Source organism: Prionailurus viverrinus, chromosome E1 (assembly GCF_022837055.1).
Source record: "Prionailurus viverrinus isolate Anna chromosome E1, UM_Priviv_1.0, whole genome shotgun sequence".
Taxonomy (NCBI): domain Eukaryota; kingdom Metazoa; phylum Chordata; class Mammalia; order Carnivora; family Felidae; genus Prionailurus; species Prionailurus viverrinus.
The window spans coordinates 46,619,528-46,691,358 of NC_062574.1; the positions used below are offsets into that span (position 1 = coordinate 46,619,528).

Below are 71,831 nucleotides of genomic sequence, written 5' to 3' on the forward strand. Positions count from 1 at the left end.
ACTGGCCATCTGGACTCCTCCTCTGTGTCCTGGGGCCCTGGCGCTCATGAAACAAGTTCTCCAGCTGCATTTTTTTTAAAATAATGTATTGTCAAGTTAGCTAACATACAGTGTATATAGTGTAGTCTTGGCTTCAGGAGTAGATTCCCATGATTCATCACTTACATACAACACTCAGTGTTCATCCCAAGTGCCCTCCTCAATGCCCATCTCCCATTTGCCCCAACCTCTAACCCTCACCCCCATCAATCCTCAGTTTGTTCTCTGTATTTAAGAGTCTCCTAGGATTTGCCTCCCTCTCTGTTTGTAATTGATTTTTCCTTCAATCCCCTATGGTCTTCTGTTAAGTTTCTCAAATTCCACATATGAGTGAAAACATGATATCTGTCTTTTTCTGACTGACTTATTTCACTCAGCATAATACCCTCCAGTTCCATCCACATTGTTGCAAATGGCAATATTTCATTCTTTTTCATTGCCGAGTCATATTCCATTGTATATACATACTACATCTTTATCTATCCATCAGTTAATGGATATTTTGGCTCTTTCCATGATTTGACTATTGTTGATAGTGCTGTTATAATAATTGTGGTACATATGCCCCTATGAATCAGTACTCCTGTATCCTTTGGATAAATTCCTAGTAGTGCTATTGCTGGGTCATAAAGTAATTCTATTTGTAATTTTTTGAGGAACGTCCACACTGCTTTCCAGAGTGGCTGCACCAGTTTGCATTCCCACCAACAGTGCAAAAAGTTTCCATTTCTCCACATTCTCGCCAACATCTGCTGTTTCCTGAATTGTTAATTTTAGCCACTCTGACCAGTGCGAGGTTGTATCTCATTGTGGTTTTGATTTGTATCAAAACATCATCACTGATGATGAGTGATGTTGAGCATCTTTTCATGTGTCTTTTGGCCAGCTGGATATCCTCTTTTTTTTTTTTTTTTGCAATATATGAAATTTATTGTCAAATTTGTTTCCATACAACACCCAGTGCTCATCCCAAAAGGTGCCCTCCTCAATACCCATCACCCACCCTCCCCTCCCTCCCACCCCCCATCAACCCTCAGTTTGTTCTCAGTTTTTAAGAGTCTCTTATGCTTTGGCTCTCTCCCACTCTAACCTCTTTTTTTTTTCCTTCCCCTCCCCCATGGGTTCCTGTTAAGTTTCTCAGGATCCACATAAGAGTGAAACCATATGGTATCTGTCTTTCTCTGTATAGCTTATTTCACTTAGCATAACACTCTCCAGTTCCATCCACATTGTGGATATCTTCTTTAGAAAAGTGTTTGTTCGTGTCTTCCGCCCATTTCCTCACTGGATTATTTGTTTTTCATGTGTTGAGTTTGATAAGTTCTTTATAGATTTTTGATACTAACACTTTATCTGATATGTTATTTGCAAATATCTTCTCCCATTCCACTGTTTGACTTTTAGTTTTGTTGATTGTTTCCTTTGCTGTGCAGAAGTTTTTATCTTGATGAGGTTCCAAAAGTTCATTTTTGCTTTTATTTCCCTTGCTGCTGGAGACATGTCTTGACATGTTTCCAGCTGCATTTTGCTGGTGCTGTGTCCCTCTCCTTGAGTCTGTCAGTGAGGAAAGGTGCTGGTCCATTTTCAACTAGAAGCTTCCTTTGAATGTGGTCAGGGCACTGCAGAGAGGGTTGGGTGGGCAGGGGGGTGTTCTACAGCAGCAGGTGACTTCTTGTGGGGAACACCTCCCACCAGTGCTGACAGCTCCAGCCCACATGATTCTGATTCACGCCTCTGAAAAGGGCAATACCTCCAGGCCCAGGAGCCCATGCATGTTACCACGTGGGGAGTCGGCCCCAGGTTCCCACCACAGGGCTGTGTCTCCTAAGGCTGTGTCTCCCAGAGGCCTCCCCCCAGCCCACTGTGCATCCAGCAGAGGCAGCATGTTCCTCTGAACTGTCCTGCCTGGGACTGGAACGTCCAGTTCTCTCTGCTTAGATCTTCTGTGGGGCACAAAACAGCAATCTGCCTGTCATGTCACAGATTCTGTGGTCAGGAATTCGGACAGAGTGCAGCAGGGATAGCCTGTCTCTGCTCCAAAAAGTCTGGGGCCTCAGCTGGGAAGACATAATGGCAGTGGAAGGGGGGGGGGGTGGGAACCTAAATGGCTGGGTGCTACTCTCATCTGGAAGCTTCTTTTCTGCGTGTCTAGAGCATGTGCCAGGTTGATCTCAATCTTGATAGTTGACCTGAGATCCTACAGGAGGCTTCTCCATGTGGACCTGGGTTCTGAGAAGGAGAGTGTCCAAAACAAACATTTCAAGAAATGGAGGATGGAGCTACAGGGTTCCTTTGGGGCTGGCCCCAGAAGTCACACAGGGTCACTGTCACCATACTCTATCCATGCATTCTGATGTCCGATGGCGATGAACGCTGTTTTTCGGGGGGTGAAAAAAATGCTGTTTTTATACCAAAAAATTATTTTTATATACAAAACATAGATGATCAGTTGATAGATGGATCGACTGATCAATATATAGAACATAGGCGTATAGTATATCTTTGGTATTAAAATTTCATACCCATGGCGGGGGGGGGGGGGCGGGTTCTAATAAAAGAAAATTACTAAACAACCTCTTTAGGAGGATATCCTTAGGAGGATAATTACGGGGAAAAGTTGGGAATCTGCTCTAAGCTACTGACCTCACAGCCCTGGCCCACCCAGACTCAAGGGGAGGGGACACACCCCCAACTCTCAATAACAGGAGTGTCAAGAAATTTACAGTCCCGGTTTAGAGCTGCCACCTGGAAGAATCTTAATATAGTGCCTTCACATCAGATTAAAGAACGAGGGGCCCAGAAGGGCTGAGGCCCCCGGCCCCCAGTCATAAGGCCAGGGAGCAGACTTGGACCTGCCCCAAGGAGGTCCACACCACAATACTGTGAGTCCATCTGTGCACTGGACAGATCAGGTCCCAAGTCTGCTGGGGGCACCATGTGGCCCCAGTGTAAGTACAAGGCAGACACAACGATGCTCTGAACTTTCTCTGCTTTACTCACTGGTCACAGGCCGCATCCGAGAATTGTATGAACTTATGAATAGGTTTTGCTTGGATCACAATATTTATTTAAGTGGAGGTTGTTGCCTATATGTACACATGAGCCATTTCACTCCTGGCTTCTCTTTTAAAAGCAGAAATGCCAGAAAACAGTGGGTCCATGATGCTACGTGCTCCACAGGGTCATCAGAGTGTTTGAGACCTTCCTAGGGGCTCCAAGGGTTCCAGGACACCACTAAAGCACACAGATTAGGAAGGAAAAAATAAAACTGTGCCTTTGTGCAGGCAACATAATTGTGTAGAAAATCCCTAGGAATCTATTAAAAAATTTTTACCAAACTGCTAGAACTGGTAAATGAATTTAACAAGTCACAGGAATAAAGATCAATACACACACACATACATACATACATATATACACATACACACATACACACACATACACACACATGCATGCACACACATAAACACACTCACACATATATAGCAACATATATACATACATACATAAACACATATGCATACACACACACATATACACACCTACACACACAATCTTACTTGTAAACTAGCAATGAGCATGTAGAAAATGAAAGGAAAAGTACAGTGTTGTTCACGAGTGCTCAAAAAGAAGACAAAATACCCAGGTATAAATCTAACAGAACACATGCAACATCCAGATACTTAAATTTACAAAACACTGGTGATAGAAGCCAAGGAATATTTAACTAAATTGCAAGAGATACCATGTTTATGGACTGGAAGACTCAACATAGTAAAGATGTCAATGTTCCCAGTATTGATCTATAAGTTTAATACGATTCCGATCATACACAAGTTTACTTGAAAATTTATCTGGAAAGTGAAGAAACGAGAATGCTTGAAATAATTTTGGAACAGAATAAAGTACATCATAAGCTTATTTCTTGCCCATCATTGTGCTTCCTACACCGCCCTGTGTTTTATTAATAAGGTCTGGATGTGCCTCCCTGGCTGAATTTCTCCTTCAGCGGAGTCCTGGGCCAGTCCCAGCTCTCCTCCAATGGCCCTGCCCTTGTGGGAGCCACGCCAGGGTTCAGGTTCTGAGTGTGGCGGCCCTGCCTGCAAACTTAGTGTTCCAGAGCTTGGAGTGTTTTCTGGAAACTGGCATCACTAGCCCAGGGAAGGCTTGGGCTTGGTGGAGACGAGAGGGCTGCTCCACACACAAAGAGTTGAGTGAAGATGGTGACACGTGCTTATAATAGACTGTGCGCCTCGCTGCAAACTTCAGGGAAGGAGCCGTTGACAAGCATTCAAACCCAACAGAGCCCTTTCCAGGGCTGGTGTGCCCCGTGGTGGCTGTGGCATCATGTCAACCTGATGTGGGGAGGTACTCCTCACCTCTGTGTCCTTGTCTTTAGAAAACTGCTTCTCCTATGGAAAGCACCAACTGTTGACAGGTGGCTTCAGCCACACTTCTGCTACAGTGGACTGTCCACCAGCCCTGTGTGCAGGAGGCCCACCAGGGTAGAGAATTCTGGGAGTGATATTGGGGGCACCCACTGCAGCTCCAACCAGCTCCAGGGCTTTAACCGAAAGCTCGTCAGTCATGGCCGGCCCAGGCAGAGATGTTTGAGCACAGCGTACATTCCCTGATCACAGGGACACAAGTGAGGTTGAAGCCCTGTTGAGCCCAAAGACTGAGACTATGAGGGGTAAGTCCTCAGGGAGCCTCCTGGCTACGGGGAGGAGATGGTTATTACCCTGGGAGACACTGAGCTGAGGAGCTTTTGTGGCAATGAAAAGAGTAAAGGGCTGGACTTTCCAGTAACCTCTAGAGAATTCTTGCCCTTGAGAGGTAAGCATAAGAGCAAGGGGCCAAGGGATCTGGGATAGACAGAGGAGGACCCCAAACACTGACTCAGGAGACTCATCCTTCCTGCACCTAAGCACTTGCAGCAAGTGTCATCCAATACCCAGGATTCTCCCTTGAGACACAGGAACAATATCTCCAGAAGACTTAGGTGCCTCCAGAATCCAGGCACTGCTGCCCCCCTGCCCTGGAGTCCAGAGTCTGAAGGTCTCTTCTATCTGGTCTGAAGGGCTGTATTCCTGGACAGGGCTTTCCTGGGGACGGTGCACTACGTGATGGCTTCTCTTTGTCAGGCTGACTTCCTCCAGGGCCCTTCAGAGGCCTGTTCACCCAGAGGACAGCACCCACCAATGTCAAGAACAGGGGCAGCTTCAGGAAGACCAGGAGCAGCAAGTGGACACTGCTGGTTGAGGACCTGTCCGGGGAAATAGGGACAGAAAGTGAGCTGCCTCCTCAAGGGAGTGGGGCCAGGACCCTTCTCTCCCCACCTGTCCCTGCAACCTGAGCCCAAATCACTTAGGATCAAACCTGGAAAGGACACGTATCAGGGCAGCACTTCTCTGGGCCCTCTCCCCTCCCTTGATCATGAAAGCCACCCCCACCCTCACTTTAAAGTCCTGACCCTTGTCCTCCGTCCTGCAGGACCTGACAGAAACATCATGGCCTTTTCTGGGTATCTTTGGGAGGAGAAAAACAGCCTGGAGCCAGTCCATCTCCCTGCCCTGGACCCCACAGGTGGCTCCTGGTATAGGATCTATGATACAGCCAAGACCTCCGGAGGCAAGCCCGGGTTGGGAGGACAGAACCAGAACCTGGAGTCCAGAACCAGGTGGAGAAGTAGAGGGGGTGGGGTGGGGTGGGAGAGGCTGCACATCCACCTGAACCAGCCTCCTGGTTCCCTGTAGCTGCCCCATGTGGGAGAGGGTTCACAGAACAAGTGGTATTTTCCGTGAGGAATCCCCATGCAGCCATGGAGAATGTAAAAATCAGGACCAGAACTGGAAGAAAACCCAGCAGACAGTGAGGTAAAAAAAGCATGGTGTGTTGTCAGCCCCCACCCAAAGGTCCCATAAGGCTTCTGAACCCCTTCTTCTGTGATCTGTAGGTTGTGATCCCTTACCCCGAGCAGTGGGTCAACACTTCCTCAGCACTGAAGTTCTGCTTGGTACTCAGCCCCGGAAAGATGTCAGATGCAGCTTGACATGTGGTCTCCTCTGCGGTTTTACTTGGTGCTAGAGACAAGTCACACATCAGGTGCTGCCCTCTCCCTAGCCATGCATGAAGTGCCCATTTGGACCCAATGTTGCACACCATCACCCACTCACAAAAGGGACTCTGAAGCTAGACCCAGGCCACCTCCTGGATGGAGTGAGCCCCTCAGGGACCAAGTGAGAGTTTTTCAGAACTGGTCGTAAAAGCCACCTCTAGTAAGTGCCAGGTCTTTCTTTCCATCCCAAGTCTGACTCTGCCTGGGGTGACAGCAGCGGTCTCTCAGGGGCTTCCCCAGCTGACGAGGAGCCCAGAGGGAGGAGGGACAGGGATGAGTCTAAACAGATGGAGTCAGGTCAATAGAAAGTGAGTACAGGGGCAGACTCCATCAGGTGCAGCAGGAGCACAAAGGAGGACATGGACCTCAGCTACTTTCCAGGCAGACAAAGGAAAGACATGAGGGATGGTGACACCTAGCGGAGGCCGCAGGGATTGCAAGATAGTTGTAGGACTCCAGCCTGTTTCCAGGTTGAGGTAAAGAGTGTGGATAATCGATGGAAGAAGGATACAGATGCGCAAAGAGAGAATTTGGCTCAAGGGAATGGAGAGGCAAGGAGCTACAGGGTGAGAAGCCAGCTTCAGGATGACTGTTATTGAACAGAAGGAAACTTCCTTCCACCTAGAAGGGAAAGAGGGAAGAATGAGTTAAGCAGCACAGAAGTGTGTAAGCGCAGAAGAAAAGAAATTGAGAGAGTTCACGTCTGGTATCCTGTACTCCCTTAGGTAGAAGAACAGGAGGGTCATATTAGAAACCATGAATTTGTATTGACACCCATAGGTGCCTTCTGTGACTATTCTTCAGCAGTACTGGAGCAAATAGATTTTAGGTAGGGGATCAATTTGCCCTAGCTTCCCTGGGACTTTTCCAGTTGTAGCACTGAAAGTCCTGCCTCCCAAGGAACTTGCCAGTCCTGGGCAACCCCCAATGGTTGCTCACCCTAATTTTAAGATGGATCCAGGGATGAAGTTTTTGAGAAGTAGGTAGGGAAATGGTGCACAAGAGTGGAGGGTACTGGTGAGAGAAGAAAATGTAGTCTTTCATGAGGGTTGAGGAAAGAAGTGAGATCAGGGCAGGAGCAGGATGGGTAATAAATGGGGAGAGAATGGAGAGAGGCATCAAAGGATTGGAGGCATATGTGAGGTTGAGAATAGATAGGGCCAGTGGGGGTGAGGGTGTGGGAAAGCTGATGCACAGAAAGCTGTCCAAAAGTACAATGTCTGAGTGTAGGGTTCTGAACATGGACCAGTGTGGGGTGACAGCAAGCTGTGCAACGTTGCCATGGAGTGGAATTCTGGAAAGTGGAAATGTGGGCCACTGCAGTCAAGAAGGCCATGGAACCCAAGAAAAGGATGTTGGACTAGTTATTCATTAAAAACTCCCAAGACAATGGCAGGGATTAGAGAGTAAACTAGAAGCTAATGGAAGGCCATGCAAAGGAGAGGTAGAGGGGTGTGGCCATGTGACAAAAGTGTTAAAGGAGGCAGATAGGACAGTAATAGGTTGGAAGCTGTAATGAAGGGGTGGGAGAATTTGGACACAGCTTCACAGCCCTATAGCACATCGAGGTAGGAGAAAGAGCAGCTTCCACTCAAGAAGCTTATTTTTTGAAATAAGAGGAGTGAGGTTAATTTCAGGACAGTATAGTAGAGAGAATGTTCTGTGAGCAAGCTGAAGATGTATATACAAAGAGTTTATTTCCTTTAGTGCAGGTTTCCAAAGGGCATGGTGGAAATAGCCTTGGTCCAGCAGAGAGGGGCCTCCCAGGCAATGGAGTGAGAGAGTAAGGGCACCTTGGGCTACGCACCCCCACCCATGCCAAGGCTAAAGGGTCAGTCACCTCTCTCTCTGCCCTCATCATAGGCTCTTCCCAACACCACTGGGACTAAGGACTAGACAAGGCCTAAAGACATTCTTCAGTATGACACCCATCCTCATCCCCATGTTCAGTCATGTCCCATAAGCTCCGCTGATGGAGTGAGAAGATCTCTTACCTGGGGAAACAGACACCTTAACCTGGACTGAAGTGCCAGATGACCAGAAGCCCAGGTACCATGTTTTCCGAACTCTACACCAGTAGGATCCAGCATCGTCTGCAGTGAGGTTCTCCATGGTCACGATGAAGGTGAGGCGATCAGCATGGTCTCTGATGGACACGCGACCATTCTTTTCTTTCACTTCTCCCTGGGTCTCCACAATATTGTCACATGTGCCCTCATTCTGCCCTCGGCACCAGTATTTTTTATAACTCTGGTACTCTTCCTCATACTGACACTGCACACTCAGAGAGCCACCCAAGGTGCCTGTCACAGAGCTGGGGCCCGTCAGGGACAAAGAGCCTGGAAAACACAAGCCATGTCCCAGGACTCTATCTCAATGGGTCCCCTCAGTAGCTGTATGCCTGAAGCCCAAGGGGAAACTTGCCAAGGAAGTATAGGTGGTTCCAGGCTCAGGTATGGGGACCTGAAGGGACATCTGAACTTAGGACCTAAGCCAGAAGGTTTGGAGACTACAGCCAGAAAGATGAGTAGAGACCTGTGCTCTCTAAGCCCAGAAACACTGAGTAACCACATAGGGATGCCAGCCCTTGGGGACAGGGAGAATTGGAACAAAGCTAGTTCTCAGCAGAGTGAGCTGACTGTCTTGCCCTGTCCTTAGACTGGCAGCCTTTGCCAGACGTGAAATTCAGTCACACACAAAAATATTTCCCTTTGGAGAGAGGCTCTGCATTCTAGGTTTTCTGCAATTCAAACTTGTTCTGCAAGAGTACAACTTCTTGTTTACTCTGCTCTCCACATGTTCTCAAGAGAGGAAAAGTAAACCCCTGGCTCTCATCCAGACTACACTTGAGGGAGGAGTGACGCATTGCTGAGAAGGGCTCCAGTCCCAAGGAGACCCTATTAGGCTTCTCGACAAAGGTTTGGGGCATGAGCTGACTCCCTCCCATTGACCCCCCATCACATTACCCGGAGCCTCACCATCTTTCTTTACAACTTTCTCCCCTTCCTCTCTCAGGCTAGCCATACAACTCTTTGGGGTGCCCTCTATAAAAATGTAAAGTGGTCACACATTTCCAAATGGTGTTTATAACCCCAGTGTGTGGTGGGTGGGAGAAAGTAGGGACAAGCAGGAAGGAGCTGAGCCAGGAGCTGGGATGGAAAAAAAAGAACCAAAATTCATAAGTGACTCCAAAGTTTCAACCTGGACCCAGGAGGAATCCTAGGGTCAGCCCACATGCGTCTGGAGAGGTCAGCCAGTCCACATGAAGGAGTGGGAAGAGGTTTCCAGTCCAGTTTAATTGCACCCAGGCTAGGGCACTTAGACAGTTATATCAGATTTAAGCAAGCAGATGTGAGCAAGCCGTGATAGGCCGGTAAACTGACTCTGGGTAAGGAACAAGGCGGGGTGAGGGGAGTCGAGGAGTAGCCATGGTTTATACCGTTCGCCAATTTCTGTGGTGTAAATGCTCTCACCATGACTGATTTCAGGCCAACAACATGCTGTCACTGGACACGGGGTTGGGAAGATAAGCCCATAATCAGTTCTTATGAGCCGATGCAAGCTGGCTTCAGCCACTACTGCTTTGGATGCCCATTTCATTAATTACGGTAACTCAAAACATCTGTTATCATTGTCACCCTCATTCAAGACATTTTGAGCACCTCCCACGTGTAATGAGATGCATCTCTTTTAAACGTCTTTCTGGGGCGCCTGGGTGGCGCAGTCGGTTAAGCGTCCGACTTCAGCCAGGTCATGATCTCACGGTCCGTGAGTTCGAGCCCCGCGTCGGGCTCTGGGCTGATGGCTCAGAGCCTGGAGCCTGTTTCCGATTCTGTGTCTCCCTCTCTCTCTGCCCCTCCCCCATTCATGCTCTCTCTCTGTCCAAAAAATAAAAAAATAAAAAAACGTTGAAAAAAAAAATTAAAAAAAAAAAAAGTCTTTCTGAGTCTAAGATCTCAGGGCTATGAGGGCTCTGGGGGGCCTTGAAGATCATCCTGTCTACTCTACCGTGTTACTGAAAAGAAAATTATGTTTTGGCCAGTTGCACCCAGCTGGTATTCTTCCTTTAAACCTTTGCCTTTTCCACTCACTATTCTGGAACAGTCCATGATTATGTTGGGCAGGTTCCATGTCGTAAAAATTATTCTACAAACATGAAGAATACCGTCTGATTTTTACCCTAAACTTACTTCCTGTAGAGAATGGGCTCTCGTCCATGTTGAATGCCTATTTTTAACAGTTTCTATTCTGAAACTCCAACCTTCAATGGACAATTTTATTTACCTGCCTGAACTACATCTTGTTCCAGAAAGGGTCTGAGGTGGGTGCGGAGGATGCCATTTTAGATCCTTCATTAATTCCTACTAACAAACCTTTCCAACCCCTTTAAACTAAGCTCTGACAAAATAGAACTATTGCTAATTTTTGAAATCTCCATGATCTTTAATATCTCTACACTTTTTCATAAGCTATTCCCACTTTCCACTGAGCCAATTTATTCATCTTTCAAGACCAATGTCCAGTGGAGCATCGGTGAAGAATTGCACCTGGTCAAGAGCAGTGTTTGGGGCCCTTGTTGTGCACCCCCACACCATATAAATAAATCTCTTTCTACAACAAGTTCAACACTGTATCATACTGGCTTGACTCCCTCATTCAACTATGAGTTTCTGACTGCAGAAGTTGCTCTTAAATACAGCACCCAGAATGCTCCTGGCACACATCTGGTGCTCAATAAGTGTATGTAGGATCTGTAGGTGAATGTCTGAGTAGATAGAAGGATCCACAGATGGATGAATGGATGTGTCCTTCTTGTGTCTGCTGAGACTTCACCTCTGGCTTGAACCCAGGATAGACCTTCTGCCCACTGTACCACCCCCTGAAATGCCAGGTACCCAAGGCCCCAGCCTCACTCACCTGAGAGGCAGAGAAGGAGCAGAGCTGGGGACAGCCACATGGTCCCGTCTCTCTGGCTAGTGTCCCCAGCAAATCCAAGTCCCAGCTGGAATCCAGGTGTTTATGACAGAGCCTAGGGCATCCACCTTCTACTTGTTCAAGTTTCCTTTGTGTTTCTCTCTCATTTACTTCCTTTTTCTTCTCCTAGACACTTCCTAATTTGAAGCCCTACTTAGAAACAGGAGAAGAATGACAAGAGATACTTCAGAGAATGGACTAAGAACAACATGGGAAATCTGCTGATTTGTGCTTCATCTAATGGCAATACAATGTTTGGATCATACCCCAAGCCTCCATGAAAGCCAATCCCAATATATGAAACCTCCAACAGAGGTGAGCCTTTGAACCTGCCTCCCATTCTTCTTCCCGTCTGGGTTTGCTTGCTTGACATAACCAGCTGCTCCTGCTCTCTGGCTGCCTACTTTGGGGTCATAAAACATGCCCACTTAAAGATCAGGGGTGAGGACTCCCCATAACTCTCTCAACCATAACCTCCAGGCAGTTGACCTCATACTCTTTCTTCTAACCTAGTCTCTCTCTTGGCTCCAGACCCAACTTTCTGATTTCCTGTGGGGATGCTCAACCTGCTTGTACATTATCAACCCAATTTAGTATAAGGGTTTTGCTTAAGGGTCTAGATTCTGGAGTTATGCAGATTCAAATCCCACCTCCATTATGTACTACCTATGTGCCCTTGGGCATGTTGCTAAATCACTCTCTTCCCTAGTTTCTTCATGTATAAGGTAGAGTAGTTGGTAACCATTCTTGCATCATAGGAAATAAATGAGTGAACAAACACAAAGCATTTGGCACAGTGCCTGGAACATAGTAGTAACTACTCAGTAAAAATGTTAAATATCTTTAGAATAGTCCTGGAACAGGACTAGCTTCTCATCTGGTCTATCAACCAGCTGTACATTCCCTCCAATTCAACTTACACACCAGAGGCATATTCTTCTCTAAGACACAGGTATCTAAACATGTAATTCCAGTGATAAATAACCCCCATCATTTTCTTCTCTTTCCCAGTGGTTGATACTCATAGCCTATAACCTTCACTATCTCTTGAAACTCTCTACCAGATTATCTGTCACTTCAAACTTGCTGTAAGGGCACAATTTCTTATTTTCCTTCTTTCACCATATCTAGTGAAATATGGTATACATGTTGAGCCCCAGAGGGAAAAAGCCACATGTCTCCTGCTTGCATGTATGTGACTAGTCACTCAACTGGGGGACCCAGAATGAGTGGAACTGATGGTAGGCACAACTCTGTGTACCCTGTTCTTCAGCACAGACAACAGTTGGAGGTTTCCATTCTCCCATCAAGAGCATCAAACAGATCTTCAGTCACCTAGGTCCTGCTTTTACATTGTTTTCTTCTGCTTTCTTTTTTGGCCCCAATCTGATCCTTGAAAATTTTTTTTATAAAATAAAGGAAATTGGAATGAGCAAAGGCAAGCAATAATGGTTTAAAATTTATAAAATATGTCTAATGTGGTCACATTTCATTATCCAATAAGAAAGGACAAATTCTGGGGCGCCTGGGTGGCTCAGTCGGTTGAGCATCCGACTTTGGCTCAGGTCACGATCTCGCGGTCCACGAGTTTGAGCCCCGCGTCGGGCTCTGGGCTGATGGCTCAGAGCCTGGAGCCTACTTCCGATTCTGCGTCTCCCTCTCTCTCTGCCCCTCCCCCGTTCATGCTCTGTCTCTCTCTCTCTCTCAAAAATAAATAAATGTTAAAAAAAAATTTTTTTTAAAAAAGAAAGGACAAATTCCAGGCAATATGGTAGACTGAGCCAATACACAGACTGTCTTCTAGCTCCAAACATGGAAATCCTATCTAAAACGCAACCCAAGGGGCATCTGGATAGCTCAGTCAGTTGAGCATCCAACTCTTCATTTTGGCTCAGGTCATGATCCCAGGGTAGTAGGATGGAGCTCTACATCAGGCTTTGTGCTAGGCATGGAGCCTACTTTAGATTTTCTTCTCTCTCTCTCTCTCTCCCTCTCTTTCTCTTTCCCTCCCTCCGTCTCCCCTCTCTAAAATTTTTTAAAAAGAAAAATTAATAAAAGTAAAATAAATAAAATGCAACTCCAAAGGTTCTGATACTTAAGTGAATTCAAAATCAAGCAAAGGAGGAGATCCTGGGTGGTTCAGTCAGTTAAGCGTCAAACTTCAGCTTAGGTCATGATCTCATGGTTCGTGAGTTCGTGAGTCAGCATCAGGCTCTGTGCTGACAGCTCTGAGCCCGGAGCCTGCTTGGGATTCTGTGTCTCCCTCTCCCTCTGCCCCTCCCCTACTCGTGCGCTCTCTCTCTCTCTCTCTCTCAAATAAATAAATAAATAAACAAATAAACCAAAGCAAAGCAAAGGAAATCCCCAAGTGCCAGAAATGTAAAGGGAACTGAAAGCCAAGACCATGAACAGGATCTGATACCAGATGGCTGATGGGAACTATCAGAATGGATACGGGCTTTAGGAGGAAAGGGGCTGGCATTTCAACAACCACAAGGGGACAGGAGCTTATGCCTTAGGTCCATACCAGATGGGTAACTGGAGCAGAGCTCCCTGCCCAAAACTGGGATCCATGAAGGGTCACCACAGCCCCAGAATGGAGCAAGGGCATACTTCACTGATAGCCTCAGGGGAGCACCAAGGTATCTTGGCCCCCTGGAGCCACAGGAGTTACAGAGTCTTCCATAAGAATTGGCACCCAAACAGTACTACACTGAGGTGTGACAGCCAAAGTCACTGTTTCCCATAGCATGGGAGGCTTGGGTAAAGTAATTAATATAAAATCAGGTTGACAAATGACGAGGCTTGCAGGGGTTTGGGAGACATGGATGCAAAACCACAACCATGCCTCCTGGCCACCCTCTGGTTTTCTATAGTCCATGAGCTAAGGACACTTTTACATATAAAAACATTTTATTTAGTGTTTATTATTGGGAGAGAGAGAGAGAGAGCATGAGCATGGGAAGGGCAGAGAGAGGAGAAGACACAGAATCTGAAGCAGGTTCCAGGCTCCGAGCTGTCAGCACAGAGCCTGACGCGGGCTCAAACCCACGAACTGCTAGAGCATGACCTGAGCAGAAGTCAGATGCTTCACCAACTGAGCCACCCAGGCACTCCTCAAACACTTTTACATTTTTAAACAGTTGGAAAAATCAGAAGAAAAATATTTCATGACACATGAAAATTGCACAACACTACCATTTCAGAGTGTATAAACAAGTCTTACGGGAACACAACCACACTTGCTCCTTTCTATATTGTCTGAGGCAGCTTTTCTGCTACAAGGGCAGAATTGAGTAGCTGGCCCACAAAACCCATGATGTCCCCTATCTGGCCCTGATGAGAAGAGTTTGCCACCCTCTTGTCTGGAGGACAGGCCCCTCACCAGAGATCATTCCTGCTAGTAATTGGAAGCAGAATCCTGAGGCAATGGCAGCTACTTTAGATGTATGATCATTTTTTTCAGGGTCCAAACAACCTACAGAGTGACTTTAGGCCAGTCTTGGTTCAGGCTGAGTCCAACCTGGCCCAGTCAGAGACCCGGATGCTTATGCTTGGTCCTCATCAGCCTCATTTGGTGTGGCCTGAGAAGCTGGCTCTCTCTTCTAGGCCCTCCCTGCTTCTCTGCTTGGTACAGCCCCATGTCACCTCAAGGGGAAGCAGCAGCTCCCACTTTCTCCTCCACCAGCACCTCAGATTCCTTGCCCAGTGTCTCCAGCCCCAATTCCCCATGGCCCTGCTGTGCCCTTGGGACTGGCTGCTCTGGCACCTCACACTCAACATGACCAAAGTCTACCCCTCCTCTCTCGCTGGTCCATTATCCCACCACTGCTTTATACAGCCCCCTCCCACCCACCTATCAGCCTACAGACTCACTGGTTCCCTTCCTTTTCTTTGAATACATCAAATGCTTTCTCATTTCAGGGCCTTTGCATGTGCTGTTCCCTCTACCTGAAATGCTTTTCCTTTCACTAAGGGTTTCTCAATGCCTGTTAGACGTCCAAGTGGAGATGCTTAGTGAGGAGCTGAGTGTACAACCTGTGGTCCAGGTGAGAGACACACATTTAGAAGTTCACAGGGTTACCTGAGAGCACCAGGACCCAGGTTCCCAAGTTCAGCAACATGTGTGGACTGAGGAAGAAAGGTGGCAAAAAAAGTAAGGAGGAAGAAAGTGAAGCAAGAGGAAAACCAGGAGAGTCTGAAAGCAGGGAAAGGAACACATTTCCAGAAGGAAGAGCCATTGGCTGAACCAAACACTACAGAGAAGTAAAGTAAGATGCAGAAAGACAAGATGCCGTGGACAGGATTAGAAGGAGGGATGTGGTCCTTGTCAAGACAGATTGGGAGAGACTGGGGGGAAAGGGAGGGAAGAGGAAATGGAGCCAGCCAGTGTAGACAGTGTTTCACAAGAAGCTCTGGGAAGAAAAGCAGAGAGAAAAGAGGCAATGGCTGGAAAGGGCTAGAAGCAAAGGGGAGGAGCTGGCCAGTGTGGTGTCCAGGAGTGTGAATGGGCAGACTGCAGGGTCATGTCCTGTGATAGGCAATCTCCAGGGTGTCATCATGCTGCTCACAGAACTTGAAATACAAGCACAAAGCTAGATTTAATTACATAAAATTTAAATCATTTCTGTGGTTAAAAAAAAAAGACAAATAATAAAATAGGGGAAAAAATGCCAAAAACATTAAGAGCTTGTACAAATCAAAATGAGAAATACTAAAGCCTTAAAAGAAAAATTGGCAAAGACCATGGACCCGCAAGTCTCAAAAGAAGAAAGAAAGGCAAAGGACTAATATTCAGAAAAAATAAGTGTTTATCCTCACTGGCAAGCAAATTCATGGATATATGAAAACAACTAAATTATAAATTTTCCAAATTAGTCAAGATGGCTTTTTTTCATGTTTATTTATTTATTTTTGTGAGAGGGAGCGAGCACATGCACAGAAGCGGCAGAGAGAAAGGGAGGGAGAGAGAGAATTCCCAAGCATGCTCTGCACTGTCAGTGCAGAGCCCAACTTGGGGCTTGATCCCACAAACTGTGAGATCATGACCTGAGCCAAAATCAAGAGTTAAATGCTTACCTGCCTGAGCCACCCAGGGACCTGTTAGTCAAGATGTTTTTAAGGTAGTAGTAAAGGCAGACAAAGGTGTGGTGCTATAGGAACTCATATATTCCTTGTGGGTGACACACTGCTCTGGTTCTACAATGTAATTTAGCAATAGGTGTAAAGAATTATAAAAGTGGCCTTTTTCTGTGCCCCATGTTTCTGCTTTGCATTATATAGGCTAAGAAAAAAATTGGAAATGAGAACACATATTAGTGAAAAATTGAAAAGACCCTAATTACCTAACAATAAGAGACTATATACTATTGTGAATAGGTGTGTAGATACATAATAGCTAGATATATTGAGAGATAGATAAGATAGAGCTAGAGAGATAGATGATGGATGGATGGATAGAGATAGATAGATAGATAGATAGATGATAGATAGATGCCAATGAGTAGATCTAAGAGCGAACAGACAAGTGACTAATACACTGTCCTTATTTTCTTATGCATGAATTGAATGTAGAATGTAGTCCTGATCATAACTGCAAAATCTGACAACAACCAAATGTTCATCGACAATAGAATGGATAAATACATGTGGTGTAATCACACAGTGGAATCTTATTCAGCAGCGAAAATGGGCACACTACAGCTGCAACATGATGAATCTCAAGCATAATATTAAGTGAAAGAAGCAAGTCATGAACATATTTATAATATTGTCCCATCTATATGAAGTCCCAAAGTAGGTAAGACTAAACTATATGAAATTCATATAGAGGTGATAGAAATCAGATCAATAGTTGCCTGTAGCAGGGTTAGGGATGGTCTATAAAGGGGCACAAGGGAACTTTCTGCGGTAATTGATAATGTCCTATATCTTGATTGTGGTGTTGGTCACAGGGAAGGAGATGGTCAAAACTCATTGAACTGTACATATAAAATGGGTGCATTTTCTTATATGTGAAATGTACTACAATACGGTTGATGTTTAAAAATCAAGGAAATGAATGTCACAACTATCAGAGTAATGCATATATCTAGTGGAGAAGGGAGAGGGTATGAACAGAAAGCAGATATCTGGGGTACTGGCAATGTTCTATTTCTTGACCTCATTGGTAGCTATATAAAAATTGCTTTATGATTATTATGTAAATGGTACATATGTTTTATGTAGTCTTTTCTATGTGTATCTTACAATTAAATGCATGTGTGTGTGTGTCTGTACAATTAAATATATATGCAGTGGAGTAATGTCTATGGAATTTCAAGACAGAAAATCAATGTCCAAGAATGCTCTACCTTGTAGACAAAAACAGAAAGATATTTCAAAAATGCAAGGACTCCAAATGTGCATTATCCATTTATACTATGTTAAAAAAAAAGTCTCAAAGTACTCCACCCAACTGAGAAGTCAATCCAAAGAATTGAAATTTGAAAAAGATGTGGGTGTAAAGGAAATAACAGTAGAAAACCTGTTAAACTTTAGAATCTATGTCTAAATCATCATTATTAATATGGTTATTACATGTATTGAAAATGCTAAAGTTTAATATTTGGAAGAAGACACACGTAATTTTTTTAAATTAATAAATGTAAGCTTCTGGGTCTCAAAGCCCAAAGCATCACAGATATTTCTCACTTCTTGTGGAGAAAGGGAAGGGAATGGTGGCCAGATCCGTGAGTTCTGTTCAACCATCAAAAGGTTTGGGCCTTTCTTCCCGGCAGGATTCTGCCTGTAAGTGGAAAATCAAATATTCCAGTCGGAAGCTGAGTGAGAAATTGGCAGTGCAGGGATAAGATCTGAAGTTTCTGAGAAAAGTGTGGGCTGGGCAGACCTACAGCATCTCAGGGAGACAGGAAACTGTAGAACTGCCACACCCAGGAGGGGCTAGGCAGGGGTCCCGATTATAACAATAACTGCTTCTCTTCCCCGAGCATAGTGCTAACGGGTTCTCCAAAATTATTTCTGAAGTTCACAGCAAAGCTGTAAGGCAGGTACCATTATTCCTAGTTTATAGATAAGAAGACAGAGGCAGAAGGAGGTCCTGATACCAGACTTCATCAAATCAAGTTCACAAACTCCAATCTGGTTTGTTATCCTTTGGGATTTGAGGGGAAAACCAGTAGAGGAAGCAGCAAACTGACCAAGAGCTTAGTGACCAAGAAGTAGGGAGATCACTTTCCCAAAAGGAAGCACAGCCTCTTCCCCATCTCCATCACCCCAATGTCTTACCAATGCTTTGCAGTTGGGGGCCACAGGCTGCACAATCCACAGCATGGCTTCTATGACATGGGAACTACCATCCAGTGTCTACCCACTGCCCAGAGCCATTCTGCCAGGGGACAGCAGGAGGCCCTTAGGGCTGGGGCCTGCCCATCTCCACCAAAAACTGAAACACATGCATTTGGGGGAAGCTGCCATAGGGGAAGAGGCTTAGTTTCTAGAAGACAAGACTCCCCTTATTACTATCTGCTCCACCACACTAGGGAGGAGGTAGAAAGCTGGGGCAGTCCAAAGAGGAGGACAGACAACATCATTAGGGAAATGCTAGCCATCAAGGAATGCAAATCAAAACCGCGGTGAGACACTGCTTTATACCCACAAGAATGGCTAGCATCAAAAAGTCTGAGAGTGAGTCTTGACAAGGGATGTCAAGAAGTCAGAACACCCATATACCTGTTCATGGGAATGGAAAGTGGTGGAAAACAGTCTACAAATTCCTCAAAGGATTCGAAGGAAGTCAAAGGACCGGGGCAGGGAGTTGGAGCCACACAAGAGAGCTGCCTCCCAAAGACAGGTGTCTGGACCTCTCCTCCACTTTCAGCAATTGTACAGTAATAAGTTATTACCATAGAAATAGTGTCTCCAAAGTGGAGAGGCATGGTGTCCTCAAACCAGTCTCGAATCCAGACACCAGAGTATGGACAATGCAGACGTTGCTGGTGGTTTTGAAAGAAAATGAGGAAACTTTTGAAGTCTGATTCGTTGGCTTCCTTGCTGTCAAATTTTCACCAAAGCAGGATTTCCGGGTTCCAGGTTCTGGGGTAAACATACACTTAACCTGACAGGTTGCTGTGCAAAATGACTGCACTGGGCTATTGAGTCTCATCCTTGCAGCCAGGGTCTACCACCAGAAACTGTTTCACTAAGCAGAGCAAAGTTTTCACAAACTGGGTGATGGGACTTCCCCCTTTGATTCTGGCCAGCAAATCCCAGACTTTAGCCTCTACTACAAAGCTGTAATCATCAAGACAGCATGGTATTGGCACAAAGACAGACACATAGACCAATGGAATAGAATAGAGACTCCAGAATTGGCCCCACAGATGTATGGCCAACTAATCTTTGACCAAGCAGGAAAGAATATCCCATGGAAAAAAGACAGTCTTTTTAACAAATGGTTCTGGGAGAACTAGACAGCAACATGCAGAAGATTCTGGCCAGCAGTTTGGCATGGATTTGTTCAGTCCGGTAAAAAAAAAAAAAAAAATAGTAATTCCTCAAATCTTACTGAAATCCCTCTGTCTAGACTCTCCAGTGCAGCTCAAGACCAATTCAGGATCCTTTGTTTGGATCCTCAAGGGCAACAACTGGGGCTGCCTACGGGACCTTCTGGTGCGTGATCAACAGTCACTTGCTGCCTGCACACGTCCCAATGGATCCTGGATGCCTGGTGGCTGCACATCCAAGTCGTTGCTAATTCTGCCTTACAGTGGCTCATTCACCTGACCACTCACATTACTGCTGCCCCAGTCACCCTCCCCGGCCCCAAGACAGGTTGTGCCACTCCACTGGGCCTCTTGAGAATTGGGGTCTACTCCTGTGAGGTCCTGCACACCCAAACACCAGGCCTCTGGCTTGTCCTTACTTTGTTTCTCATGGGAAGCTTGGCTGTTGTCCCCCTTAACCACTGGCCTCCCACTGCTGAGGAGAGTACACCTCTCCCTCCCTGGCACCTCTGTAGCCCCCAGTTTCTTCATAACGATGGTGGTAGCCACCTCCTAAGGACTGTTGTTAGGAATAAATGAGATCAATGATGTCAAGTGCTAGGCACAGACCCTGGTGTCATGTTAGCAACTGCTATCACAAGTGCACACACACACACCTGTGGGCTGACAAAATGCCCCACCCCAGCCTGTGCCGTGCACTGATAGCCATGGTCTCCATATCCTCCTGCCCATCTGCTTAGGTGGTGGTGATCTCATGGGACCTGTGTGTGCCTGAACTTCCTTCATCGTTTTCTCCACCTCCTCCTCCCAGGAAAGATTCAGTAAGTGACAAGTCCCAGCCCCAGTCACCTGAAGGCAGAGAGGGGGCCAAGCTACAAATAGACCGGTGGTTCTATCTCCCTGGCCCCAGAACATCCAGATCCTTCTCGTCTGACATCTGGCCTAAGAGTTCCAGCCCTGGACACTGTCACTTCCTGTCCATATTTTGTTATCTGCTTCCTTCCTCTGCTACTTCTTCATTTTAAGCTGCAAAGTTATCAGGAAAGGGGAAGGACCTGCTGAAATAGAGAGTGGCCCAAAACCACAGCCACAAGGGGAGTTTGATGGCACCATGTTCCCTCACCTGCTGAGGCCCCACCCAGACACGGCAGAGCGCACCCATCCCTGGGAGGCCAGTTACCCCTCCATCCCAGGCTGTCCTCTGCTTTCAATCCTATAGCTTTTCCACAACTCCAGCCCTGCCCTGTGGGAAATGCCTGTCCACTGTGGTCACACACAGGTCCTCTTGGGGAATGGTTTCTGGTCCAGCTATAACCAAGGTTTACATCCCTCCACAGTTCAAATCTTAACTTAGATGCCCTTTTTGGTGTCACAAAGAGGACGGGGGGATTGTAAACCAGTCTTAAAGTTCTAGAGGTTGGAAGTCTGAAATTAGTTTTGCAGGATCAAAGTCACAGTGTCAGCAGAGCTTCATTCCTTCTGGAAGGTCCAGGGCAGAATCCACTTCCTTGACTTCTTCCACCTGCATGTGGCTCATGGCCCCACATCACTCCACCCTTGGCTCCCATTATCATATCTCTTTCTGTGACTCTGACCCTCCAGCTTCTGTTTCATAGGAACCCTTACAATAATATTGGGCCCACTGGATAATCCAGGATAATCTCTCCATCTCAGGATCTTTAACTTAATCACATCTGTAAAGTATTTTTTTGCCATAAAAAGTAAAATATTCGCAAGTTCTTTTGGGGGTTACAATGGGGACATCTTTGCGGGTGCCACTGTTCTGCCAAATAATGGAATTAAGGGAGGGATGAAGAGAGGCTGTTCCCTTCCTTTCATAATAACAAGCTCCTCTTTTGCCCCCTAAACACCTTTTCATTCTGTACAAGGGGTCCCATGATCTCCCACTAGTTTGGTGATTCACTGGAAGGACTCAAATAACTTAACAAGTTATGGTCATGGCAAAGGCTTCTTAAAGCAAAAGATACAGTAAAGGAGTATCAGGAATCTTATCCATGAGCAAACACTAGAGGTGGGGTTGGAGGCTTCTCTGCAAGGGCCATGGGAATGGGCACTTCTCTCTGGCTGCCAACTAAAGGTATGTGGGAGATGTCTCCACCCAGGGAAGCCCACTTCAGTTTGGAGGCAACAGTTCTTAAAGAGAGTTGATAAAGTACCTACAATCCAGGTACCAGCATCTTCATGATGACATGGAACAATATTGACCACCCGCTCCATCCTGACCCACTGTCTCGGGTTTACAGAATAATTTCACTCATTGGTGACAATGTGAGCATTCCAGGAGTTAAGTCATTAAACCTAAACCTAACCCTAACCCTAACTCTAACCTGGCCAAGAGTCACTAACATGGACCTGGGCATTCCTGGAGATAAGTAAGAGCTGAATGAAAGAGACACACTGCATTAAACCTTTCTTTGCACACTCCTCAAATGGAGCATGTGCATTGACCTGTCTCTGCCTCCTGCCCTGATGGGGTAATCCTGGATTCACCAGTGACTTCCCATCACTGCAACCAATGTTTCTGTGCATGTTCTGTGTGTCAACACTGTGCTAGAGCCTGAGAAGGCAGAAAGATAAACCTTCATTCCTGGTCCTACTCTTAGGCAACTCATGGGATCAAAGTTACCTACTGCTGCATAACAAATTACCCCAAAACTTAGCTTAAAACAATAATATATACTATTCCACAGAAATTGTGCATGACTTTATTTACAGGGTTTGCAGAAGGCTGCAGTGTTGAATGGGACCACATTCTCATCTGAAGGCTCAACTGAGGATGGGTCAGTTGCTAAGTTCATTCATGTAGTTGCTGGCAGGATTCGGTTACTCACAGACCATGGAACTCAAGACTTTTATGGATATAGGTGAGAAGCCCCCTCGGTTCCTTGCCTTATGGTCCTCCCAACATGCTTGCAACGTGGCATCTGGCTTCCATCATAGCAAGTAAGTGAAAGCCAGTGAGACAAAAACCAGAGACTTTTTTTTGGAGAGAGAGTGTGTGCATGAGAGTGAGTAGGGGAGGTGCAGAGGGAGAGGGAGAGAGAGAATCACAAGCAGGCTCCACACCCAGCACAGAGCCTGATGCAAGGTTCAACCTCACAACAGCGAGATCATGACCTGAGCAGAAATCAAGAGTCAGATGCCTAGCTGACTGAGCCATCCAGGCACCCCCGAGTCTTTTTGTAACCAAATATCAGAGTGGCATCCTGTTAATTTGCCATATCCTATTCATTAGAAGCAAGTGGGTTCATCCCACACTCATTTCCCCTTAGCTCTGACTAGGCCTCTTTGTAAGACCTTCGGTACAGAGAAAGCCGCTTACTTAGGGTGCTAGGAGTTAAAGGGCCTATTGTCTTGCTAATTAACTCATGAAAAAGTGTGAGGATATATTTATTCAACTAGAAGTGAGGCAGTAACCAACTGATAGCCTGTTGTCACACCTGTCTAGAAGGACAGTGTCAGGGTGCCTGCCACATTCCTCATCCTGCAGGAAAGAAGTCAAGACACCTGCAGTCAGATGACCAAAGGTTCCACCTGGGAGGTCCCCTGTTCAGTATTTTTTTTTAATTTTTTTTAACGTTTATTTTATTTTTGAGACAGAGAGAGACAGAGCATGAACGGGGGGAGGGTCAGAGAGAGGGAGACACAGAATCTGAAACAGGCTCCAGGCTCTGAGCTGTCAGCACAGAGCCCGACGCGGGGCTTGAACTCATGGACCGGGAGATCATGACCTGAGCCAAAGTCGGACGCTCAACCGACTGAGCCACCCAGGCGCCCCACCTGTTCAGTATTTTTAGCAACACCTTGGATGAAGGCATAGAAGGCATGTGGGATTCTTCTGTAGATCACACAAATCCAGGGGAAAGGAGTATCAAAAAGAATAGCAGATAAGATGTGATTTCTGTACCCTGGGCATAAGGGCTGAACCTTAAGGAAAGAGAAAGGAACTCCTCCTCAGGACAGAGGCCACTGAGGATGGAGGACAGAGGGACAAAGAGAGAGAAGGAGCGGGGAGGGGTTCAGGCTAGAGCCAGGTCAGGACCCCTCGTGCCTGGACACTCACTGCCCCAAAGCAGCTCTGTTTGCAGCTTGTAACAAGAAAATCCTCTTCCTAGAACCTGCTGCACATAGGGATGGTGCTTTCAGCTGCCATTTAAAGCAAGACCCACATTCTTCATCCCCTTCTCCCATTTGCTGAATGCATATTTGGCACAGACAGATGTGGGTGAGACCTCTGGGGGCTAACCACCTGCCCACATTGTGCCCAGAGTCAAGCAGAAGTCGCAGGAGGCCTGGCTTGCTCCTCCCAGGTCCCTTAACTGTTTACCCTCCTCCCTGTGCCCTGGACCCAAACCAGCAATTGCCATGGCAGCTCCATGTGGAAGTTCCTACACGGCCAATGTCCTCCATGTATTATCTCAATTAAATACAAATCCAAGAAACAGATGATGAGAGCCATCAAAAACCTCTACTGGGTCATGTTGTAAGCACTGAAGTTTGAACACATATCCATCTCAGTCCACAGCCCATGTCCTCACATGGAGTCCTGGTGTCTGCTGTCAGACCAGCCTGGGAAACGATCCGGCAAAGATGACTCAATGCCCAGGCACAAAAGTCTCTGCTGGGGCTGATTCATTTCTGGCTTCACATCCCAGGGAAGGGTCCAGGCTGAGTTTGGAGCAGAGAGGCCAGGAACTGTGTCACCAGACAGGGAGTCACTGGGGAGTGAGCTGCAGTTACACTGGGCTGGGCAGACCATCATCCTCAGAGGTGACGCTGAAGCCAGGCCAACCAAATGGCAGCATAACTGAAGCTCAGGAAGAGGCTGACTTTCAGCAAGACCAGGAATAGGAAGCTGGCAAAGAACAGGAAGGGCCTGGTGGAGGAAACAGGGTCAGAAGAAAGTGACTACAGTGCATTAGTGAGAGGCCACTCTGCACCCCACCTTTGGACTCTGAACCCAGCACACAAGTCATGGACCATCATCAGCGCCCCACCCCCTGCCATGCTGGTTCTGATAAGTTGTTCCCCAGGACAGAGAGACAGAAGAGAGAAAAGGGAGAATGGCTCACTATGTGGGGAGCCCTGGCTCCATGCTTCACCCTATTCCCTTAATGTATTCTTCACAGGGACTCTGTAAGGCTGTTCTGTTATCATGTCTGTGGCAGGTTGTATTTTCCAAAAATGGTCACAGCAATATTTCTAGTCCCACATGCTCTTCCAGAAGCCTGACTCTTCTCTATCAAGAGGTGGAATCTATTTCTCATCCCTTTGAAGCTGGATGGACTGGTGATTGCTTTGACTACAGAACATAGAAGCAATGCATGATTTCTGAGAATAGGTCAGGAGAAGGAGACAGGGCCCACCTGGCTGTCTTGGAACACTTGCTCATGGACCCCAGCCACCATATTGTAAGGAAGCCCAGACCACATGCAGAGGCCACATATGGGATTCCAGCTGAGGTTCCAGACATCCTGGGGCAGAGACAAATTTCCATGTTGTATCCTGTCCAAATGCTTGACTCACAGAATCCGTGAACATCATAAATGATTATATTTTTTTACTAGTTTTTGGCATAAAACAATCACAAATAACGAGAACAACCATAGTCACTAGAACCACCCTCATTTTATTTTTTTTCATGTTTATTTGGTTATTTTAAGAGAGAGAGAGAGAGAGAGAGAGCAGGGAAGGGGCGGAGAGAGAAGGAGAGAGAGAATCCCAAGCAAGTTCCACACTGTCAGCGCAGAGCCTGACAAGGGGCTCGATCTCATGAACTGTGAGATCATGACCTGAGCCGAAGTCAAAAGTCAGACACTTAACCGACTAAGCCACCCAGGTGCCCCAAGTCATCCTCATTTTACAGATGGGGCAACTGAGACATGCAGAGGTTAAGTGACTTGCCCAGTGTCATCACCCTGTTAATAAAAAGTAGAGCTGGAATGGGAACCCAAACACTGGCTACTAACACCCTCACACTTAGAGACGGGGAAGGAGACAGAGCAGAGAACCAAAGCAGAGGCCAGGTACAGGGACCCTGGCTCTCCTTGGGACCTGCAGCAGGTACTAAGGTGTCACACCAAAGCCAGGGGAACCCCAAGCTTGCATCCCCACCAGGAAACAATACAGCCAGGATAGGGGGACCCTCTTGCAGGGACATGGCTTTTCTTACCAGGCAGGAAGGCCAGGGCTGGCCATGTGACTGGTCAGAGCTGGGGCTCCCATGCTGGCCAATGTCTCAGTGGTCATCATTGATACTGTCGCTGAGCCTACAGAGCAGGTCACAAGTCACTCTCTGCCCCAACCTCCCAATGGCTCAAAGTCTTCAGTCATCATAACACTGCACATCTCCCCATCTTCAAGGGACGCTGTGGTTACACAGAGAGGAGAAGTGTCCTGGGGGAGGTGCCAAGACCAGGCAGGAGAATCCCATATTACTTTTCGGGGGGGGGGGTCCCCAGCCCCATCTCACACCAAGACATCCCAGGCACAGGCAGGGGATGCTGGAAGGAGGGGTCTTTCAGGGGCCTTAGCCAGCCCTCCAAGAAACCCCACAAGAGGCCTTCCGGTGAAGCTCCAGCACATTCTCATCACTGTGGGGACTCTGAAAACTCCAGAGGGCAGGACCCAGACCCTCCCTCTTTCCCTCACCCCTGCACACCGATTAGGTATATGGCATAAAATAAAAGCATGGAAAAAATGCTGGTGTAGATTTTCATGTGCCCCCTTCTGAGTGGGGACCCGAGTGAGGGAGCTGTAACTGCATAGTTGTGTTCATGCTGGGCTAAGAAGAAGCAGGACACCAGGGCTGGGGTCCCCAGCAGAGCCATAGGGCAGGGGGGCCATGACCCAGCTCACGTGCTACCTCCTTGGGAGGGAGCCCTCCTGGGGGCCTTGTACCCAAGGTAGCTCCTCCCCACTCAAACACCATTTAATCCCTATCTCACTAGCCCCCCCACACACTTACATTGCACCTGTCACCATCTGTATAGTGAGTGGCTGCATGTCCATAAAGGATGGGCTTCCCCTGCCCCACCACTGTTCCCAAGCTCCCCTGTTCTCTGTCCCTGTCCTTCCTCATCTCCACTCCAAGGTCAACATCTACAACTCCCTGCAAGCCCACCGGGCTGTGAAGACTGAATCTGTCTGCTTTCCCCGTCTCCCCCCGACATCGCCAGACTAGGTCCATAATAGGCAGATAATAATGTTTCAATAACTGAGGGAGAGAAACAAGGGGACCCCCTAAAGCCCATAAATAAAGCCACTTTTCCCTGCCAGAACCTGGAGATGTGAGTGTTGCAGCTTTGGTTTGGCCTAGATGATAGTACCAATGGCTACCATCTTGTAAGTCCTAACTAACTACCAGCCACTGTGATCAGCGCTTCACCCCTACCAACTCATTTAATGCTCTCAATCACTGTACAGCAACACTATTGTTCTCCAGTTTTACTAATGGGGAAACTGAGGCACAAACCAGTTAAGTAACTTGCCCAAGTCACACAGCCCACAAGTGGCACAGCTGAGACTTGAACACAGCTTTCTGACTCCAGGGCTCAAGATGCAACCCGACTTATTTCACCAGTCACACTTACATGTAGGCACGGACGCGTGTGCCTACACACAGGTGCATTCCTGTCCCCCTGGGTAGCCAGTCATGGGCCTTGGCTGGAGCCTCCTTTCACTCCTCAGCAAGAGAGACTGGGCACCCATGACCTCAACCTATGCAGGCAAAGGGTGTGGGAAGGGATTACCTGGAAAAATAGTCACGGCCACCGGGGCCTGGGGGACACTTGTGGCCCTGTCCACCCCGCACCAGTAAGTGTCTGCATCTCCTTCCTCCAGGTCCTCCGTGATCACATGGAAAAGGTGCTCTCTGGGGTTGTCTCGAAGGGTTACTCGGCCACGCCTCACCTCTTGCCCTGCCATCTGTTCCGTTTCAATGACTCGGACACAGTCTGTCCAGTTGGGCCCTCGGCACCAGAACTTCCTGTGACCCTCCTCTCCCACATTGTACCGGCACTCCATCACCAATGTTCCTCCCGTTGTGCCTTTTAAGATCCTGGGAATGCTCAGAGTGAAATAGCCTGAAAAACACAAACCCCCACACCTTATCCAGTGCATCCTGTAGCTCCTGGCCCCTGTTCACCAACTTGCAGTGACCTTCGATGAACAGAGACACCATTCCCCATCCCTGGGTGCCCCCCACATCCTCCCATGCTCACCCCTCTACAGGAAACATGCCTAGCTGCACAAACACGTGCCTACATGGGCAGCTGTGTTCCCCTCAGATCTGTGAGCAAGATGAATTTTCTCCTGCTTTTCTAGCAGACCAGAAAAAATCTTTCCTCTATGGCAAATCAACTTCCCTCCACGTAACACACATACTCATCTCTCAAATCCTCCTTCCATACTCACCTCTCCCCTCCCCCAGCCCCCACCAAGCCATTTTGACCTTCTTGAGTCTCTGGAGGTGATGTTAGTCTGAATCATTTCTCTTGGGTGATTTTTCACTCTGTTATAGGCCCAACCTGGCTCTCCTCCATTAAGAGGGGGAGTGAGAGAAAATTGAGCAAGGATCCAGCACTGTTCTCATTATAATAGAAAGTATTGATTCAGAGTTTAGGAAGGAGCGGGCACTGTTCCATGCTCTTTACATGTGTTAATGGGTTAATGGGTTTAATCCTCGAAGCCGCCTTTGGCAGGACTCATCTCTGACTATCCCATGTCATGTCCAGGCTTCAATAATCCTCATGTTAACACAGCATTACAAAGAGTGGGATTTGGAATCTGAACACAGAGGACAGAAGGGAGAGAGAGGGAGTTTCTCTCAAGTTACAGGACTAAAGCTGGAACACTCTGCTTCTGAGTGAGGACCCCACAGTGGGTAATCTGGTGTTCCCCAGGTTGTGGGGGGACGAGGGGTACAGGATGCTTCCCCTCCACCCCAGGAGTTAAGTGGGAGCAGAGACACAGAGGAAAGTCAATAAGAGCTGGGAGAGGCTGAAGCCATGTGCTGACTAGCCTTAAGTCAACCCCTTTCTCTCCCTGACAAGGGCAACACATGATTCTACACATAGAAGAATCACTGGCAAATAGGGGTCATGCCCCAAGTCAGGAAAAGTCAAGTGGGTGATTATCCAGAGGAAAATATTTCCCTTCTCCATTCTCAAGGGAGGATAGGTGGGAGAATCAAGTAAGTAGAACAAAACTTTGAATCTTCCAGGAGGATTTTCCCAGCCTTCCACACCTCCTATATGGATCTGTCTCTGTAGATTCTCTTCCTCCCCGTCATCTCCAGCTCCACGGAGTAGACATGCCCCTGCCCCAAGGCGCACTCACCCGGAAGGCAGAGGAGCAGGAAGGCACTGGAAAGACACATCTTCTGGCCTCAGTGGATCGCTCCTCCACCGTATCTACAGGAGGAAAGGTGCACTGGACCCCACAGTCCTCCAGAAACTCAGTGCCAAGTACTTGCTTCTCTTTGTTTGTTCCGCCTTCCACTCCTACCCTTGTGATCACATCTCTTTTTAATTTCTCAAAATGAAAAATAAGGAAGATCCCTGGAAAAATCTGTGTGTGTGTGTGTGTGTGTGCACAGATGAGGAGAAAAGTTGTTTAAAAATATTATGTACTTGGGGTATTTGATAACTAACCTAGAAATACAAAAATGTGGTTGCTGGAAAGGAACTTCATCTACCTCTCCGGTGCTCTTAAAAGTTTTCGCCTGAGGGCACCTGGGTGGCTCAGTCAGTTGAGCATCAGACTCAATACTGGCTCAGATTGTGATCTCATGATTCATGAGATTGAGTCTCGTCTGTACTGCAGTCCCCTCTGCACTGACAGTGTTGAGCCTGCTTTGGATTCTTTCTCTCCCTCTCTCTGGCCCTCCCCCATTTGCACGTGCACACTGTCTCTCTCAAAATAAATAAACATTTAAAAAAAAGTTTTCACCTAAAACCCACAATAAGTGTTACATTTCAGCCCAGAATTACCACCCATATTTATGTCTGAAACAAAAGTATCAAAAAATAATACTGTGCACTAATATGTTTTCTATTCTATTCCAATTTTTAAAGGTTTATTTATTTTGAGAAAGAGAGTATGGAGGAGGGGTTCAATTCTATGCACTGTGAAATCATGACCTGAGCCAAAATCAAGAGTTGGATGCTTAACCTGCTGGGCCATCCAGGCGCCCCTGATGTTTTAACCTAGTAATTCATCATAGCCTACTGACTGATGTAGGCCAATCCTTTCAAGTTAGGGTTGAAGAAACCAAAGCCCAAAAGTTAAGGGATTTGAACAAGGCCAGCCTGTGTGATCAGATGTAAAGTCAACCCAGAACCCAGAACCCTACAACTCTGATCAGGTGCTCTTTCTCTCACCTTGTGTTACCTCAGTGTTGCAAAGCACATACTGAGTTTGTTGAAGGAATGACCACTTCATTCAGCTGGACTCTTGACTTACCCCTTACCCCTGGCTGAACTGAATCATTCATTCCTACAAGCTCCTCACTCCCCTGCCAGTCAACTCAAGGTAGATCTTAGAGTTGTCCAAAGTAAGTGCTGCTACCTCACCCACTCCCTGGAGTTCAGGAAAACTCTCAGCTCAGAGCAATTGAGAGTGACAGGGAACCTCCCTTAGAATGCAAAATTATCATTACTCACAAAGACAGAAGAGCCAGCAAGCAGGCTGCCTTACCTCCTTTCTTCCTCTCTTCTTCTCCCTTCCCTCCCTCCACTCTGCTCTTCCTCTCTCTCAGGCTTCAGCAGGTGGTTCTGTCTTCATCCTTCTCAAGTCTACATTCTACCTTCTAAACAAGGCCCCAGGGCTGTTGGCCCCATTGCTGTACCTCACCCTTGAGTCACCAACTTTCACTGTCAGCTCTGTCCACTCCAGGGACACCCTGAGCATCAATGGAGGGTGGGGTGCTGTGGCAGTGGCATTTTCATCATAGCCCCCACCCACACCCACGCTCAGCTAGGATTACCCAACTAGCACACTTAGGAAGGGCCCCGTGTTCCAGCAAAGCTGCAGCAAAGAAAAGAGAGAGAGAGAGAGAGAGAGAGAGAGAGAGACAAAAAAACAAAATATTTGCAAATCATATGTCTCAAAGGGATTAATATCTAGAATATAGAGAAAACGCCTACAACTCAACAACAAAAAGCAAACAACCTAATTCAAAACAAAAACAAAAACAGAAAAACAGAGGACTTGAATAGACATTTCTCCAAAGATATTTAATTGACCAGTAGCACATGAAAAGGTGCTCAACATCACAATCATTAGGGAAATGCAAATCGAAGCCACAAGACACCACCTCACACCCATTAGGATGGCTACTATCTAAAAAACCAGAAAACAAGCATTGATGAGGATGTGGAAAAAGTGGAACCCTGGTGCACTGTTGGTGGAGATGTCAAATGATACAATCACTGTGGAAAACAGTTTGGTGATTCCTCAAAAAATCAAAAATTGAATTACCATATGATTCAGTGATTCCAGTTCTGGGCATATACCCAAAAGAACTGAAAGCAGAGTTTCAAAGAGTAGCATGTCCACAGTAGCATTAGTCACAACAGACAAAATGTGGAAGGAACCCAAGTGTCCATTGACAGATGAATGGATAAACAAAACGTGGCATATATATACAATGGAATTATCCAGCCTTGGAAAGGAAAGAAATGCTATACTATGTTACACATGGATGAACCCCAAAGACATTACACTGCATGAAATAAGCCAGTCACGAAAAGGCAAATACTGTATGATTCCACTTACATGTGGTACTTAGAATAGTCACAATCATAGAGACAGAAAGCAGAATGGTGGGTGCCAGGGGCTGGGACGGGGAGAGGAGAACAGGGAGATAAGTTTAATAGAGACAGAGTTCCAGTTTCACAAGATGAAAGAATTCTGGAGGTGGATGGTGGTGAGGGCTGCACAACCATGTGGATATTTTTTTTAATGTTTATTTTTGAGAGAGAGAGAGAGCAGGGGAGGGGCAGAGAGAGAGGGAGATACAGAATCTGAAGCAGGCTCCAGGCTCTGAGCTGTCAGCACAGCACCCGACGTGGGGCTCAAAGCCACGAACCATGAGATCATGACTTGAACTGAAGTCAGACACTCAACCGACTGAGCCGCCCAGGCGCCCCATGTGAATATATTTAATGCCACTGAACTGTACACTTAAAATGGTAAAGATGATAGATATTATGTGTATATTTTATCACAACAAACACACACACAAAAGAACTGTACATCAAAAAAAGCAAGAGCTGCGTCTAGAAAGGAGGGCATGGAGGAAGGAGTAGAAATCCATAAAAGTGGAAGCAGGGGGCGCCTGGGTGGCTCAGTCGGTTGAGCGTCCGACTTCGGCTCAGGTCATGATCTCGCGGTCTGTGAGTTCGAGCCCTGCGTCGGGCTCTGTGCTGACAGCTCAGAGCCTGGAGCCTGTTTCAGATTCTGTGTCTCCCTCTCTCTGACCCTCCCCCGTTCATGCTCTGTCTCTGTCTCAAAAATAAATAAACATTAAAAATAAAAAATAAAAAATAAAAAGTGGAAGCAGGAAAACTGTTGGGATTCCTTGCAACTTCCTAAGCAGATCATGACTATCCCTGGTGTGGCATAGAGAGCACAGCTGGCAGAGATGTGGCAGAATCCCCAGTATATGATGGCTGGGCACTTCACAAATGCAATTGATAATATTTTTCTGTCTTTGGCAGAGGCTGGTACAATTCATTAGGCTACAGACATAGATGGAGAAGCAAGTGTTGGAGAAAAGAGCTGAGGGCAAATCTGAACCCCAAGATGAATCCAGGGAGAACACCACATGAAGACAAAGCAGAGATCAGGAATGCCAAAGATTGCCAGCAAACCACCAGAAACCCTCAGAAAGAGCCAACTCTGATGACACCTGGATCTTGGACTTTTGTCCTCCAGTACTGTGAGCCAATAGATTTCTACTGTTTAAGCCATTCAGTTCAAGGTACTTCATTACAACAGCTCTAGGAAACTCACATACTTCGAGAGATAGAAGGTAATGTCTCTCCAGACTAGAGGAAAGAAGGGGAAATTGGGTTATAGAAAATAAAGGAAGCAATCCCTATCAAAATAATACCAGCATTCTTCACAGAACTAGAATAAACAATCCTAAAATTTATATGGAACCAGAAAAGACCCCAAATAGCCAAAGCAATCTTGAAAAAGAAAACCAAAGCAGGTGGCATCACAATCCTGGACTTTAAGATGTATTACAAATCTGTAATCATCAAGACAGTATGGTACTGGCACAAAAGCAGACACTCAGACCAATGGAACAGATAGAGAACCCAGAAATGGACCCACAAATGTATGGCCAACTGATCTTTGACAAAGTAGGAAAGAATATCCAATGGAATAAAGACAGTCTTTTCAGCAAATGGTGCTGGGAAAACTGGACGGCAACATGCAGAAAAGTGAACCTGGACCACTTTCTTACACCATCCACAAAAATAAACTCAAAATGGATGAAAGACACAACATAAGACAGGAAGCCATCAAAATCCTAGAGGGGAAAGCAGGAAAAAACATCTTTGACCCCAGCCACAGCAACTTTTTACTCAACATGTCTCCAGAGGCAAGGGAAACAAAAGCAAAAATGAACCATTGGGACCTCATCAAAATAAAAATCTGCACAGCGAAGGAAACAATCAGCAAAACTAAAAGGCAACCAACAGAATGGGAGAAAATATTTGCAAATGACATACTTGATAAATGGTTAGTTTCCAAAATCTATATAGAACTTATCAAACTCAACGCCAAAAAAAAAAATCAAATAAAAAACCCAAATAATCCAGTGAAGAAACAGGCAAAAGACCTGAATAGATATTTCTCCAAAGAAGACATCCAGATGGCGAACCGACACATGAAAAAATGCTCAATGTCATTCATCATCAGGGAAATACAAACCAAAACCACAATAAGATACCACCTTACACCTGCCAGAAAGGCTAACAATAACCACTCAGGCAATGATAACGTTGGCAAGGATGCAGGGAAAGAGGATCTCTTTTGCACTGCTGGTGGGAATGCAAACTGGGTGTAGCCACTCTGGGAAACAGTATGGAAGTTCCTCAAAAAATTAAAAATAGAACTATCCTATGACCCAGCAATTGCACTATTAGGTATTTATCCAAGGGATACAGGTGTGCTACTTCAAAGAGGCACATGCACCCCAATGTTTATAGCAGCACTATCAACAATAGCCAAAGTATGGAAAGAGCCCAAATGTCCATCGACAGATGAATGGATAAAGAAGATATGGTATATATACTATGGAGTATTACTAGGCAATCAAAAAGAATGAAATCTTACCATTTGCAATTATGTGGATTGAACCAGAGAGTATTATGCTAAGCGAAATAAGTCAGTCAGAGAAAGACAAATATCATATGACTTCACTCATATGAGGACTTTAAGATACAAAACAGATGAACATAAGGGAAGGGAAGCAAAAATAATATAAAAACAAGGAGGGGGACAAAACATAAGAGACTCTTAAATATAGAGAACAAACAGAGGGTTACTGGAAGGGTTATAGAAGGGGGGATGGGCTAAATGGAGAAGTGGCACTAAGGAATCTACTCCTAAAATCATTGTTGCACTATATGCTAACTAACTTGGATGTAAATTTATAAATAAATAAATAAATAAATAAATAAATAAATAAATTTTTAAAAAAGAAAGAAAAGAGAGGAAGCATTAGAGAAGCTTATTAAATGAGAGGACAGAAGGCTGAGGAAGCTTATACCTCTCTGAAGATTTTTTCCAGTCTAAGGAGAAGCAAGGAGTTGAAATGGGAAGTAGAGAATGAAAGGAAAGTGTTGGGATAGTGGCTAGAGAAAACGGAGAGGGAGCTGACCAGGAGCATGTCTAAGGATTGCTAAGGGCTGCTGAGAGCCCAGTTAATTGAGACTGAGGGGGTGGTGCTAACTGGCACCATCACTGAATTGCCCCCGGTAGCACTCAGTCACCCCAGAATAAGACAGGGAAATGTACAGGTGCAGTGATAGAGAGTGAACAGTTTGGGATTTGTGAGGCAGAAAGACAAGGTGGGGAAGTAACATGATAAACATTGCGTAGATGAACCTTGAGGTCCAGACTCATTAGGGGAGAAAGTGAAGAAAAGAGAAGGGACATGGTGCACTGGTCTACATAAATATTAGCTGCTGTAACAGTCCTAAGATCTCAGTAGCTCAATGCAATACAGGCTTGTTTCTTGCCTACTTTGCACAGTAAAGAAAGTCAGGGAACTCTCCAAGTGGAAGGATCTAGACTCTTTCCAGCATACAATGCCAACACCTTCAATACTGGTCCTGTTTTTATCATGCATTGTGGGGGTGGGTATTGTGTAAATGTCTTATGGGCAGGCCTGGAAGTGGTGAAACTCACTTTCACCCACATCCAGAGGGACCATGAGACAGAGGTTCTGCAGGGGAATGTCATCAGAAACAAAGTAAGCCATGTCTATGCCTAGTCCTTAGAAACATGCATTTCTGCTTCCAGGAAGATAGTCCATTTTTTCCCTATCCCTCCCCCAAAGGACATCTAACCCCTGGATCTGACACATAAAACAAAAATAGGAAGGTTCTGAAAGGTGAAGAGAAAGTAGACTGACAAGGGACCTTGAGAGTCAAGGAACAACAAATGAAATGAAATGGTAAGTTCTCTGGGTTTTCTTTTGGCTTCATATACCCCAAACTTGGAAATACCCCAGACTGGAGAAGATAGCAATCAGGATATATTAACAGGCACCGGGAGAAAAGGGTGAAAGAGCCTCAACAAAAACCATCTCTCTTGCCAAAGAACCAGGAAATGGACAATCTAGCAAAACAGAAGCTTAGAGGGTAACTTTCCTACGTCTGGGCAAACCACAGAGAAAATGGCAGCCCCGCCCACCCAGCCCAGCACAGGGCGGGGTGTCCGGGAGCAGCGAGGCACAGAGCCCCTCCCAGACAGGGATCTAAGCAGTGCAGGCCCAGTGGAGAGCCAGAACTTGCAGCTTTACCCAACAGGGCTCAGATAGCCTCCTGGGAGTGCCTTTCAAAGCTGGGTCAGATCAACGTCTATGTATTGCCACAGTGCCCCACACACATTCGGCCATGAACTTGTAAGTGCAGGTGGCATCATCTGCAGCCTGCACTGCATGCAGCACTCTGCGGGATTCTGCCTCGTTCACTCCCGTGTCTCTGGTACCTGGCCCCACATCTGCCCCTTAGTGGTGTTTAATGAGCACGAACTGATCAGGAGGAAAGAGAGCAGCCTGGAAAAGGTTTGGGGGACACAAAAGAATGTTCTGCCAATGGGATAAGATTATTTTGCATTAACCAAATGTTAAAAAAACAAAAGTTCAACTGACTAAATTTGAAGATTTAATAGGCTTTATTATTTATTATTATTATTGGTGGGAGAAAAAGGACCAAAGACTGGACAGGGCTGTGGATTGTCGCCTCCAGGCAGATTCCCTGAGGCATACAGACTCTAACGCTTCTGAAGCTCCCTCAAGGACTTCCTTTAATGTTTTACCACTACAGCTTTGCTCTCGTTGGTGTTACTTCCCTCTGAGAGCCGAAAACACCCCCCCAAGACATATGTTAGCAATCATCTGTCAAACATACGGCCCACTGATGTACATACATCTGAAGGGTCTCGTGACTGATGTTTTACTAGACGGTAGTAAATAATCTTGTCTTAGCAGCTAGCCCTTCAAGGTCCTGGAGACCTTGCTTCTCACATGCACAAATTCCTTAGAGACCTCTGCTATCCCTAACCCCCACTAACTGAAATGCAGTTCTTTCTGCCCACAGGTCCTGAGCCCGTGCTATAATAAAAGGGGCACCTGGGTGGCTCAGTCATAGATCATCCAACTTCCACTCAGGTCATGATCTCATGGTTCATGAATTTGAACCCTGCATTGGGCTCTGTGCTGACAGCTCAGAGCCTGGAGCCTACTTTGGATTCTGTGTCTCCCTCTCTCTCTGCCCCTCACCTGCTCACACGCTGTCTCTCTCTCTCTCTCTCTCTCTCTCTTTCTCTCTCTCAAAAAATAAATTAAAAGATTTTTTAAATAAATAAAATAAATAAAGGCACCTTTTGGCACCAAAAAAAAAATCTCAGGAATTCTTTCTTGGCCATTAGCTCCAGGCCCCACATCGTTACTATCATAAGTCATGTGGAGCATCCTGATCAGGTTGGGGCTGGCGGTACAGGTGGTGAAAGAATCCCCCCAAGGCAGAACAAAAGAGAAGTTTATTGAATACACTTGCAAGGGGGCCGCGGGTAGGATAGCAAAAGAGAGACCATCTGCCAGGAAGCAGTGGTAAGGGCCAGAGTTATGGGGTGGAGTGCTCAGTCATGGAATGTAAGGACTTTTCTGCTTTTTAGTAATCTTATAAACTGTGTGTGGTTGTAACTGGTCTGTAAGGGACTATCGCTATTTCCAGGTGGGTCGCTTAATGAGCCTGTTTGCCTCAGGTCACTGTGGGCCTTTTGCCTTGGCTCAGGTTTCCAGTGCCAAAGCCTTGTTGCCTCAAGGTGGCCTCTACAAATCAGGTAGCAAGCACCCCATCTAGCAAGTAAAGAGATGCTCCTGGAAGCTGTACAAAATAGAAGGCTTTTATAAGAAGGATGGTGGGGCAAGGAAGTTATCAGCAAAAGAAAATAAGGATTATTTCAGGCAAGGTCACCTTTCCTTAGTTGGGAGAGGGGGAGGAAGCAGGAGGTCTTATCATGCAAATTCCTTCACTAATGCTCATTAGGAAATTCCAGATTGATTGGCTTAAAATTCCACTCCTGGGAGAGGCTGAAACTGCAGTTAGGTTAGGTATTAAGTTGGGAGTGGTGGGGAGGGCTTCCCACAAGCAACTCTTTTTGGGGACTGTTTACAACACAAGCAATACTTTGAAATTAGAGATTGAAAACGGGGATCAATGCCCAATTTCAACAATGAATTCACGGTGTTGGGAAAATAAGTAAAGTTATGCACCATAAGATGGCCTACAAGACTAACACAAACTCTAGTTTCTAGCTTAGAGACCCCTCTTCCGGATTCTTCTTCCTGCCCTGTTTGCCTTGTGCCAAATTACTACTAATGCTGAATGCGGAAATAATAGACTATTTTTTGTCTCCCATGCTTGTGCTCAGGGCTCAGATCTTTGGAGAAACGTCTCCTCTGAGCCCACCAGTGTTAAATAAATCTCCGATCTACCAAGATCTCTGAGTGCCAGTTGGCTTTTCCACCAGCGTTCCAGCCTGGTTCCATAACAATGGAAAAAGTCCTCTCTGCCCTCTTTTGACTTGCAAGCTTAGCTCTCACAAGGAAAAATGTCATCTGGGCTGACTTCAGGTGTGTGAACTTACTCAGCACCCACTTTCCCAGGCTTTCTTGGGAAGGTCTTCATTCTTAGAGGATCAAAAAAAATAGCTTTTATACATATATTTTTCTAATAATTTGACATCTAAACTGATACCCCATTTTTTTACATAAAACTTCATCTTTATTCAAAGAAATCCATTCAATAAATATCAAAGGTATTTCTTTCTTGCTATAACACAATGTGAATCACAGTTAGAGGCGAAAGGTATCTACATGATCATCTAAGCTGACTTACGGGTTTATAGAAAGACCATACTAGAGAAGCAAATACTTTTGTTGCCCCAGGTTCCATGGCTGCATGACTGTGGAGTCAGGAGAGGGGCCAGGTCTCTGAATTTGTTTGTTGTCCAAAAGTCATGTCACTGAAGATGAAAGGGGAAACTAGTTGCTATCACAGCACATCAGACATAAAAAAGGGATGTCTGGTCACCCTCACCACACCCCAGGGTCTCTCTAGACAAGATAGGAAATGGGGAAGGAATTCTAGAAAGGGAAGCTGTTACTAGGAACAAACACAACGGCACACACATGGATGCGTTGTTACTGGCTGGGTTGTGTCCCCACCCAGATTCATACGTGGAAGTCCTAACCCCACATATGTGTTTGGAGATAGCCTTTAAAGAGGTGATTGGGGTAAAATGAGGTCATTTACCATTAGGGTAGGCCCTAATCCAATGTGATTGGTGTCCATGTAAGAAGGGATTAGGACACCCATACACAGAAGGAAGACTGTGTGAAGACATAGGGTAGGGGTGCCTCAGTGGCTCATTTGGTTAAGCATCGGACTCTTGATCTCAGCTCAGGTCTTGATCTCAGGGCTGTGAGTTCAAGCCCTGTGTTGGGCTCCATGCTGGGTATGGAACTTTCTTTAAAAAAATAGTAAGACACAAGGTAAAGTTGTGTCTACAAGCCAAGAACTGAAGCCTCAGAAGAAACCAACCCTGTGGACATCTTGATCTCAGACTTCCAGCTTCCAGAATGTGAGAAAGAAAAATTCTATTATTTAAGCTGCCCCTTCGGTGGTGCTTAGTTATGGCAGCCTGCAGTAAGACTGATACCAGTGTCGCCCTCCTCAAATTTATATGTGAAACCCTATCCCGGTGTGATGCAAAGGCCTTTGGGAGGTGATTAGGGTGGAAGGTAGAGCCCTCATGGATGCCCTCAGAAGAGGCCGGAGAGCTCACTAGCTCCTTTCTTGCCATCTAAGGATACAAAGAGAGGTTAGTCAACCAGACCAGACAGAGGGCCCTCACCAGAACCCAGCCATGCTGGCTCCCTGATCTTGGACTTCCAGCTTTCAGAACCGTGAGGAAGACCTCTTCGTTCCTAAGCCATCCAGTCTGTGGTTCTGTTATGCTGCCTGAACTCACTGAGACACACGGTCACACACAAGACAGAGGGAGCAGAAGGTACTCTAGATCAAACCATCAGCCCACGTGGCCTGGCACACGAGACCCCTGCTGCCTGGTCCTCAGGAAACAAGCACAGGGAAACAAAATCATCACATGCCACCGAAGGAGAAGTGAGCTATGCCACAGCAAATGTGGCACTTCTGTCAAGTCAGGAGGTTGAGTGACAGGGGACACTTGGAAAATCAGCTGTCAGCAGTGCCAAGTAGAGTTGTTTCCTTCTGATGAGTTGAAGAGACTCGAAATGTAGCCACTGCTCACAAGCAGGGAAGGCCGAGGTCACCTGTTTCCGGTAAGAGAAACACAAGTCTTCTCAAGGGAGAAGGAGCCAGCCTTGGAGACCCTTTGTCACCAGCTAGACCCCAAGACCTGACCTTTACTTCCCACCTGCTTGTACTCACTAACTTTTGTCTTGTCTTTTTCCTTAAGCTCTTCTTTCTGGCTTTCCTCTTAACTCAGGCAAAGGAAACCCAAAACCACCTCTCAGGCGATGGTGACAGTGACTGTCCTCACAAGACCTGCCCCCCACAGGCCCAGACCACCCAGACCTTTTGAGCTAATACCACCCCCCACTCATGATGGACCGTGCTAAGAGTGACCTCCTGAATGACCTCCCATTACCTTTATCTCATTATAATACTAAAATCTTCACCCAGGGAGGAACCTCAGCCTCATTTACATAAATACAATGTATGTAAAGGTGTGTTTCCTTAAGGTGCATGCTCTCTACTAGATGACAAGTCTTTCCTATCTAGTAATCCTAACCCTGAACATAAGGAACCCATTCACCCCCTCTTATTCGCAGAGATCTCCTTATTTGCTGCAAATAAACATTTTCTTTGGGCAACAACTCAACCTGGTGCAGCTTCTGACTCCCCACGGAGCGACTCATGTTGGCTGGGTTACACCTTGGGCGTGGGAAGTTCTTGCCTGCTCTCTCGGATATGCCTTTCTCCACAACTCAATAAGAGAGAAGCCCTGTAGCACAAGACCGAAGTCAAAACTGGACCTCATCATGGGTGGGAGTTGTACTTGAGTTTCATGTATCGCTGCACCAGAAAAAAAATAATTAAAAAAAGAAAGAAAGAAAGAAAGAAAGAAAGAAAGAAAGAAAGAAAGAAAAGGGGGGGAAGTCAGAACCCTCTCTCCCTTGCTGGAATCAGGATGCAGTACTTCCTCCAGAGGCTCCACGACCACATGAAGGCAAAAACCCTCTGTCACGTCTGCCTTTCCCTCAACCACTGGGCATGAGCAAGGCCAGCCCCAGGGCCCTGGACACTTACCAGCATTGAATGTTTGCACCCTGGGGCACCCACTTTACAGGTGAGAAAATGAAGAGTACCTCCAAGAGATTAGGAATTCTTTTTCCCCAGGGGTCCCTGGGTGGCTCAATGGGTTAAGCATCTAATTTGGCTCAGGTCGTGATCTCATGGTCATGAGATCAAGCCCTGCATCAGGCTCTGCACTATCAGTGCATCTTGAGATTCTCTCTGTCTCCATCTCTCTCTGTTCCTCCCCTGCTCATGCTTTCTCTCTCCCTCAAAAGAAATAAACTTAAGAAAATAAAAAAGAATTTTTCCCCCCAAAGGGCAAAGCTATTTATTCAAGAATGTTTCCAGTGGGTTAGCTGACTACTGAACACTAATGCCTATTACAACAGCAGCTAACATTTTGGAATGCTTACTGTGTTTCTGACACTGCTGTAACTCTTCCATAGCCCTGTAGAGTATGGAAGATTATCATCCCTGCAGATTATGGAGGTTAAGTGTTTTACCCTGGATCATGGGGTCCAAAAGTGTCAGAGTCAGGCTTCAGCCCCAAGCTAGTGGACTCTAAAAGGCACCCACTCTCAGAGGCTCACAGCATGAGGTGTAACTACACACACAGAATAACAAGAGGGCAGTTCTCACCAAAATCAAGAGGAAGAAGCTGGTCTTTATTCAAGGTGGTTTGATTGACCAATAGAATGCAACGAAAGTGATGTTCTGGAAATCTCAAGGAGGAATCGTAAGAATCCTTGCAGTGTCCACCTGGTCTCCTGGAATGCTCTCACTGGGGAGGTCATCTACCATGAGAGAAATCCAAGTTGCCCAAGACCACCATGCTGAAAAGATCAAATGTGGGTATTCTGGTCAACAGTCTCAGCTTAATCCAACCTTCTAGCTACTTCCACCAAGCACAGACATATGAATTAAGTCATCTTGCTCCTTCCATTTCAGTTCATCCACTTGCTGAGTACCATCAAGTGGCCTCCATTAATGCCAGGTGCAAAAGAAGAATCACCTAGCCAAGTCCTGCCCAAAGTCCTGACCCATGAAACTGTGAGGTTTAATAAAATGGTTATTGATTTAAGCCATTAAGCATTAGGATTGCTTGTTATATAGGAATAGATAACCAGAACTTTTTCTGTAGCAGAGAACTTTCTCTTTCCCCCTCTCTGGAAGCCCAGGGTTGGGAAGCATCGGGACCCTGTCCCCCTCAAAGACTCCATCAGGCAGCCCTGCTGGTGAGCTCCTGTGGTCCTCACTGCCACCAGCATTCTGCCATCTACTCTGGCTGCCTCTGTCCTTCTCATGTTAACCTGCAGACACTGCCTTCCTTTGCTTCTGGGCTTATGCATGTTCAGAACAACTGGGATCCATTTGTGTAGTCAACTGCCACATGTGAAGTCCCCACTGTGCACCAGCCCTACTTTGTGTTTGGAGCACCCTACTGAATGAGATTCCATCTTGCCTCCAAGACTACCCACACACACCCTGGGTTGTCTCTGGGCCCTCTGGAGGACAAAGCCTGATTGGTGGCTTTGCTTAGGTCTCCAGATTGCCATCAGCAGGACCACCAACTATCTGGAGTTGGAGTCTGAATACTGGGTATCCCTCTGATTTCATTGTTCTTTCCCTAGTGAGTCCCCGCTCCCTCCAACTCCCCTTCTCCCGCCCACCAGGCCTGCTCCTCATACTGGAACCATCATCCCACCTGGGACCTGGGACACCGAGGATCAGAGCTGTGAGCAGGAGCATTGCAGAGTCTCGCTGTTCTCCCTGCCTCCGCAGCCAAAATTTAGGGAGCATCTACAGCAGCTGGACTGAAATAGCCTTCATTTTTCTTACTGCTTCTTTATGTCTCTTTTTTTTTCCCCCTACACTTCAGTTTGTTTTCCCATCACATCAAAATTTGGGAAAATACAATTGTTCAGAAGGAGAAGAAGCTGGAGGAAGACAAGCTGCTAATAGTGACAGAAATGCTGTGGTTTTGATTCTTTTAACAATTAGCATCACAGGGCACCCACTTCTACAAAAACTCCCACAACTTCCCAAAACAGACAAGTCACATTTTTTTAATTTATCATTGTGTCTTCAAATATGCTAACCAAGCAGATTTTTCTGGAGTCAGGACTGGAAGCTGGATGTTCACAGAGCAAGCCTTATAAAAACTACTGACATGGCCCTTATCACATCATATTATTATTAATTTGGCAATCATTTAATGAGCATCTGTTAGGTACCAGCCCCTACAGATACAAAGATGAATTAGAAATCCGCATCAGCCAGGATCCTGGTACACCTACAAGATGGTATAATTGAAGATAATTTGATTTGGCAGGGAATGAGTTAAAGGAAATCAACAAAAGTTAGAGAAAAAAAAACCCAGGGCTAGCAGCAGCAGGGAGCCCTTACCACCCCTAAGTCTAAAGGAGGGAGTAGATGGGCACCTGGGTAGCTCAGTTGGTTAAGCCTCTGACTTCAGCTCAGGTCATGATTTCCTGGTTCGTGGGTTTGAGCCCCACATCGGGCTCTGTGCTGACAGCTCAGAGCCTGGAGCCTGCTTCAGCTTCTGTGTCTCCCTCTCTCTCTGCCCCTTCCCTGCTCACACTCTGTCTCACTCTCTCTAAAAAATAAATAAACATTAAAAAAAATTTTAATAAATAAATAAACAAGCAAATGAGGGAGGAGAGGGGATAAAAACCATAACCCAACAGAGCCACTGGAGAGACCTCCCAGAAAGTTGAGGGAGAAAAGCACTTGGCAGGGGCTGAGGGCCTTTGGTGGAAGGACACAGACATTCCCAACCCAGCAGGGAAACACCTTTCTTTCTACCCTTCTACCTCCCACTAGCAATTAGCTGAACTCCACCAGAAACTGGAGAGTGAGGTTATGTCCCCTCTCCAATAAGATCAAGAACCCCTCCAGAATAGGCACCATGTGTGATTTATCTTACTAGTCTCAGCATTTAGTATAGTGGCTGGCTCACAACAGGCATTCAGTAAATGGGTGCTGCTTGAATAGATGAGTGAATGAGTTAATATACATCTACCTGGCAACCAGAGTCAGGGCTAAGCATCCAGCTGATAATTGCCTTCCAAAAAAAAAAAAAAGTGAAATGGTATAATGACCCCCAAGCATGCCCATGGAATTAGTTTGAGACACTAGTTGACCTACGGAAACAGGTTATCCTGACATTAGTCACCAGACCACTTCACACAAACAGGTGAACCAGCCATGTCTGATGAACCAAGAAGCAGGCAGACTCCAGGGGTCCATCTACATTGGAGAAAGAACCCTGAGAGCAGAAGAGGCAGGGGAGGGGGTCGACAGACAAGGGTCTCTCAAAGCCCTTCTCCTTGCACCTGAGCTTAGGTTTAGTCTGTGAGGAGAGTGGCCATAGGCAGCAGATGATAGAGCTGTCCTCACCAGTCCTCTGTGACATATGGAAGGACAAGCATCATTGCCTCAGAGCCTAGACAGTGTGAGCCAAAAATGGGAAGAAGGATACTGCATGGCTACTCTGGGGCCCCAAGGGGTAGCAGATCTGGGTTCACCTGGAGACACTGATATTGGTGTCCAGGAGCATGCCAGCTGCCATGGCAGCAGTGTTTCACTCAAGCAGTTTCAGTGATCAGGAGCAGAGCAAGGCCCAGATTCTGTGTTAACCGTCCCTGAGACAACCCCAGAGCACTGCTAGAAAGGCTGAAACTTTGATGGGCATGGGAGTCTAATGCCAGGAATGAAATGTAAGTGGGGTCTCACTGCCATCACCCAATAGGCTGGCAAGGGGCAGGGGAGAGGCATTTTTCATAGATCTTGGTAAAGTCTTTAGTCTTCATTGCAAAAGCATGGCAGTTAATTTTTCTGTTAAGATTGATCCTGTGGGTCACAACCAGTACTCATGTTATATACATCCTCAACTCCTACAGGAAGTGTGAGATTCAGTGCCAATCATGGATGTCTGATCACCTCCCTCCTCTGTCTACAGGCTTCAGGAAAGAGCAACAGCATGATTCATTTATCCTGTCATTGAACAAGTATTCATTCTTACAGCACCTGCCATGCTCCAGGTACTAGGTAGTTCTAGGGACTCAGAAGTAAGATAGTGCTCTTGTGAGTTTATTCTACCAACATTTATAAACACCCAAGAGGTGAAGGCAGATACAAAGAAGAAAGACCAACGGATAGATAAATACATAAACAATAGTAAAGGCAGATGGGGTGAGCAGGACTGCTACCCTAGACAGCTTCCTGGATTAAGAAATGGTCCCAGATCTTGAACCCTGGGGAGATAAATGGAAGTTTCCATTTTAAAGACTTACACCAGAGTCATCCATATCTCCGTTTGGGGAGTGGCCATGGCACCACTGCATCAAGCACAATCTGGTGTTGGTTTGATCTTGATGACTCACCATGGGCCACAGGTATAAATGAGCCATCAGCTCTGATTATCCTCTTAAGCCCATCAGAAAGGGTTGAGTGCTGAGGGTAAAAAATATGGCTCCTCCAAATAACTAGCATCAGAGGCAGTTGTAGACAGAAAATGGAGGTCTTTGCTTCAACTCCCCGTGGTGCCTATTTTTTTTTAATTTTTAAATTTATTTTTTTTGAGAGAGAGAGAGTGTGTGTGTGTGTGTGTAAGAGAGAGAGAGAAGGAGGGAGTGGGGGAGAGGCAGGGAAGAGGGAGAGAGAGAATCTTAAGCAGGCTCCACGCTCAGCACAGAGCCCTACTCAGGGCTCAATCCCATGACCCTGGATCATAAACTGAGCTGAAATCAAGAGTCAGATGCTCAAGTGACTGAGCCACCCAGGCTCCCCATCTCTTCAGTGCTTTTCTGAGGCCATTTCACACAGATCACAACACAGAGCAGGTTCAGGATTAGGGGCACCTTCAGTGGGGGCAGAAGCAGGGAGGAAAATGTGATGAGCAGGGACCTGTGGCAGGAACAAGGGGACAGGTGAGGAGTGGCTCATCTGTTCTTCCCTGTCTTTCTCAGGATCCACTGTGGTCCCTAAGCCACACCCACTTTAATAACTGGCCCATGTAAGGCCACAGAGGAGGTTACCAGGTGTGAAAGATGTTAAAAGTACAACAGGAAAATATCCATTTCAAAGACACTTTTCTACCCTCTGTCTCTGTCAATTGAAGTCCACAAAGTAGCCAGGATCCAGGAGAAACAGCTTACAAGCCACTCTTTGGGTAATGACCTCCATTAGAATGGCACCTTTGACTTTTCAAAGCACTTCTGCATCTGTTACATGATTTTCTCCTCCCAATAATCCCATGAATCATTTGGTTAGCATAGTCAGGCTCTAAGATAGAAGCTTCTCAAAAACCATTACTTTTAAGCTTTTGGTCTTCCCTTGAAATTTGTTTTGAAGCTGCTTTTCCCTCTAAAATCTGGTTTTGTGTCATTTATAGTAAATTTCCCAATGAAGATCTCTTTTCAATTTATCTTTTGGTCGAGAATGTTTTTTCTTTCTTTCCTTCTTCCTTCTTTCTTTCTTTCTTTTGGTGCAAAAAGGTGATTTTATTAAAGCATGGGGGCAGGACCTGTGGGCAGGAACAGCTGCACTGGCTTTGTGAAGAATGGCTCGCTATATACCATGAAGTTGGGGGAGGTAATGGGATATGTGTGATGTTCCTCAAGCACTCCTGGCTGCCCAAAGACAAAGGAAAGGAAAGAAAACAAATGGCTAACTGATAGAGATCACAGTCATACAGGACATGGTTCTCCATCAGTTTACAAATATGTTAATAAATTACAAGAAAAAAAACAATCTTATCAATAGTCTAATCTCCAGAAACCTGTAGACTCAGTTTCCTGGAGAATGTTTTCTTTAGGTGCCATAATTCATTGAACAACTCACTTCCAGGTCAAAGGAGTGAAGTTTGTCAAAGCAGACCAATATTAATGTGTGTTGTTATATCCCACTTGCTTGTCAACAGATTACCAAGAGACTGGGCTTTGATTTGTGTAGTAAAGATGTAACAAAGAAATGCCTGTAGAAGTACCTATTTTTATAGTGGACCTCACTCAGTAACAAACGACCAACCTTCACAAAGTATCTACCCTGGGGCAGGCCCAGTACCAAGGGTGGGGGGATACAAAGATGAAAAGGGCAGTCCCCAGCCCCAGTAGGACTTAGAGTCCAGGAGGCAATCAGCCATAACACAATGTGCTAAAAGTGATAAAAACCCAGACATAGGCATAGCTGGGCATGACCAGCTATAGCTGGACAGGTTAGGGGAGACTTCCCAGAAGAGGTGATGCTGAACTAGGTCTTAGAAGAAGAAAAGAGACAAAGCAGCCACTTAGAAGAAACCAAAAGGTGTGTCGGTCCATTGTGGCTGCAGCATGAGGCGTCATGGGAGTGGGGAGTGATAAAGCTGTAGACGTTAGCAGAGAAATGGGTCTTGGGAGGCCTCGAACTGCACCCTAAAGGTGATAAGTAACCCCTGTAAGTTTTTGAGCAAAGGAGTGATTGACCAGGGTGAGGTTTAGAAAGAGACCTCTCCTGCAGAGATATGTGGGGTGGACTGGAAAGAGGAGAGGCTGGTAATAAGAATCCCAATCATGAGAGTTACTATGAGAATTAGCAAAAAGAAAAAATTGAATTATTAAATAAAGATCTAATTGACAAGACTTTTGACCAGGTATAGGATAAGGAGCCAAAAAAGAATCTAGAGTGTCTAGCCTTGGTAAAGATTGGGCTGAGGACACCATGAACTGAGCTAGAGGGAGGAGGCTGTGAGGGAAGTAAGAAGTGTGATCTGGGGCATGGGGAGTTGGAGGGGCTTCAGGAACAGTGGTAGGAGATATCCTGGTGAATGTTCAAGACAGAGGTGGTAGGTAAATATGCTGACTGGAGCGTGTGACAGAGGGGCTTAGTAAGACCAACTGAATGGATGAATGTCCATCCAGGGTTGGAAAAGCGTGTGTAGGAACCACCAGGATGTCCATGAGAACCCTGTTGCAGACCAAGAAGAAGACAGAGAGGTTGGAGGGCCTTGGTTATTTAAAGAGTTGACCAAGGAAGAGGATTCCATGAAGAAAACCAAGAAATTATGTCCAGAGAAATGGGAGGCCCAGGGGACTTGATAAGGCAAAGTTTCCCAAAGGGAGCAGTCAATAATATCTAATGGGACAGATGGGAAAGATGGCCTTCACATCTAGCAGAAGGATGTCACTGGAGATCTTTACTGCCAAAGGTCAAGGTAGGAGAGGAAAAATGGAGATGAATATCAGAATGATATTTCTCTGATATTTTCTTCCTCCTCACCATGAGCTTCAGCTCCTTAGGTCCCACAGCCAGCCTTGTCTTACACTTAGGGCTTCCTCCCAGGTCAGGGACACAGAAGCTGGTCAGTGACCCTGCACCCTCAAGGCTGCAGTAGGATGCTCTAAGCCAGCTAATTCCTTGACCTGCATGCCGGTGTCAACATTGCCAACAATCCTGCATTTTCTCCATGGTCATAGGGAAGGTGTGTTGACTGCGATCATCTGTATTGGAGACCTGCTCTCTCTTCTCTTCGTCTTCAGTTCCTTTGGTATTAATGAGGTAGGAACAGGAATCCCAGGTGGCTCCCCCGCCCCAGTGTTTCCCACATGGCTCCCAGCCAGAAGCTGGCATTGCATTTATCCTCTCTTCTGGCCACTTTCTAGCCATGGCCCCTCACTGAGGAGTCATCTGAAAAATGAATGCTCACATATCTTCTCAGCCCTCACTGTGGCCCAGAAATGCCACTCTCTGACACCAACACACACACATATTAAAATGGAAGGGAACATGCCTAAGGAAAGAGAACCAACATTTATCCAGACTTTGCTGTATGAAACACCTCTCAGAAGCCCTACATGGGAGATACTGTAACCCCATTGTACTGACAGAGAAAGTGAGACTCAGGGAAGTTGTATGGCATGTCCAAGTTCACAGTGACCCACAGTGAAAGAGGAGGCATTTGAGTCACTTTGTGTTTTGATCACTAGAGTGTATCACAGGGCATAGGGATAGGAGGCACCTGTGTGCTTTATGATCAACGTGCTTAGTAAATGTTTATTAATAGCTATAATAATAACCCATATGTATTGAAAGATTGTATCTGTTATCTTATTTCATACCGACAATTACCCTCTGAAAAAAGAACGATGATGATCCCCCATTTTGCAGATGAGGAAACAGAATCTTAGTGAGATTAAGTGATTTATCTAAGATGAAAAAGCCAATAAGTAGCAGAGTCAAAGTTCAAACTCACATCCCTCTGTCCCCAAACCCCATGCTTGTAGCCAGTTTATTTGCAACCTCTATTGGTCAAATGAGGCCCATGAAGATAAAAGAACAGCCCTTCCCTTCCTGACCTTTCTCTGAGTAACTGCTCTGAATTCAGGATGCTGTCAACAAGGCCTCGGTGCATTTGCTTCAGTTTTAGAAACCCCAAAAACATCGTGGATGGGACACTGAGGATCACAAAGATTCTGGATATCTCCAGGCATGTATGCATGCTCTACCCACAGATCCCAGTTTCTTAGTTGATGAACCCCATAGAGGAAGGAACACATGCAAATACTTACAGTCAAATACAAAGAACTTCTGCACATGCCCACCTACATTCACATGCACGGTCCACACTAGTCAGCAAGAGAAAGACAAAAAACAAGCTTCTTATCCACAAATCATGAAGAACCACACAAGCGGTAACTTAGGAACTGCCCAACATTGCACAATTGCTTCTAAATCTGGCCTGCAGTTTCGATTCCTAGATTTTATAGTAGTTTTTGAGTGAGCTCATATTGGGGGAGCGAGGGGGCATAGGGGGAGTGCCCCGGGGAAGTTGGGGTTATAAACAATGATGAGATGCAGCCACGAAAGCAGCTCAGGGCTTTCTCTGCTTACTGGTTAGGAGGTTGCAGATTTAATTGTCTGTTGTCATCCTAAATTTCTGGGCAAGGTCATACTAATAGATCCATGGAACTGTATAGAGACTCCGAAAACAAACTTCACATGTACACGGTCAATTGATTTTCTTTTTACTTAAAAAAAATTTTTTTAACATTTATTTACTTTTAAGAGAGAGAGAGAGGGAGCACAAGCAGGGGAGGGATAGAGAGAGAGGGAGACACAGAATCCGAAGCAGGCTCCAGGCTCAGAGCTGTCAGCACAAAGCCTGACACAGGGCTCCAACTCATGAACCGTGAGATCATGACCTGAGCCGAAGTCAGACGCTTAACTGACTGAGCCACCCAGGCGCCCCCAGTCAATTGATTTTCCATCAAGACACCAGGGCAATTCCATGCAAAAGGAAAAAGTGCTGGAACAAGTGAATATCCACGTGGGAAAAAATGAACCTTGACCTCTACTCACTCCATACACATGATTAATTAGAATTCATTAATTAATTTTAAAAGGGCCACAGACCCAAACATAAAAGCCAGATCCATAAGGCTTTCAGAAAAAAGCATAAAAGAGAATATCTTTGCAGCCTTGAAGTAGGCAATTACTTTCTTAGGACACAAAAAGCACCCCCATAAATTACAGATTGGATTTCATCCAAATGGAAGTTTCCTGTTCATTAAGTGACATCATTTAAAAAATGAAGAGGCAGGGGGAAAATATATGCAAAACATGTGTCTTGCCATGGACTATAGACATTGAACATCTAGAATATATAAAGAACACATATAAATCACTGATAACAAAGGTGAGCAACTCAGTTTTTTTTTTTTTAAAGATTTTTTTTTTCAACGTTTATTTATTTTTGGGACAGAGAGAGACAGAGCATGAACGGGGGAGGGGCAGAGAGAGAGGGAGACACAGAATCGGAAACAGGCTCCAGGCTCTGAGCCATCAGCCCAGAGCCTGACGCGGGGCTCGAACTCACGGACCGCGAGATCGTGACCTGGCTGAAGTCGGGCGCTTAACCGACTGCGCCACCCAGGCGCCCCAACAACTCAGTTTTTTTTTAATTTTTTTTTCAACGTTTATTTTATTTTGGGACAGAGAGAGACAGAGCATGAATGGGGGAGGGGCAGAGAGAGAGGGAGACGCAGAATCGGAAACAGGCTCCAGGCTCTGAGCCATCAGCCCAGAGCCTGACGCGGGGCTCGAACTCACGGACCGCGAGATCGTGACCTGGCTGAAGTCGGACGCTTAACCGACTGCGCCACCCAGGCGCCCCACCAACAACTCAGTTTTTTAAAACAGGCCACAGATTGGAACTGACTCTTCACCAAGGAAGATCTATGAATAGCTAATGAGCATATGCAAAGCATGTGCAGCTTCATTAGTCATCAGAGAAATTCGATTTAAAGCCACAACAGGAATGTTGTTGATTGCTATACAAAAATGTGAATATACTTAATGCCACGGAAATGGACTCTTTGGTGCTTAAGAGATTACCTCTGTTTGAAACATTATAATCTTCATAAAAATGATTTGGTCATACATACGTACAGACCCACTCCTCCCGTCTCTCCACCCAGCTACTAGAGACTTAGTGCTATCACTAACTTCAATGATTTTATGAATTTATTTCACAGACAAGGTAGGAACATAAATAGGGTATTGGCAGATCAGATATTAATATTAAGTTAAGTGGGGCGCTTCGATGGCTCAGTCGGTTGGGCATCCGACTTCTGCTCAGGTCATGATCTCACAGTTCGTGAATTTGAGCCCCACGTCAGGCTCTGTGCTGACAGCTCAGAACCTGGAGCCTGTTTGAGATTCTGTGTCTCCCTCTCTCTTTGCCCCTCCCCCGTTCATGCTCTGTCTCTCTCAAAAATAAATAAACACTAAAAATATATATATTAAGTTAAATAAAAATTTTAAATGTACCCCCCAAAAAAACCCCCACAAGGCATGCTACTTCACAGCCACTAGAATGACAAAATAAAAAATTCAGGCTCTGTGTCCTCATCTATAAAGTCTTATATCACTGCTGTAAAGTTCTGTCCTATGAACTCCTACTCTGTAAAACTAACGGCCATAGAAATCAATACCAAAGCAGTGAGGCCCACAGCTCATTGTCCCAACACCATGATCTGTGAAGTTCAGTTACCACCTGATATGCCACCAGGAAGTAGTTAAGTGAAAGCAAGCATAATTATCAGAAAGATAAAGAAGCAAGAGCCTGAATGGGCATTTATTTGCAGCATTTATTTGCAGGAGGCCTGTCCTGAGGTTTCCACACTATCTCACATCTGCTTTATGTCCTTACCTCTGCCCTATGGCACTGCCCCACTTCCCGTTACTTTCTGCACTGGATCTCTGCACATAGAACTGAAATTAATCACAAATATCAGTTTGTGGCTCTGGCTTTGGCTTTTATTTTATTTTTACTTTGCTTTTTGTCTTCTCCTATGACCCTACATCCCCTCTCTTTCACTCATACGAACACGCTTTCTTGAATATTTATTTTACATGAATTTTGAATTTGTCAGCCTCATATTCAGTGGCCTTTTCAGCTAAACATCAAAATTCTGAGCTTCCTCCCGGAAGTTGAAGATCATTCCTCTTGACGGTTGTGGACTTTCCCCTCATTCCAGATCCCATATTGTATCTGTTGTTTATCTATTAACATGCATTTCTGACTAGTTACCATCATAGTCCAGGCTGGGGTGATCTTCAGTCTCATCTCGGCATGTGGCTGTGGCTAAGAGCTGCAGGGAATTTCTCCAGAAATAATCTCAGCCTCAGTTACAGAAGAAGAAGCAGGTTAAGTGTCTGCGTGAGTCACAGTGAGTGACGGGGTTGGGATTCAAATGTTGGTCACCAGATTCCAGAATCCACATCCGTGTCAGCCCCAGGCACTGTCTCTAGGTCACAAGGTTGGATGTGACAGGACAATCATATCTAATAGCCATAAACGAATCCAGAAAAAAATGGTTGGGAGTAACAACATGTTAGTGACAAGCCTATTACTGAGACAAACATAGCACACCATTAAAGAAACAAAGCAAACCGAATCAGCTTGACACAGGTGACTTTTGACTACATTCCTGGTTACTAATTCTATCTTCAAGCAATGTTCAGAATTATCATTTGGTCTCCTGAACAGACCTTCCACTTGGTAAGTAAAGATCACCAGTTATCATGTCACAAATATTTCCCATCGCAAATAAATAAATTGGAAACCTGGCTTATAAATCAGTCTCTTGGAGGTTGTGGATGAGGTGAAATACTCTCATCACTGCCATGAATCAACTCTTCTCCTTGTGACAGTGAGTCTTATCCCCTTTTCTCTAGTACATGACCAAGGACTTAGGTGAGCAAATGTTTGCTGAAATGAAAAAACAAAATTGAGGGGCACATTGGGCTGTCTCAGTCCGTAGAGCACGCGACTCTTGATCTCATGGTCATGAGTCCAATCCCCATGCTGGGCTGTGGAACCTACTTTAAAAAATCAGATAAGGGGTGCCTGGGTGGCTCAGATCTCAGCTCAGGTGTTGATCTCAGGGTTTTGAGTTCAAGCCGTGCGCTGGGCTCTATGCTGGTTGTGAAACCTACTTAAAAAAATAATAATGAATAAATAAATAAATAAATATATAAATAAACAAAATCTTTTTAAAAATGAAATAAAATTATTAAAAAGAAAGAAAGAAAAACAAGACAAAATCGAATTCTCTTCCATCAAAGCTAAGTTCCGCCATGAAGCATGGTGATGTCCACTGAACTGAGACAACCCACCAAGCTCAGCCTAAAAACAAGAGACTCTTGCCTATCCCTGTCTACCACCTGCCACTACCACCTGAGCACCTTTCTCTGTGCATGCCCCCCTAATGCTGTCCTCACCACCCCATTCGCATCCACTGGTCTTTCCACTTTCCTCAATTGTCCCTGAACTCAAGCAGTTGGGAAGAGCACTGGATTGGGAGTCAAAACCCTTGTGTTCTACTCTCAGCTCTGCCATTCACTTGCTAAATGACCTTGGGCAGGTAAATAAACTCTGAGCCTCAGCTTTCTCATGTATTGTTGAGAAATAAATGAGTTGATGAGTAGACAGTTCTTTGCAAACTATGAAGTGCTGTATTATCTAAAATTTCAAAATAAAACTTTATAAAATGTTATATGCAAGTGAGGGTGGTTGGAATTAACAATCTCTGGAATAACACAGGTGATTTTATCAGTTCTACTAAGCATATATAAATGGCTGCAGAAGTAACCTGAAAGTCTTTGTCATTTCAATTGTTATCCCTGATGCCATTTTTACTCAATTCTCCATCAACACTTCTGCCCCCAGGCACTGGGAAGAGAGAAAAGGAAAGTGACCACAAACAGGTTCATGTTTCTGGCCACAAGACTCACTTCTTCCCTCTACACAGGCCAGTCATGTTAGACTCCATCTGGGCCTACCCTGCAGAGACAAAGGACTACATTCTCTTATTTCTACTTTCATGTATATCTCTCATCATTGTGGCTTCCACTCACAACCCCAATCATGTTTTATTCAGCTGACTTTTTTTTTTTTTCTGGAAGAAACTGAGAAGCAAGTGTTTGGCAAGCAAGTGCCAAAAAACAATAGTATGGCAATTTTCTGTTCTTGTAGCCTGAAAAACCACCAACAGCACTGTGGTCATGGAGAAGAAATCAGTGTGTCACAAACCACAAGTGCTAGTTGTAGGGTCTCCTTGAAGGGTTAAAAGAGCACTTTGAACACAAATGTTTATAGCAGTTTTATTCATAATTGCCATAAATTGGAAGCAATCCAAATGTCCTTCAATAAGTGAATCGATAAACAACCTGTGGTGCATCATACAAAGGAATATCATTCAGTGATAAAAAGAAATTAGACAGAGAAGGGCGCCTGGGTGGCTCAGTCTATTGGGTATCCGACTCTTGATTTTGGCTCAGGTCATAATCTCATGGTTGGTTCACGAATTTGAGCCCTGCATCAGGCTCTGCAGTGACAATGCAGAACCTCCTTGGGATTCTCTCTCTCCCTCTCTCTCTCTCTCTCTGCCCCTTCCCTGTGTACATGCTCTCTCTCACTCTCAAAAATAAATAAATAAACTTAAAAAAAATGAGAGCATCATGGTGGCATATGGCATTCCTCCTTTTTGTCTCTCTCCCTTTCAACAACTAAAAATTGGCATCTGTCCACAAACAATAGTGTCTCTGTGGAAGCTATGGAATCTGGTACCATACACCAAGAGACCCAGGAAGAGTGTTGCCCATTTGTGCAATGAGTAGTAGGCAGACAGACCTTGGCAAGGACTGCAGAACCAGCAGTAGCCAATGAGCTAGCCCCCACCCTCCCCACTTGCATTTGGGGAACATCTGAGGAGTGTTAGTGGGCAGATACCCATGAATGAGAGAGCCTTTGTAGAAGTCCAGACTTCCCAAGGAGAGATTCCAGCACTCCAGGGGAGAAAAATAAAATACAAATTTGGACACATGAAAGAAGATAAGAGGAACTTTGCCAGCACAACCCCTCCCTCAAGGCAGCAGAGTGTGGGGCTGAACTAGCCTGCAGCGACCTCTCCGGAGGGGAAAGGAGAGGGGGTGAGTGAGTGCCTGGCTTTTCCAGCTGTGTGGGTCACTGCTGGGAAAACCCATTTCCCTCCTGCAACAACCAGACTATTTAAGCATGTTCTCCATGACAGGGGCCAGGGAAGAAACCAAGAAAGAGGCAGATAAGAATATCAAAGGGCATTAAAGCAATGTGGTTCTTGCTGACTGCATCCAGGACTTCAACAGGAAACTCCCCTAAGAGCTGATGAGAAAACCTGACTCAAGGACCCCCCCAGCCTGGACTGTGGGAACACTAAAGACCCCAGGTGTTAAACCTATACCTCCCCACCCACCCTGCAGCCAGTTCTTTGGGCAAACTCCCAAGTGGGTGGCAAGAGCAGCCTCTGGTAGACCAGGAAGGAATGCACTCAGAAAACAGGCCTGGCCCTATGGGAAATGAAACTACAAACTTGAGCTATAACGCCACCTTCTGGAAAAGAAGAGAGGTTTCCAACAGCCAGTGCATTGTAAGATAGACATACAAACCTAAGAATTCTGCCACAAAATGGAGCAAGAAGCAGGAAGTGGGCGTATCCATACAAGGTTGGAGAAAGTCCCAGACATAAGAGAACCAATGAAAATATCTCCTAGCTGAAGCCAACTAGTAAAGATTGGAAGAGGTGATTGCTACTAAAATGAGAAAACAGCTACACAAATCTCCAAGGAACATGAAGAATAAAGGACACATGACCTCATCAAAAGAAAACAGTAATCTTTTAGTAACCAAACTCAAAGACACAAAATTCTGCAATCTACCTGATAAGGAATTTGAAATAGCTGCTTTAAGGTCTCAAATAAGAAAGCACAGAAAAACAATTGAACAAAATTGGGAAAACAGTACATGGACAAAATAAGAAATTTAAAGAGGGGATAGAAATCAGGGGTGCCTGGGTGGCTCAGTCAGTTAAGGGTTCAACTCTTGATTTTGGCTCAGGCCATGATCTCACAGTCATAGGATCAAGCCTCACATCAGCTCCTCACTGAACATGGAGCCTGCTTGGGATTCACTCTCTCTCTCTTTCTCTCTGTCCTTCCCCTGCTTGCGTGCACATGTGCACTCTCTGTCTCTCTCTCAAAATAAATAAATAAAACATAAAAGAATAAAATAAAGAAGGGACAGAAATATTTTTTTTTTTAAATTTTTTTTCAACGTTTATTTATTTTTGGGACAGAGAGAGACAGAGCATGAACGGGGGAGGGGCAGAGAGAGAGGGAGACACAGAATCGGAAACAGGCTCCAGGCTCTGAGCCATCAGCCCAGAGCCTGACGCGGGGCTCGAACTCACGGACTGCGAGATCGTGACCTGGCTGAAGTCGGACGCTTAACCGACTGCGCCACCCAGGCGCCCCAGAAATATTTTTTTTTAAAAGAGCCAAATAGAAATTCTGGAGCTGAAGAATTCAGTGAATAAAATTTTTAAATGCAGTAGGAGAGCATCACAGCAGAATAGACCAAACAGAAGATAGAATCACTGATGTACAAGATAGAGATTTTGAAATAATCTGAGAAGAGAGCAAAGAGATAAGAATGAAAAAGGGCAAAGAAATACCACATGATCTATGAGACCTCATCAGAAGTACAAACATCAGAATAATTGGAGTTGCATAAGGAGAAAAGAGATAGAAGGAGGCCAAAAGTTTATTTAAAGAAATAATCACTGAGAACTCCCCAAACCTGAGGAGAGACTTAGACACCCAACTTTATGAAGCTAATATATCATTAGCTCAATGCAAAATAACCTTCCCCAAGATACATTATAATAAAACTGTCAAAAGTCAAGGACAGAGAGAATTCCTAAAGGCAGTGCGAGAAAAAAAGATTGCAACCTACAAAGGCACCCGCATTAAGCTATTGGTAAATTTATCAGCCCAAACTCTATAGATCAGGAGAGAGTGGAATGATGTATTCAAAATGTTGGAAGAAATACTTTATCTGGCAAAGCTGTCTTTCAGAAATAAGGGAGAAACAAAGACATTTCCAGACAAAGAAAAGCTGAGGCAGTTCATTACCACTATATCTGACTTACAAGAAAAGATGAAAGGAGTTCTTCAAGTTGAAATGAAAAGACATTAATTAGTAACATGAAAACATATGAAAATATACAACATACTGATAAAGATAAACATACAGTTAGATTTAAAAAACTGTAATTGTATAAAATGATGGTGTGCTAACTACTCTGGTATAAATGTTAAAGAGAAAAGGTATAAAAATTATAACTACAATAATTTGTTAACAAATACATTCAAAAACACAGGCAAAGATGACATCAAACACATAGAAGGTGGGAGTAAAAGGGTAAAGCTTTTGTATGTAGTCAAAGTTAAGTTGCTATCAGCTGAAAATAGACTTTTCAATCTATAATATGCTTTATGAATGTGTCACGGTAACAACAAAACCAACCAACGAAACAAACAAACAAACAAACAACTCTGGTAGGTTCACAAAATATAAATAGAAGGGAATTAGAGCATACCACCACGGAAAATCACCAATTCATAAAGATAGGCCAAAAAAGAGGAAAAATAGTACAATGATTCTACAAAACAGCCACAAAGCAATAAACAAGAAGGCATTATTAAGTCCTTACATATCAATAATTATTCTAAATTAAATGGATTGAATTCTCCAATCAAAAGGCACAGACTGGCTGGATAGCTAAAAATAAGACCCGACCAAATTCTGCCTACAAGAGATTCACTTCAGTTTTTAAGGACACACCTAGGCTCAAAAATGAAGGAATGGAAAAAGATACTCCATGCAAGTGGAAACCAAAAGAAAGCAGAGGTGGCTATACTTATATCAGAAAAAAAATAGACTTTATGCTAAAAATGGTAATAAGAGACAAAGAAGGTCGTTCTATAACGATAAAGTGTTCATTCATCAAGGAGATACAACAGTCATAAATATATATGCACCCAACATCAGAGAACCTAAATATATCAAGCAAATACTAAGAGATATAAAGGGAGAAATAGGCAACAATGCAATAATAGGAGAGGGTTTCAGTACTCTACATCCAACAGTGGATAGATCATCCTGACAGAAAATCAACAAGGAAACATTGGACTTGAACCAAATGGACCTAACCGACATACAGAACATTCCATACAACAGCAGCAGAATACACATTCTTCTCTAGTACATATGGAACATTTTCTAGGATAGATCACATGTTAGGCTAACCTCCAGGGAACGCCTTGCTTTAATTAAGAGAGCATCCAGATTATATTTTATTTAAACAAAAGGTTCTGCAATTGAAAAAAATTGGACTGTTAAATATTTTATACAAAGTGTATGTATAACCTGTAAGTAAATGATAAAGAATAATAATAAATGCACATCTGTGTGCCCCCTACCCAGCTTAAGAAAGAGAATTTCTTTAGTTATTTTTTTAACTCTTGTTTCCTGATTTACATGTAACATATATTCACTATAGAAAAATTTCAAGATCCAGAAGGCAGAAAACAAAAATCAACACGATCCAATTACCTTCCTGCTAATATTCTGGTAATAGTACTTCCCTACTTATTCGAGATGTATATTATTTTTCTGAAATTGAGGTCCTATTATACAAATTGTCTCTTTTTTTCCATCATGACCATTTTCCTTAGAACACCTAATTTCTTAATATCCTCTCATCCCCAAGATTCCAAGAAAATAATCCTTAAATATGCTTATTTTTGAGTTGAGAGTTGTTTTTCCAAATGGAAATCAGAAGTAGAAGCAGGAATTGATAGATGGGGGAAATCTTTCTCATCTTGCTTCTACCTGAAACATAAACTAAATGAAGAGGTTGATTAAGTGCATCCTATGTGTCTGGCAAAGGACAGTATCTGGAGAGTAAATGTTGATTGATGATTTAGTCTCATGAGGCTGACAGCGTCTCTGGAGATAAGAGGGAAAACAAAAGCCAACACTTCCATGATAAACAAAAATACCCAAGAAGCCTTCTTTACAGCTCAAACCAAGTTCTGTGTCCAGGATGGATTCTCAACACATACCAAAAGTACTTATTGCCTGTGCCTTGTCATTGCATCTTATTTAATCATTATTTATCCAAAGGATAAATAAGGCACATCTGAGTGCTTTGATGGAGGCAATGAAGAAGCCAGCATGGGTATTGCTCTCAAGGAGTCAACAATCTACTGGGGCAGGTAGGGCTTGTAGACAAATGACTCCATACCATGTAGCTCCCTGAGCACAGCCAGTGCTCAAGAACACAGTGATAAGAGAAACACAGAGCTTTACTACTGGAAGAATCTCAGTGTGGAAAGAGATATCAGAGCAAGGCCCCTTTCTTAGGGCCTTTCCCTAAGGAAAAAAATGGTCTCTTCTCCTATGTCTACCACCATCTACCTTCATTCCTACCAAGACTCTCTCCCATCTCTCTGAAGGAAACAAAGCCTTATTTAAATTATGTTTTTGGGCACAACCATTAACTGTGGACCAAACAGCAATTCCAAAGAACTGCAATATCCAGTGGGCTGCCCTCTGTCCCCATGACCCATCCCTGAAGCCTGGATCTCCCTTTCTCCATGCCTTGAGCTATAGGAAAACTTCAAGGCAGGCAATGAGGTCATGTGATGACTGGATATATATCAAACATAGGCAGTGCTGGAATCTGGGGATTTTTCCAGGCTGACCTTATTTAATGTGTCTCACAGCCATTGATCACCTGGCACACTGTGGTGCAATAGAGGACAGGACAAAACACAAAAGCGCTGACACATGCATTTGCCTCCTGCAAATGGGAAGAATGTGTGACCTAAGTTCCTTCCTCAGATATCTCATAAAAATAGGTTCGCCTCTCAGCCACAACCAATGCCCTGTAACCTCACTTCAAATTTGGCTGTGAGGTGTCAGGTTGCTGACATTCACCTGACTGTCACACATCCCCGTCCTTTGTCACATCCTCCTTGTTCAGTTTTTTCAACAGTGTTTTCCTCCCTGTCTATCCCTAATTTTTAGAGCTGGTAGATGAAATAAGACCTTCTATCTGTTCCCACTTTTAAAATATCAAGTGTAAAGGAATACTCTCTCTGAATTAAAAACTTCCATGTTGAACCAGTTGAAGATTGGTTCAACTTCAACTAAGTTGAAGATCACCCTTACTCCTTCCTTTTGCCCTTTCCTCTCTACCTTCTTTCTCCTGTAATTCCTCTCCACCCAGCTCACCCCACTCTCTCCTCTCTTTCCACGTTACGATCATCCCTCTTCTCAGTTCTGATCCCTCTATTCCCTATCTCTTTTCCTTCCATGGTTAAGAATATAAGAGAGGCACCCAGGGCACAAAATTTAAGAAATCTTGAAAGACCCTGAGAGTGACTGTCCCTAGCCGCCTCTCTTGCCTCACCCTAGACCTGTTCCCATTTTTTCATCCCCATATTTCTATCTTTACATCACTCAAATAAGTATTTTTCCTCCTCTCCTTACCTACTCCTTTGCTCTTTTGACCACCTGGTAGAATGTTTACTTTTTATATACATAACAACTACATTATGTAGAATACCAATTCAGGTATTGTATTAAAAGCCAATGTAACAATAACATACACAAGACAGAAATGTGCATTCATCTTTCTTATAATATCCAAAGGTAAACAGTCCAAAACTGACATGGCAGCTCCATGGGTCTTAGGGCCCTTCTCACCCATGACTCCGTGATCTTCAGGACCTGGCTTCCATCTCAAGGTCTAAGGTGGATGCTTCACCTTCCTCCACCACCTCCACTTCCCAGGAAAAGGAAGAGAAGAAGGGAAGGAGAGGGCTTGCTCCTTTCTTCTTAAGGGCATGACTCAGAAGTTAGAAATGTGGCTTCTACTGATCCTCTTGGCCAGGTCTTAGTTATGTCACCTCACCGACTTACAAGGAGGCTAGGAAATGTTTTGTGTTTTTTTTACTCCTTAACCATGTGCCTAGCTAAACTTCCATTACTGTAAAACCAGGAAAGAACAAATATTTGGGGATTAACTAGCAATCCTTTTCACATTTATATTCTACTCAGGAATACTATCTTTCCTTGCTCAAAATAGTAGGGAAAGGAAAATAATAGCAATTCTTCTTTTCTTATTTTCTAAACAGGACTGGTTGCATGTAAATGTTTTCTTAATGTTTATTTTATTTTTGAAAGAAGAGAGAGAGCGTGAGCAGGGGAGGGGCAAAGAGAGACAGGGAGACACAGAAGCTGAAACAGGCTCCAGGCTCCTAGCTGTCAGCACAGAGCCTGACCTAGGGCTTGAACCCACAAATCAAATGACCTGAGCCAAAGTCACCACTCAGCTGACTGAGCTATCCCAACACCCCAGAACTGGTTGCATTTTTAGATGCATTTTAGATTCAGTTTAGATTCATAGAATCCTATAAGTGAAATGTATGGCAGAATGATGATGATGATGATGATGATGGAAGTAACACCAACCTTTCACTTTCTAAGTGCAAGACACTACAGAAGCTTTTTTATTAAGTCTTATATATTAACACACCTTATCCTTACAACAGCCCTGTGTGGTATACATATTATCATCCATATCTTACAGATGGGGTAACTGAGTCACAGAGAAGTTGTAGTGACATGCCCAAAGTCACACAACAGTAAGGGATGGATCAAGATTCAAAGCCAGTTAGTCTAGCTCTAGAGAAAAAAAAATATAAGTAGACATTCTTCCTAAGTAGAAACATAGGAATATGTTGCATTGTTTCAGGAGGATTCATCTTATAGAGCACTATGCTGAGCTCTGAGGGACTGGGGGTCATTCCCACTGTATTCTATACAAAAGGTGCTCCCTAGTGACCTCATGTGGCCATCTGGGTCATGCTCTCCCTCCTTTCCTAAGAAACCTAGATGCTCTTCTTAATTCCATTCAGTATCCTCCTACTGCTCCACAGTTCTCCTAACCTCTCTTGGGGAAGTGAAGCCATTTCTGAACAGTTCCTCAAAGCACAAAAGTTAAAATGGATGTTAGAAGCCACTAATCCAGTAGTTCCTAAACTCGTCTTCATGTCAGAGTCACCCACAGAACATTATAGTCATGCAAATTCCCAAGTGTCACCCCAAGAGATTCTCATTCAGAAAGTCAGGGGAAATCTGTATTTTTGATAAGGACACCCAACCTCCCCAGTGCTGAGGAAACCCATCTGAAGTCTCTATTGGGAAATATTCATAGACTGCTTCCCTCCGAATCCAGTGTTTGAGTCTCCTCTACAGTATCCCTACCGAATGGACACTCAGCCTGCGCAAGGAGCTCACATTACACCTCAGGTTAATAGCAGCTCCCATGCATTGAGCACCAACTATATGCCAAACATCCTTTTGCCCATTTATTCCTCACAACCCTGTCAGGAGGTATAATTCCTTCCCATTTTAAAAATGACAAAACTGAGGAGTTCCTGGTGGCTCAGTCGGTTAAGCGTCCAACTTTAGCTCAGGTCATGATCTCGTGGTTTGTGAGTTCAGGCCCCACACTGGGCTCTCTGCTGTCAGCACAGAGCCCGCTTTGGACCCTCTATCCCCCTTTCTCTCTGCCCCTCCTCATTTGCTCTCTCTGTCTCTCTCTCTCAAAAATAAATAAAAACATTACAAAATAGTTTTAAAAAAATGACAAAACTGAGGGACGCCTGGGTGGCTCAGCCAGTTGTGTGCCTGTCTCTTGCTTTTGGTTCACAGTTCATGAGGTCAAGCCCCACATCAGACCCCATGCTGACAGCAAGGAACCTGCTTGAGATTCTCTCTCCCTCTCTCTCTGCCCCATCCTCATTTGTGCATGCATGTGCATGCACACTCTTTCTCTCTCAAAACAAATAAACTTTTCTTAAAAATGACAACACTGAGACTCAAAGATGTCAAGAAATTGCCCAATTCATAGACCTGGTAAGTGGCCCAGGTGGGCCTTAAATCAGGTCTATTTGAACCAAAATCCCCGGTTTGTTTCAATATGTCACATCTCTTTCCAGCAGAATGCCTTGCAGCCTTATCCCCTAACATGTTTTTTTAAAGAACCAATTTGTTGTTTTAACTATTTTATAATTTTAAGTAATCTCTATTCCCAATGTGGGGCTCAAACCCACCACCCCAAGGTGAAGATTCATATGCCCTACCGACTGAGCCAGCCAGGCACCCCATTCCCCAGCATGGTTTGACATGAGGAATGCCACACTCTCCACCAAGACCGGGTCAGCACATGCAGGGAGTTTGAATAAATGCTTTGAAGACAGAGAAATAAAGACAAACATTCATGCATGCACCAAAGACATGTAGGAGAAAGCTCACAACAGTGCTGTTCACAGCAGATAAAAACCAGGTGCCCCCTGCAGTGAGAGATCAAATGAAAAATTTGTGATCTATTTACTCAACCAAACATACACAGCACTCAAAACAACAACCTACAGCAACATGCAAAAGCAATTATAGCAATGTAATTTTAAGTAAAAAAAACCCTAAAATACAAGATGTATTTTTAGAAATGCAATGTATTTTTAGATGCAACAAAACTACATAAAAAGATAGGAGTGATGGACATAGGAATCAGGATGATCACAACCTGAGAAGGAGGGATGGGTGGGGTGAGGGGTGGAAATATGGTTAAATGTAGGTTATTGTGATGGCCCTAGCTTTTGCTTTAGGTTCTTATTACATTAGAAGGAAGGGAAGGAGGGAGGGAGGGAGGGAGGGAAGGGAAGGAAGGACCATTTAAGGATGAGTGTGATGAGTGTGTCAGAGTTCAATTATTTTGATTATTCCAATTCTGTGCACCCTAAGGTCCAATTTAAAGAAAACATTGGCAGGGCACCTGGGTAGTTCAGTCAGTTGAGCATCCATGACCCAGGTCATGATCCCAGGGTTGTGGGATAGAGCCCTGTGTCAGCTCTGTGCTGAGCATGGAGCCTATTTAAGAATCTCTCTCTCCCCCTCTCCCTCTCAAATAAGAAAGAAAGAAAGAAAGAAAGAGAAAGAAAATAAAGAAAAAATTGGCTAACAGATGCATAAATGGCTTAGTATCCTTCCATTATCAGATCTTGGAAGGAAGGATTCAATTCTCTTTTCCAAGTTTTGATGCTCAGGTCTGTGCCCAGAGTACCTTCTGCCTCTTCTGGAAAATACCTGAAACTGAATACACTGATCCCTGCAAGCAGGTGGCAGACTGTGTAAGAGGGCCTGCCAGGGGCGCCTGGGTGGCGCAGTCGGTTAAGCGTCCGACTTCAGCCAGGTCACGATCTCGTGGCCCGTGAGTTCGAGCCCCGCGTCAGGCTCTGGGCTGATGGCTCAGAGCCTGGAGCCTGTTTCCGATTCTGTGTCTCCCTCTCTCTCTGCCCCTCCCCCATTCATGCTCTGTCTCTCTCTGTCCCAAAAATAAATAAAAGTTGAAAAAAAAATTAAAAAAAAAAAAAAGAGGGCCTGCCAGAATAGGATCATGGCCAAGTGGGGTGTGATTCCAGCAGACAGATCCTCAAAAATATGATACCTCCTACACAGAGATGCACATGCACACGCACGCACACACACAGGTGCACACACACAGGTGCACACACACACACACACACACACACACACACACACACCTGCTGCTGCTGACTATGGAAAAAATCATTTCTTTCTTATGTGGAAAAGGGTTTAAGCTCCACAGAGAGGAGATAAAGCATAAGGGGTGGCTAAGAAGAATACAAGTAGTTTGCTGACTTTCTCATTTTGCCTGAGCTTCCCTGCATATTGGGCAAAAGAAGCTCACCTCCCTGGACTCTGAGCTTAGTAGTTCTCCAACACACAGTTACCAACTTCTGAGACTCTGCCAGGGATAAATGTCCACAAGATGGAGAACATGAGCTGCAAAGAGCTTTGAACTCAGTAGGGGGGCTGTGCCTGTCTGGATGCTCAGTTTGTCCCATGGTTGATAGTTGCTGGCCTGTGGGTGAAACAAGAGAGAGCTCAATACTAACGACCATTTACAAGGACCCCCGGTGCATGAAGCCCTAGCCCATGGGGGTTCCCCAGGTTCCTGCTAAGAGAGGCACCAGAACACTGCTCTCTGCTTTGTGGCATTCCCATTATGTACCGGTAACGGAGGTGTTGGCACAGATGTGGTACTTAGGTATCTCTGGAACGGAAAACACCCTCTGCTTCTCTCCTCTCCCCAACCCTGACCAAGTGGCAGGAAAGGTTGAAATTTAGAGTTAAAAAAAAGTCCTCTATGCCAGGGCATTTTTCCATCTATGGAGCTAAAAGCCCTGAATGAATCTCCACAGTCCCTTTCTGAACCACAACTCCTGGTTGAGGATCCATGTGAAAAAGGCAGCTGCAGGATGTGGAAAACCTATCAACTTGGGGCTACACTTATGGGGACTGAATCTCAGCTCCATCTGCCACCTGCTCAATCTTGATTAGCTTATTGTCCCTGATCTTCACCCCCACCACTCATAGAATATGAAGAAAAGTAGCCTTCTCCAGAGGATTATTGAGCAAGGTTAAATTAGATAACATGCAAAAGAGCCTGGCACATGGTAGTCATAATAAAAGTTCATTCATTCATTATCTATCTGTGTCTCTCCCAGAAAATATATAATAAAGAAGCTAGAGAAGACAAGGTAGCAAGAATCTAGTATCATGGAGAGTTGCCCACCTGACCTTATAGAGATTCTCCCTTATTGGAAGCTCCCTTATTGGAACTTCCCCAATTTGACCCCGTGGTGTGCTAGGACAATGGAAGACACCATTTGGGGGTTTTCTCAGGAAACAAGAGGGGAATTCCCTCTCAAATGTTCCCCTCTCTGTAAAGAGAACATTCCTACTATTCTTCCTTTCTAATCTTATACTCTAATAAACTTTTGCCTGCTGCTCAAAAAAAAAGGGGGGGGAAGAAGAGTTGGTGTTTGGAGGCACCTTCCTGAGTAAAGCCTTCCCTGCCCCCCCATCTTCCTCCTCACCTCTGGGCAGACAGAGTTGGTCACCCTCTTCTCCAGACCTACAGCACATTCAGTCCATATTATCCACTACAATGACCCCCCATATTGAGCACTCAATATATACCAGGCACTGCACTGGGATGAGCACTTCCCATGCCTTATTTCATTTACTCCTCACAATAACCCAATGAAGGAGGAAAGTGAAGGTTAGCAAAGTGAATTAATATATCAAGTTGCAAAAACAAAAAATGGCAGAGCTAGAATTCAGACCTGTGTCTGTGTTTTTTTTAACCACTGCACCATACTGTCTCCCTTACATCCCATCACGGCTCTTAGCCATGCCTAGTAGGCTGTCAGCTCTTCAGAGGCAGGAACTGTGGCTCTTTTATCTGTTTATCCCCAGCACCTACCACAGTGCCTGGCTAAGAACGAATGCATGAAGGAAGGAACCATCTTCTCCAAAAACCCAAGGGAAGAGGACGGCACCATTGTTCCTCCTAGGCCACTATGACTCATAATCTCTATCCCCATCCAAGCTTTGCAGCATGAGGAGAGGGCAGGTGGCTGCATATGCAGGCTGCACCTTCCCTGTAGTGCTTTTCTCACTCACATTAAGAGCCCAGAGCTTAGCCATGGGAGTAGTGCCAAGCCTTTCAGTGGAAGAGAGATGTTGCTGGATCTTTAATGTTAGGAAACCCATCCCATCTTTGCATTTGACAACTTCCTGCAGCATTAAATCCTTATAGGATTTATTCTGGGTATTTTCTTCAAATCCATTGAACTCAGCTGTTCTCTTGTTTCACATTCATTACTACAGTTTATAGATTATTTCCTTAGTGACCCAAAATGAAACTGCCATTTAATCCCCACATGAGGTTCAGCTCAAACTTTCAGACTCAAAGTAGTATATTGGTTTAGAGTACAGAATCTGAAGTCACATATTCCTAGGTTCAAATTCCAACCTTCTATGTGAGCTTTTTTTTTTTTTAAGTTTTTATTTATTTTTGAGAGAGAGAGAGAGCATGAGCAGGGAAGGGGCAGAGAGAGAGGGAGACACAGAATCTGAAGCAAGCTCCAGGCTCTGAGCTGTCAGCACAGAGCCCGACACGGGGCTTGAACACAGACTGTAAGATCATGACCTGAGCCGAAGTCAGACGCTCAACCGACTGAGCCACCCAGGCGCCCCCTATGTGAGCTTTTTAAAATTTTTTAACGTTTATTTATTATTGAGAGACAGAGAGAGGGCATGAGCATGGGAAGGGCAGAGAGAGAGAGAGACAAAATCTGAAGCAGGCTTCAGGCTCTGAGCCGTCAGCACAGAGCCTGACACGGGACTCTCGAACTCAGGAACCCCAATTTCATGACCTGAGCCAAAGCTGGACGTTTAAGAGACTAAGCCACCCAGGCGCCCCCTATGTGAGCTTTTTAAAACTCTGATCCTGTTTCCACTTCTGTAAAATGAATACAACAAAAACTATCTTATAGAATTACTAGTTAGATTAAATGAGAATATATGGGGTGCCTGGGTGGCTCAGTTGGTTAAGCCTCAGACTTTGGCTCAAGTCATGATTTCCCAGTTGGTGAGTTGAAGCCCCGCATTGGGCTCTGTGCTGACAGCTCAGAGCCTGGAACTTGCTTCGGATTCTGTGTCTCCCTCTCTCTCTGCACAAACTCCCTGACCACTCCTCTAAAACTTTAACCTGCTACAAATCCTGCCCACATACAGAGATATCAGAGCCATTCCCATGCCTCATTAAGCATGAAGGTAACCAAAAATCCTTACATTTTTTTAAAAATCTGAAACATAAAAGAAAATAAATAAATAGCAAGACTGACCCTAACAAAGCAGAGATCATTCAGGAACAGGAAAGAAATTTTAAAACAGAGAGATTTGAGAAGATACCACTTCCATAATACAAAGGTATAAAAAGGCATTGACCATGGTGGTTCCTCAAAAGATTAAAAATAGAATTACCATATGATTCAGCAATTTCACTTCTGGATATTTACCCTAAAGAATTCAAAGCATTGTCTCAAAGAGATATTTGTCCACCCATGTTCACAGCAACATTCTTCACAAAAGCCAAAAGGTGGAAGCAACCCAAGTGTCCATCAATGGTTTCTGGAAATGTGGTATGCACCCCTATGTTTATTGCAACATTATTTACAATAGCCAAAGTATGGAAACAGCAGTGTCCATTGATAAATGAATGAATAAAGAAGTTGTGATACACACACACACACACACACACACACAGTGGAATATTAGTTAGCCATTAAAAAAGAATGAAATCTTGCCATTTGCAACAACATGGATGGGGCTACAGAGTAGAATGCTAAGTGAAATAAGCCAGTCAGAGAAAGACAAGACATGATTTCTCTCATATGTGGAATTTAAGAAAGAAAACAAACAAACAAAGGAAAAAGAGAGAGAGAGAGAAACCAGGAAACAGACGCTTAACTATAGAAAACAACTGATGGTTATCAGAGGGGAGATGGTTCGGGGATGGGTGAAATTGGTGATGGGGAATAAAAGCACAGTGAGTAATGTATATAATTGTTGAATGGCTATATTGTACATCTTAAACTAATAAAACACTGTATGCTAACTATACTGGAATTAAAATTAAAAACTTAATTTTTAAAAAAAGATTAACAAAAAAATTGGAAAAAAAGAAAAGAAAATGTGGCACATACATACAATGGAATATTATTTGGCCTTTAAAAGAAAGGAGAGTCTGGGATGCCTAGGTGGCTCAGTCGATTGAGTGCCCGACTTCAGCTTAGGTCATGATCTCATGGTTTGTGAGTTCGAGCCCCGCATCAGGCTCTGTGCTGAAAGCTCAGAGCCTGGAGCCTACTTTGGATTCTGTGTCTCCCTTTCTCTCTGCCCCTCCCCCACTCACGATCTGTCTCTTTTTCTTTCTCAAAAATAAATAAAAACATTTAGAAAATAAAAGGGAGAGTCTGAACCTGCTACAACATGGATGAGCCTTGAAGATATTATGGTAAGTGAAATAAGCCAGTAACAAAAACATACTCTATGATTCCACTCCAATGAGCTACCTAGAATAGTCAGATTCAGAGTCTGAAAGTAGTGTAGTGGTAGCCAGAGGCTGGGGTGGCAGGAAATAAGGGGTTACTATTTGATGGGTACAGTTTCTCTTTTGAAGATAAAAAGAGTTCCGGAGATTGGTTTCATAACAATGTGAATGCAGTTAACATTACCAAACTACACACTTAAAAATCGTTAAGGTGGGGGGCGCCTGGGTGGCTCAGTTGGTTGAGAGTCCAACTCTTGATTTTGGCTCATGTCATGATCTCATGGTTCATGAGTTTGAGCCCTGTGTCTGGCTCCGTGCTGACAGTGCAGAGCCTGCTTGGGATTCTCTCTCTCTCCCTCTCTCTCTGCCCCTCCCCAACTTGTGTGCATACTCTCTAACTCTAAATAAATAAACTTAAAAAAAAATTAAGGGGCGCCTGGGTGGCTCAGTCGGTTAAGCCTCAAACTTTTGATTTCAACTCAGGTCATGATCTCACGGTTTTGTGAGTTTGAGCACCACATGGGCTCTGCACTGACAGCGGAGCCTGCTTGAGATTCTCCCTCTTTCTCTGCCCTTTCCCCTCTCACACTCTCTCTGTCTCTCTCAAAATAAATAAATAAGCTTTAAACAAAGTCATTAAGGTTTGGGGAGCCTGGCTGGCTCAGTCAGTAGAACATCCAGCTCTTTATCCCAGGGTAATAATAAATTCAAGGTGTAGAGATCAATGAAATAAATAAAACTTAAAAAGCTGTTAAGGTGGTGACTTTCATATTGTGTATATTTTATCACAATTTAAACATTTTGATTAAGAACAAAAAATAATTCTTAGAAATTGAAAGGAATTTTGCTAAAACTTTTTAAAAATGTTTTTATTTATCTTTGAGAAAGAGCATGAGCAGAGACAGAGGGAGACAGAGAATCCAAAGCAGGCTCTGTGCTGACAGCAGTGAACCTGATGTGGGGCTCGAACTCACAAAGCGTGAGATCATGACCTGAGCTGAGATTCAACACTCAACCAACTAAGCCACCCAGGCACCCTTTGCTAAAACTTTTAAACATAATGTGAGGGCTTAAAGATGAGGTTGAGGAACTGTCCTACTTCACAGAACAAGTAGACAATGAGATGTAAAATGTGAGGGTTTTTTTTAAGAGCAAAAAGGGGGCACCAGGGTGGCTCAGTTGGTTGATCCTCCAACTCTTGATTTCAGCTCAGGTCATGATCTCACATGTGTAGGATAGAGCCCCATGTTGAGCTCTACACTGAGCGTGGAGCCTGCTTGGGATTCTCTCTCTCCCTCTCTCTCTGCTCCTGCCCTGCTCGCATGATCTATCTCTCTCTCTCTTAAAAATAAATAAATAAACATTAAAAAATAAAAACAGCAAAAGTAACACGGATGCCTGACTAGCCCAGATGGTAGAGCACGTGACTCTTGATCTCAGGGTCATGCGTTCAAGCCTCATGTTGGGCTTGGAGCCTATTTAATAAATAGGTAAACTCACCTTTATTTAATAATTTAAAAAAAGGAACAATCCAGAAAGCGCAACATCTCATTCCTTGGGAACTTCAGAAAATAATAGTGATAATTAAGGGGAGAAAAAAAAGTAAAATGAAGAGAATTTCCCAGAGAGGAAAAGTGACACACATCTTCAAACTAAAAGGGTCTGCTGAGTACCCAGCACAATAGATGTAAAAAGGCGTCCAATTATATAAAGTAACATAAAACTTCAGAAAACTATGGATCAAGAAAAGATCCTAAAAGTTGCCAAAGAAAAATAAATAATGAAACAGCCCATTTCCGAAGCTGAGGAATTAGTCTGGCAACAGACCTTCAGTTAGCAACACCTCGAATTAGCAATACTACCTCCGTACCAGAAGACAATTCAGTAATGTCTTTAAGCTTATAGGAAATCACCTTCATTGTGAATCCCAAGCCAAGCTGAAATCAAGTAAGGACAGAATAAGGACATTTTCAGATATGCAAAGACTCAGAAAGTCCACCTCCCATGCCCCCTTTTTAAGAAGTTTGTTTGGGGGGTGACTGGCTGGCTCAATCAGTAGGGCATGTGACTCTTGGTCTAGGGGGTTATGGGTTTAAGACCCACATTGGGTGTAGAGATTACTTAAAAATAAAAAAATAATTTTTAAGAGGTTATTTGAGTGCATTTTCAAGTGACTTCCTCAAATACTTTCCATGAAGAGTAAACCAAGAAAAGTATGCCAAATTCATGAGGGAGTAAACTGAGAAAGAGGAAGGTATAAACCACAGGGAATACTGAACCCACATAGGAATAAGGCTAAAGGGAAATGTCAGGGTTATGGCCATGCAGCAGGCCCAGAAAGCAACATGGTCAGATTAAAGCAGGAAAATAAAGCCCTATAGCAGAGAGGTTTGTGAGATCATAGAGAAGAAAACTTGGAAAGTAAGTCTTGAGCAAATGATGAAGCTCTGGAGTTAAATCTTTAATTTAATCTTTAAGCAATTAGAGGAGTGCCTGGGTGGCTCATTTGGTTAAACATCCAACTCTTGGTTTCACCTTAGGTCTTGACCTCACAGTTCATGGGTTCGAGCCCCATGTACGGCTCTGCACAACCTGCTTGGATTCTCTCCCTCTCTCTCTGCCTCTCCCCACCCCCACCCCC

General features: G+C 44.8%; 2 protein-coding genes across 2 annotated transcripts; both read right to left on the reverse strand.

Annotated features, from left to right (window-relative positions):
- Positions 1–3,828: 3,828 nt before the first annotated feature.
- On the reverse strand, positions 3,829–12,455 carry LOC125151963 (CMRF35-like molecule 2). The gene is made up of 5 exons (XM_047833549.1): positions 11,782–12,455; positions 11,075–11,281; positions 8,152–8,496; positions 6,011–6,122; positions 3,829–5,305 (listed from the first exon to the last, which is right to left on the reverse strand). The coding sequence occupies exons 2-5, from the start codon at positions 11,112–11,114 to the stop codon at positions 5,038–5,040; spliced, it is 765 nt and encodes a 254-aa protein (XP_047689505.1). The 5' UTR covers positions 11,115–11,281; positions 11,782–12,455; the 3' UTR covers positions 3,829–5,037.
- An 11,650-nt stretch (positions 12,456–24,105) lies between these two features.
- LOC125151964 (CMRF35-like molecule 3) lies at positions 24,106–52,404 on the reverse strand. The gene is made up of 6 exons (XM_047833551.1): positions 52,339–52,404; positions 49,316–49,372; positions 27,408–27,740; positions 25,829–25,925; positions 25,023–25,130; positions 24,106–24,532 (listed from the first exon to the last, which is right to left on the reverse strand). The coding sequence occupies exons 3-6, from the start codon at positions 27,679–27,681 to the stop codon at positions 24,421–24,423; spliced, it is 591 nt and encodes a 196-aa protein (XP_047689507.1). The 5' UTR covers positions 27,682–27,740; positions 49,316–49,372; positions 52,339–52,404; the 3' UTR covers positions 24,106–24,420.
- Between the last annotated feature and the right edge of the window lie 19,427 nt (positions 52,405–71,831).

Coding starts and splice junctions, on each gene's coding strand:
- LOC125151964 (XM_047833551.1), bottom strand. CDS start 27,681: ATGGAGTGCCGGTACAATGTGGGAGAGGAGGGTCACAGGAAGTTCTGG. Junction 25,926..27,407: donor GGCCGTGACTATTTTTCCAG/GTAATCCCTTCC, acceptor CCTGCTCTGTAG/GCTCAGCGACAGTATCAATG. Junction 25,131..25,828: donor AGCCCTGGCCTTCCTGCCTG/GTAAGAAAAGCC, acceptor TCTCTGCCCCAG/GATGTCTGGAACCTCAGCTG.
- LOC125151963 (XM_047833549.1), bottom strand. CDS start 11,114: ATGTGGCTGTCCCCAGCTCTGCTCCTTCTCTGCCTCTCAG. Junction 6,123..8,151: donor TAAGGTGTCTGTTTCCCCAG/GTAAGAGATCTT, acceptor ACTTGTCTCTAG/CACCAAGTAAAACCGCAGAG. Junction 5,306..6,010: donor GTGTTGACCCACTGCTCGGG/GTAAGGGATCAC, acceptor TTCCCCGGACAG/GTCCTCAACCAGCAGTGTCC.